Source organism: Camellia sinensis, chromosome 7, assembly GCF_055761805.1.
Source record: "Camellia sinensis isolate YWXY chromosome 7, ASM5576180v1, whole genome shotgun sequence".
Classification (NCBI taxonomy): Eukaryota; Viridiplantae; Streptophyta; class Magnoliopsida; order Ericales; family Theaceae; genus Camellia; species Camellia sinensis.
In genome coordinates this window covers 167,328,565-167,400,653 of record NC_138967.1, presented here as the reverse complement: position 1 = coordinate 167,400,653, position 72,089 = coordinate 167,328,565, and the positions used below count along the sequence as shown (strand labels likewise).

At 34.3% G+C, this 72,089-nt stretch overlaps 2 protein-coding genes across 2 annotated transcripts; both read left to right on the top strand.

The window, feature by feature from the left end:
• Window positions 1-17,838: 17,838 nt before the first annotated feature.
• LOC145795428 (putative glutathione S-transferase) lies at window positions 17,839-21,118 on the top strand. Its single transcript, XM_082879735.1, has 2 exons — window positions 17,839-18,252; window positions 20,360-21,118. The coding sequence occupies exons 1-2, from the start codon at window positions 17,935-17,937 to the stop codon at window positions 20,705-20,707; spliced, it is 666 nt and encodes a 221-aa protein (XP_082735861.1). The 5' UTR covers window positions 17,839-17,934; the 3' UTR covers window positions 20,708-21,118.
• Window positions 21,119-39,641: 18,523 nt separating this feature from the next.
• Window positions 39,642-42,938, top strand: LOC114316601 (putative glutathione S-transferase). The gene is made up of 2 exons (XM_028263297.2): window positions 39,642-40,132; window positions 42,212-42,938. Exons 1-2 carry the CDS (start codon window positions 39,815-39,817, stop codon window positions 42,557-42,559), a joined length of 666 nt encoding a protein of 221 aa, XP_028119098.2. The 5' UTR covers window positions 39,642-39,814; the 3' UTR covers window positions 42,560-42,938.
• Window positions 42,939-72,089: the final 29,151 nt, after the last annotated feature.

The following is a 72,089-nucleotide window of genomic DNA, read 5'->3' as shown; positions in this document are numbered from 1 at the left end:
TCTCCAGTGATCCTTATGAGTCATACACAACTCGATTGTCTCTTTGAACCTAGATCTTGGGATCTCCAGTCAACTAGGTTGGGTTGCCATTGTGGTAACTCTTATTTAATAAGCTTAAGTCCCATTCCCCTCGATGAATTTTCAACTAACTCTCTTGCTAACCCTTTGGTTAGTGGATCCGCTATGTTATCTTTAGACTTCACAAATTCAATGGTAATAATTCCATTAGAGAGTAGCTATCTCACGGTGTTATGTCGACGACGAATGTGTCGCGACTTACCGTTATACATATGACTCTATGCTCTACTAATTACTGATTGACTATCACAATGTATATATATAGCAGGCATCGGTTTTGGCCATATCGGAATATCTTCAAGGAAGTGGCGAAGCAATTCTGCCTCTTCTCCAGCTTTATCTAAAGTTGTGAATTCTGATTCCATAGTAGACCTAGTAATGCAAGTTTGTTTGGAATATTTCCAAAATACAGCTGCCCCACCAAGAGTAAAGATATACCCACTGGTGGACTTTGAGTCTCTAGTATCCGATATCTAGTTTGTATCACAGTATCCTTCAAGTATTGCTCGATATCTAGTATAATTTAACCCAATGTTACGAGTAAATCGAAAATATCTTAAAACCCTTATAATAACTTTCCAGTGTTCTACTCCTGGATTACTCGTATATTTACTTAATTTACTTACTGGATAAGTTATATCTGGGCGAGTGCAGTTCATCAAGTACATTAAGCTTCTAATAATTTGGGCATACTCTAATTTAAAAATACTTTTATGTACATTCTTAGAAAGAAACAAATTAATATCCCCAGGTATTCTAGCAAGATGATCATCATCTTTGCTAAATTTGTTGAGTATTTTCTCAATGTAATGTAATTGTGACAAAGCATAACCTTTTGATGTTTTGGTAATTTTTATACCAAGTATTACATCAGCTATCCCCATGTCCTTCATGTCAAAATGTTTATTCAACATTTTCTCGGTAGTTTTAATCATGTCATTATTACTACCTATGATAGGCATATCATCCACATAAAGATATATTATAACATAACCATTGCTAGTGTTTTTAATATAATCACATTTGTCATATTCATTAATTTTAAATTCATTTGTCATCATTGCTTTGTCAAATTTTTCATGCCATTGCTTTGGCGGTTGTTTTAAACCATATAATGATTTAACCAATTTACACACTTTTTTTGCTTTTCCTGGAACAAAAAACCCTTCTGGTTGTTCCATGTAAATTTCTTCATCTAACTCACCATTTAAGAAAGCGGTTTTCACATCCATTGATAAATTTCTATATTGTACAACGATGCAATAACAATTAGCATTCTAATGGATATGATTCTAGTAACCGGTGAGTATGTGCCAAAGTAATCAAGACTTTCTTTTTGTCTAAAACCTTTGACCACAAGTCTTGCCTTTGTATTTGTCAATTGATCCATTCGCTCTCATTTTTCTTTTGAAAATCCACTTGTACCCAAGAGGTTTACAACTTGGTGACAAATCCATCAATTCCCAAGTGTGATTTTGCAGGATGGATTCAATTTCGCTGTTTATAGCTTCTTTCCATAAAGGAGCCTCAGGACTGGACATAGCTTCTTTAAAAGTTAAAAGCTCATTTTCTAACAAAAATGTTAGAAAATCTGGACCAAAAGATTTTGAGGTTCTAGCACGTTTACTACGCGTAGGTTCCTCTTTCTCATTTTGATCTCTCTCTTGCTCTTGTTCTTGATCTCGATCTTGATCATGACTAGCAATAGTATCATAAGATCTTTTATTAGTACTAGTCTCTTATCCAGTTTTATTTGGAAACACATATTCAAAGAAAGACACATTCTGAGATACAATAATAGTATTTATATGCATTTCGGAATGTTCTGACTTATGAATCAAAAACCGATATGCACTACTATTTTTGGCATAACCAATAAAAATGCAATCAATGGTTTTAGGATCTATCTTAGTCTTTTTAGGACTAGGAATAACCACTTTAGCCAAACACCCCCACACTTTTAAGTATTTGTAGGATGGTACTCTCCCATGCCATAATTCATAAGGTGTTTGATTTACTTTCTTTCAGGGTGCTTTATTAAGTATATAATTAGCAGAAAGTATTGCTTCCCCCCACAAGTTCTGAGATAATCCAGAACTTATTAACATGGCATTCATCATTTCTTTTAAAGTCCTATTTTTCTTTTCAGCAATTTCATTTTGCTGAGGTGAGTAAGGAGTGGTGGTTTGATGAATTATTCCATATTCTTTACAAAACTCACCAAAGGGTGATTCATATTCACCACCTCTATCACTTCTAAGTTTTTTTTTAAAATTTTTTTTACCAAGTTGATTTTCAACTTCATTCTTACATTGAATGAAAGTTTCCAAAGTTTTATTCTTGGTTCGAATTAAATAAACATAACTATATCTAGTATAATCATCTATAAAAGTGATAAAATACTTTTCCCTACCTCTAGTTTAAATTGATTTAAAATCACAAATGTCACTACGAATTAATTCAATTGGTTCCGTACTTCTTTCAATTGAATGAAAATGAGTTTTGGATAATTTTGCCTCAATGCAAATTTCACATTTATGATTTGAATTAATACCAAATTTAGGTAAACATTTCATATTAATTAATCTATAATTAACATGTCCTAGTCTACCATGCCACAAATTTGAAGACTAAAGCAAGTAAGAAGAAGATGTATTTTTATTAATAATAAATGGTACAACAGTCATTACATTCATTTTGAAAAGGCCATCAAACATGTAACCTTTTCCTACACACATCCCGTTTTTGATAAGTATAAACTTGTCACTTTAAAAAACTAGCCTAAACTCATTTTTACTCAACAAAGATCTGGAAACAAGATTTTTATGAATGTCCGGTACATGCACCACATTGTTGAGAGTGAGTTCCTTTCCAGATGTTATCTTTAGAATAATCTTTCCTTGTCCTTCAACTTTGGAATTTGAAGAGTTACCCATAAAAAGTTGTTCACCGTTGTCCACTATAGAATAAGTTGTGAACATCTTTTTGTCGACACAGATGTGGCCAGTAGCACCAGTGTCCACCCACCATTCTTTGGAATTTCTGACAAGGTTTGCCTCGGAAACAACTGCAGAAAGATTTATATCATCGACACCATTAGAAGTTGTGAACATCTTTTTGTCGGCACAGATGTGGCGAGTAGCATCAATGTCCACCCACAATTCTTTAGGATTTCCGATAAGGTTTGCCTGGGAAACAACTGTAGAAAGATTAATATCATCGACACCATTGGAAATTTTGTCCACTACGGTCATATTGGCTTGAGCAGGCTTCTTGCTTGTTCTTCTTTTGCTTTTGCCTTGCTACGGCAATCTTCTTCTTTATCACAAATGTAACACTTGCCATTAAATTTGTACTTTTTAGTTTCCTCTCCTTTAGAGCCTTGTGAGGAACTTTTTCTAGAAAACTTTCGTTTCTTGGTTTTTGGAGCATGTTCCACTACATTTGTCTTTGACTCCATTGGATGCTTACCAGCTCACTTTTTTGAATTGCGATTGTCCTCCAAAATCCTCAAATGCACAATTAATTCTTTTAAAGACATTTCTTTGTGCTTGTGTTTAAGGTAGTTTTTGAATTCCTTCCAGCCTTGTGGTAATTTCTCAATTAAGACTGCAACTTGGAAGGATTCACTAAGAGACATGCCTTCTATGTGATTGTCATGCAAAATGAGTTGGAGATCTTGAACTTGGCTGATCACAGTCTTAGAATCAATCATCACAAAGTCCAGGAATTTGCCAACCATAAATTTCTTTGAGCCAGCATTTTCTGTTTTGTACTTTTTCTCCAAAGACTCCTAAAGTTCCTTTGTCGTTTTGATAGGACTATAGATGTTGTATAATGTGTTTTCAAGTCCGTTCAAGATGTAGTTCTGGCAAAGGAAATCAACATGTTTCCAGGCATCGACTGTAGCAACCATTTGCCGGTCAGTTTCATAATTGAGCCAGGTTGAGAGTAGTAAGGTAGAACAACATTTTTTGCTGCTATCTTTTAAAATCAGTTCCTGAGAACTTCTCTGGCTTCTCACCGTGATTGACTGGCACAGTCATAACAGGAGGAGGGGTTGGCGTAATTGCAGCTACCATACTAGTACTTGTTTGAGCATTAGTTTGACCAGTTTCAGTAGCCATGAATTCTAAATTATAAAACAAAATTATAATTAGAATTTTATACTACACAGAAAACTTAAACCAAAACCACAGAATTAAATTTTGTAAAAATAAAAGAAACAAGAATTGTAACTTTTATTTCCAATTAATTTGAAAATAAAATAAAATTTTATTTAAACAAATTAATTCCACACAGAAAATTAAATTTCTGTAACACTTCAATAATTATTTCTGAAAACCAAAATTAATTTTTGACTAGTTTCACAAATAAACATTTTGAATTGTTAATGATACCAGTATATTACTATTATATGTCCAACAGTATATTACTACTATTTGTTTTTCCAACTAGAATATTATTTTGTAAAATCACAGAAAATAATTTATGGAAGAAGAAGAAGAAGAAGAAAAGAAGAAAGGAAACAAACGAAAAATTATGTATAACCAGAATAATTCAGATTTGTCTTAAGATTGTTGGAACAATTTTCTGTGTAAAATAAATAAATTTGTCACGGCCCAAACCCGCCCTTGTAGGTTTAGCATCGTAACCGGCCAGTAATCCTTGGATCACCGAAGGCCTCTGAACAGATTAACAAAATTAAGGGGCTAGTGGAAGCTAATACATAAATATAGTTGTCCAATGAGCTGTGCTGACTTATATGAAACGGAATATTTAAAAACTTTATATACAATAACCGGTAGTCAACCATACATTATACCCCCACACATTACAGTATTTTAAGTACAGCCAACGACATCAAATCAAGTCTTAAATAAACAGAAACCATAGAACTTAAACACAGGACGCTTCGGGAACCTCCACGTGAGGCACAATGGTTGTCTGACAACAGAACACAGATCCAGACAAAAGCCTTCAGGCTCGGGCTCCTGAATGCTCACCTATACATATATATACACACAATGAGCTAAAGCCTAATGAATAACATTAAAGTAAAGGGGTTAGTGAACAAAATCCGAATATATCATAAGCAGAAAACAGACCGGAGCATAATTATTCTCATATCAGAACATAATAATGGTACATCCCATAGAACACATCACATAACGTCTTCCAACTAGAGTAATCGATTTCGGATACCGATTAAAGACATATCACCACAATGAAGTGGCTAACGAGATCTCGTAAACTTGAATGTCATGGATCCTCATTTTCATGCCGTCCCCCATGACTTGGGACTATCTATGGATGCCATAATAGATTTCAAACTTGGAATATTCGTTCACGAAAACAGATATCATTTCAGAAATCAGAACTTATCATATTTCATTTGGAACGTAATTCATATGAACGTATCTTTACAATAACGTTACTCACAGTGGTTCCAGCAATGGTCAATCAACCCTCGAGTCTTGACCTACAACCACAAAATACATAACACAAGCATGTCTTATCATTACACATTCAAGTGACCATTAAGACTTAGCTTTCATTACATTGGTTCTTATTCTTTCTTATCACATTGCTTAAAACACACACACAATTACAGTCTCGGAACTTAGTACATTCTTTTCTTAGTGTGTTTCTAATGCATAACCTTATTACTATGTCTTAATTAAGGCTTAGGAATGCCTAAGATGCAATGAAGATGCCAAAACATGCCTTGGAAAACTTAGGAAGATTTCTGAAAATAAGGTCCAGGCTCGAGCGTAGATTTCCTCGCTCGAGCGGACATGCAAATATGAGAGGGGTCGCTGGAGTGAGACTTCCTTTGCTCGAGCGGTCTGCAAACTCGGAGAAAGTATTGGTTGGTCTCAATCTACGCTCGAGCTACAAATTCCATGTTTGAGCGGATCAACAATATACAAAGGGTTCGCTCAAGCGTGACTTTGGTCGCTCGAGCGGAGCGCTTATGCCTGCAAAAATACTGAGGGCTCGCATTCTTCGCTCGAGCACAGGTTTCCTCGTTCGAGCGGATTGTGAAATTCTGGGTTTCCAAAAACAGAGTTTTGAGCGTCAAAATGCAATTCAATGGCTACACTCATGCATAGCTTGATCAAAACACTTGGAAAACTTTTCTAAAACACCAATACATGATCATTTACAAACCCTTAGCTCAAAACTCGTGGATTTAGCTAAAATTGAGTTCAAACTTCCATGAATATAAGGTTTATAAACTCTTTTTCTCCAACACCATGGTTTTAACAAAATTGAGCTCAAAGGCTCCATGCATGAAGGAAATCCTTTTCAAAACATGAGTTTAAACTTTAAAACATGACGAATTATACATGCATGTGCCCAATAACTTACGATAACAACATAGATGCTCAAAATCAAACTCAAATGGCAAACCTCCATATATATATGCATGCATGTGAAATTATAATCAAATTCTCTATCTTCTTGACAAATACATATGAAATACATGCAAATGGTCATAACAACTCCATGAATGCATCTCTACAACACACAATTTTCAGGAATTAATAGTCAAGGGCTTACCTAAAGTCTTCAAACACACAAGATCCTTGCCAAACTTGAGCTACTCTAGCAAAATCTCCAACTTCAACTTAAAATCAACACTTTCTCTCTCTAAAATTGAGTCTTTCTCACTCTAGGATGAAATCTCAGATTTTTGCACTAAGGGAAATGAAGGAGATGTGAGCTCACATGAGCTTAAGTCTCACACTTATAGCTATAATGCTCAAATACCTTAATTAGAACATAAGGCTTGCCAAACGCAACTTAATGAATCGTTCTGAATCAATTTTTGATAAAACTTGCCAAATGATTCTAAAAATTCCAAATAACATATCGGTGTAGTCAATTTCGGTTTCGGATGCCGATAAGGCTTTCAATTTTCATATTAAAGTGGGATTCCAAACAGATATTTCTATAAGTAACAGATAGAAAGCCAAAATCATACAAAGTGCAGAATAAACACATAATTTATTTTAATCCACTCATTAACATCATTAAATACGGATTAGTAGCTAATTACGGATAGGGGTTGTTACAAAATTGAAAAAATAAAAATAAATCACTTACAAAATTTATTTTACCGAACCGAATAAATATTTAAAAGATCAAGTCGAGTGTGTGACACTCTGTCCTTAAGACAGATTTGCCCCACTACGGTGCTTACGGATAAATGGCGTCTATCTCCCAAGATACTATAATCTTCACAAATTGTAGTAGCACTCCAAACAATTTCTACGACGAACCAAACCTGTATTCTATACTCTCAAAGTATTCTCTAAAATAAATATGAAGAATTATACAAGAAATAGCAAAATGGGAAGGAAACATAATATTTTCTAGATGTTTTCAGATATTTTCGGATCCAAAGACTACTGGAAATAGCCTTTATTTATAGGCAAATAATCTGCCCGAATAAGTATGAAACCAACCTAAACAGGTGTAATTTTGAATTGAACATATGCAGTTTGAATTCAAACAAATTTGAAGGCAGACTTGAATAGATAACTGCTGCTGGTTTAAATCTGTAACTGCTGGGCAGTTTTTGGCAATTTTATAACTGTAAAATAGTTTGAATCTATTAGGAATATCAGACTGAATGAGGTAAAATTTGGACAGAAAATTAAATTCAATTTTGGTACAAAATTGGAATTTAATTTCATTAGGAATTTCTGGAAAAAATTCAAATAAATTTTGTCCAAAAAAATAATATCAGAACCGACTCGACCTACAACTGCGCACGGCACGACACGGCTCTACCGGCCGCGGCAACGGGTGCGTGGTGGTTTGGGCTAAGGTTCACTTTGTCCATAACTCCTCCCTTCTACAAACTTAGGGTGCCCCTTGGGGCCCAACCTAAGTTAGTACACCAAGAGGTTATATACTCACAAAAGCTTTCTTATAGTTTCAATGTGGGACAACCCATTTCAAAGAAACCCACATTCACTTCTTTAATTGTCCATTTCACAAAGCCAAAATCGACGTCAACTTCCCATTCACTCATAAATAGTTTTGACGAACCGTTTTCACTGTGTGACTTACCATGCGGCAAGGAATACGTCACATCTTCGAACCTACCTCAAAAGACGTGTGGACCCCACTCAATTTTGGACTCAAAGTTGGCCCAAAATAAGCCTATAAAACCATTATTTCCAACAAGAAATTCAAGTACAAAAACCTTTGACCTTTCAATTACTACTCAACTCAAAATGACAGATCATATAGAGGGTTTAGCTCTTCAATATGATTTAAGACCTGGAGTTTGGGATTTGGAAAATTAGGATTTAAGATTTATGATTGTAGATTATAGAGAGTTTGGTAATTTAATTCTTTGTATGAAAAATGCTAGAGATTTGATAGAACTTTTGAATCTCTAACATTCCTTAAACAAACCAAACAAGGGATTAAAGTTCTACCAAAATTTCTACCAAATGTTTCACGTGGTGTAGGTCCCACACCCATATAAAACATTTGATAGAACTTTTGAATCTCTAGCATTTCTTTTCTTTGTACAATCAACATTTTAAGCCTCTCATTTGAAAAGGCTTCAATTCAAAAAAGGTTTTGAGTTAGCATTCAAAACAGTTTAGTGTCTTGGCAACTTTAACATAATCAATAATGTACAACTACTGAACAACCAAGGATCCGGTACATAGATTAATTTTTTTAGCATTAAATTTTTATAGACTTAGTTTTAGCTAATAAATTAAGAGTTAATTACCTAAAATACCTATTTATAAATGTTATGATAGGTCAGGTCCTATTTAAGATTTTTTGAATCAATAAGTCCTATTTAGTAAAGCTAAGAATATTATCAATTTTTTTCCAAATTTTAAAACTAAAAACATTATCAATTTTGCATATTAATGTTTCAGATAATTATTTCACTATCTGATGAAAAAAAACAGAACATGGGATTAAACGTTTTTGCCCTTCTACTTATTGGTTTGATTTAACTATTTAATAAAACCGAAAATATTATCATGTTTTTCTAATTTTAAAATTGAGAACATTACTAGTTTTTTCATTTCTAAAGTTGCTTTTGCTTGCTTTTGCTTTTGCTTTGTTTTGTTTTGTTTTGTTTTGTTTTTTTTTTCCAGTTTTGCATATCAATGTTCCATCATCATACTCTTTTATAGACACCAAATTTTCAGTTTTGTACTAAAAAATAATTCAATTTTTTCAATTTCTCAAAAAAAAAAAATTGTACTTAATTTTTTTTTTTTTTTAGTTTTTTCAATTTGAAAGTTGATATTTTATAGTTTGAAAAATCAAAATAAATGTCAAATCATTCTGTTCATTTATAAATAATCATAAATGATGAGCAATTATTATTTGAAGGACGACTATTAAAAATTTAATGAGACTTGAAGGTCCTAAAAATTTTAATTAAAATTTAATAAAATATAAATTCATAAATTAAAACTTATATGTAAATGTCTCATAAATTAAATTTTTAGGGCCCTCAAAAAAAGCCTTAGGCTAATAAAAAGCCACCGTGCCTAGTGTGCGCCCATCTTACTTTATTATGCTCTTCACTCATTGCCCTTGTGAGTATTTTAAAAATGTACTTATCTTCTAATTTTTCAAAAATAAATATAATAAAATGAAATAGTTATGATTATTAAATTAAATTAAATTTTTTTTATGAATTATATATACGAAAAGTCTTATAAAATCAATGATTCAAATTATCGAAATAGAACTCGTGATGAGCTCCTCAAATCCTTCAAATTATAATAAGTTGGTATTTGAACTTGAGAAATAACCCAATTCATAATAATATTATGTGAACACATGAGATAGTACATTGAATAAGTATAGTAAAATTATAAAGATAAACTATACTCACCTCCCTTAGGATTTTTAAAAAAATACAATAAGTCTCACACTTTTGACATTGTTACATTAACCTCCCTTCTCGTATGGTAAAAAGAGAAGATGCCATTATTTTTTTATTCTTACAATTAATGAATTACTGATAAAAAATAATTTAAGTGTTATATAAATTAAAAAATTTGGAGAAATTAATATAATTATATTAAAAATATTAATCTAATTATATTTTCTTCAACAGTCAAGGTGAGTGTAATTCACTCAAATTATAAGGGTAGGTATTATGGAGAGGAACGCATAATGTCTTGATTAGCTGGCCATGCAAAGTCAACAACACGGGCAGGTAAAAGTTTCGATGTGGTTTGAGAATATATTATTTTAGTAATTTTTTTATTATTTTTAAAAAAATATATAGAAAAATAGAGAGAATAATGTAATAATTTATAATAATTTTTTATCTAAAATATTAGTTCCCAAACAAGGTCTAAATGTAATTTACTCCAATTATAAGGGTAGGCATTATTGAGAGAAAAGCATCAATGTCTTGATTAGAGTAAATTATAAATATATTTTTTAAGATTTGTTTAAAATATAAATTACTTTTTAAAGTTTAGAAAATTATAAACACTCCTCTGTCAAAATTTTTATTTAACAAAATTAAATGAAAAAATAAAATTCTTAACTGTTCTATTATACAATAATATAATTACTTAAATTATTAATTGAAATAAATTTCTGAAATCAATAAAAACTATTGATTGACTTGATAATTTATTAATAAAAGAGATCATTTGTTATGAAATTATAAATTTCAAAACACTAGGTATAATTTTCAAAATCATAAGAAATAAATTATATTTTAAAAAAATCTCAAAAAATATATTTATAATTTATCCTAAATTTGACAAGTAAACTTATCAATAAGATCTAAACTTATCAATAATTTATCCTAAATTTGACAAGTAATCCACTTGATTCATTATATATCATATTAATATTTTATATTGGATCGATGTGAAATATAATATTTTTGTAGTTTATTTATTTATTATTATTTTTTTTGGGGTGCGTGTTGCGATGATCTTATCATCATAGTCATGTGAACGGCAATCTATTGGGCTGTCAACATTGACAAAATTTTATATATAATATATCTTATTGGATTTGTTAATTTTCGGACTTAGAACTGAATCAATATATTGACAAAATTGAACAAACCCATAAAAAGAACTATGAAGGAGAAACAAAATTGATGTCTATTCCGCAAATTCATTGCATATAGGATGGCTAACCCATGAAAACAAAATTCATTTCTAAATCCATTCATATAATACTTTTCACAGCCACTATATACATTATAGTCTTTGTACCTCACAAATAAAATCAGGAGCGTTTGTTTTCAGAGGTAGAATGGAGGGGATTGATAATAAGGAGATTAATAGTGAAAGGATTGTTAGTGAGAGGATTAGTAAATTTATATTTGTTTTGATGATAGTTGTTAGTGTGGGAATTGTTAAATTATTTTTATATAAAATAATAAAACAAATAAAATTATAATTTTTACTTAACAAAAAATACAAAAACATTAAACATTAATGTAAAAAAAAAAATGCCCAACAAGTAAAAAAAAAAAAAAAAATCAGTTGACCGGTTGACCGTACGGACGTTCGGTAACACCCAATCTGAACAGACGATTTTGCTAATATCATCTCCTAGTTCGGACTACTAATGCCCCTCACCAAGGCCTATCATAGTCCATTCGGACTACGAATCGGGGCCTCAAAGTCATGGGTGTAACATGACTATGGCTGCAACCAGACAAGTTAATATAAAAAATAAATTTTTTTATTAATTTTTTTTGGGACGATCCAATTGCTGTTGAGTACATCAATGAGGTTTGGAATGACAGAGCTCCATTATTGCTTTCCTTTTGCATGTTGCGGTTGTGCTTGATTCTCGAAGAAAAATGACATACTTGCAATTTTGTTTTTCAATAATGTTTGGTGGAGATGTGGTGAAAGTGAGAGTGAAAGAAATGTTAGACAAGGTGAAAATTTGTTTAAGTCAATTATATGATTGTTATGCCATGCTTGATTCAACAAATATGTATGCCTCCAATGTAAATGAAACAGTAGATATAGTGACAGATGAAAATGACCCACACTCTATTGTGAACTCTGAATTTAACTCATTTTTTGAGGGGCAATTTTCTAGTAGTGGGAGTACGTCGGAATTGGACAAGTACTTGGGTGATATTGCGAAAGGTAGGAAGAATGCTCAATTTGATATCTTGGAGTGGTGGAAGGTCAATGCAACAAAGTATAAAGTATTATCACTTATAGCACGAGATGTGTTGGCAATGCCTATTTCCATTGTTGATTCTGTTGGAATTATGGTTATTCACAGGTTTATTTTGGGTCAACTTTGAACCCAAATTTAAGTGCGGCTCACATGTCTTTTGGGATGGGTCCAAGAGGTGACGTGTTCCTTGCCTCATGGCAAGTCACACAGTGAAGACGGTTGGTCAAAACTATTTATGAGTGAATGGGAACTTGATATCGTTTTCGGGTTCATGGAAAGGGAAATTAAAGAGTCAAAATGTGGGTTACCTTAAAAAAGTTGTCTTACATTGAAACTTAAGGAGAACTTATGTGTGTATATAAGTTTTAGGTGGGAATACTTGGGTTGGGCCCCAAGGGACACCCCAAGTTTGTAGAAGAGAAGACTTATGGACAAAGTAGGCCTTGGTCCAGACCACCACACATGCGCGCACGCAGTCGTCTGTTAGACCGGCCCACGGAGCCGTGCCAGGTGAGGTTGTGGGATGGGTTGGTCCAAAAATTAATTTTTTCGACAAAATTTATTTGAATTTTTCCCAAAAATTCTTATGGGAAAATTATTTTTTCTGAACGAAATTAATTCAAATTTTGTGCCAAATTTAAATTCAAATTTCGTATCCAAATAATGCCTCTTTTGGTTTTATTTTTCAACAGGTTCAAACTATTTTTTAACATTAAAACTGCCTAGCAGTTATGGACAGATTCAAACTGTTTTCCAGCAGATCTGTTCAATTTTGTATCATACCTGTTCAATTCAAAAACTTACATGTTTAGCCTTTCTTAAGGGACACCATTTTACCTATAAAAGCAGACCGATTTCCAGTAATTGTTTCATTCTGAAAATCCTTTTTCTTGATTTCTTTTGTACTCTCTTTGCATTATTCTGCATACTAGTTTTTTAGAAAAAAATCAGAGAGTATAGAACACAGGTTCTAGTTCGCTGTACAGATTATTTGGAGTGCTATTACAATCTGTGAAGATCATTGTAACCTAGACACCATTTATCCATAAGTACAAAAGTGGGGCAAATCTGTCTTAAGGATAGAGTTGTTCGCCGTACAGATTCTTTGGAGTGCTACTATAATCGGTGAAAATCATTGTATCTTAGGAGATAGACGCCATTTATCCGTAAGCACCAAAGCGGGTGAATTTGTCTTAAGAACAGAGTGTCACCTACTCAACTTGATCTATTTTGTACTTATTCATTTCGGTAAATAAATTTTGTAAGTAATTTATATTTGTTTGTTTGATTTAGTTTCAAGTTATTTATTTTACACAGAAGATTGTTCCAACAATCTTAAGACAGATTCGAATTATTCTGTTTATACAGAATTTTTCGTTTGTTTTCTTTTCTTTCTTTCTTTGTCTTACAGAAATTATTTTCTAGGGTTTTACAAAGTAATATTCTAGTTGAAAAATACAAATAGTAGTAATATACTATTTGACAAATAGTAGTAATATACTGTTTATTTTCTTTGACAACTAGTAGTGATATACTGGTTATCATTAATAATTTCAGAATATTCATTTGTGAAGTTGGTCAGAAATTAATTTTGATTTTTAGAAATAATTTCTAGAGTTTTCATTAATTAAAATTCTATTTTCAGTATTTTAATTTTTGAAATGTTATAGAAATATTTTTTTTTTGTGTGGAATTAATTTGTTTAAATAAATTTTATTTTCAAATTAATTGGAAATAAAAGATACAATTTTTGTTTCTTTTATTTTTACAGAATTAAATTCTGTGTTTATAGTTTAATTTTCGGTGTAGTATAACATTCTAATTATAATTTTATTTTATAATTTAGAATTCATGACTACCGAAACAAATGCTCAAACCAATACTGCTCAAACCATTGCTCCAATCCCTTCTCCTATTGTGACTGTACCAGTCAATCACGGTAAAAACCAGAGAAATTATTAGGAACTGATTTTAAAAGATGGCAGCAGAAAATGCTGTTCTATCTTACTACTCTCAACCTGGCACGTTTTCTCCTTGAGAATGCTCCTACTGTAAAATAGAATGAAACCGACCGGCAAGTGGTTGATGCCTGGAAACATGCTGATTTCCTTTGCCGAAACTACATCTTGAACAGACTTAATAGCACATTGTACAACGTCTATAGTACTATCAAGACAACAAAGGAACTTTGGGAGTCCTTGGAGAAAAAATACAAAACAAAAAATGCTGGCCCGAAGAAATTCGTAGTAGGCAAATTTGTAGACTTTGTGATGGTTGATTCTAAGACTGTGATCAGCCAAGTTCAAGATCTCCAACTTATTCTGCGTGACATTCATGCAGAAGGCATGCCTCTCAGTGAATCCTTCTAAGTTACTGCCTTAATTGAAAAATTACCATAAAGCCAGAAGTAATTACAAGAACTACGTTAAATACAAGCGCAAAGAAATGACTTTAGAGGAATTGATTATGCGTTTGAGGATTGAGGAGGACAACCGCAATTTTGAAAAGCGGGCTTGTAAGCATCCAATGAAGTCTAAGGCAAATGCGATAGAACATTCTCCAAAAGCAAAGAAACGAAAGTATTCTGGAGAAAAATCCGCACAAGGCTCTAAAGGAGGGAAAAGTAAGAAGTTCAAGTTCAATGGCAAGTATTACATCTGTGATAAAGAAAGACATCAGGCCAAAGATTGCCGTAGCAAACGCAAAGACAAATGAAGATCAAGTAAGAAGCCTACTCAAGCCAATATAACCAAATTGGACAAAATTTCTAATGGGATAGATGACATAAATCTTTCCGCAGTCGTTTGCGAGGCAAACCTTGTCGGAAATCCTAAAGAATGGTGGGTGGACACTAGTGCTACTTGGCACATCTGTGCCAACAAAAAGATATTCATATCTTATTCTGTGGTGGACAACGACGAACAAATTTTTATGGGCAACTCCTCGACTTCTAAAGTTAAAGGATAAGGAAAGATTATTCTAAAGATGACATCTGGAAAGGAACTCACTCTCAACAATGTGCTGCATGTACCGAACATTCGCAAGAATCTAGTCTCCGGATCCCTGTTGAGTAAAAATGGGTTTAGGCGAGTGTTTGAGAGTGATAAATTTGTACTTACTAAGAATGAGATGTATGTAGGAAAATGTTACATGTCTGATGGCCTTTTCAAAATAAATGTAATGACAGTTGTACCATCTGTTATTAATAATAATACATATTCTTCTTACTTGCTTGAGTCTTCAAATTTGTGGCATGGTAGACTAAGACATATTAATTATGGATCTTTGCGTAAATTAATTAATATGGAATGTTTATCTAAATGTGACATTGATTTAAATCATAAATGTGAAATTTGTGTTGAGGCAAAATTAAGCAAAACTTCTTTTCATTCAATTGAAATAAGTAGGAATTACTTGAATTAATTTATAGTGACATTTATAATTTTAAATCAATTCAAACTAGAGGTGAAAAAAAATATTTTATCACTTTCATAGATGACTATACTAGATATAGTTATATTTATTTAATTCGAACCAATGATGAAATTTTAGAAACTTTCATTCAATATAAGAATAAAGTTAAAAATCAACTTGGTAAGAAAATTAAAAGACATAGAAGTAATAGATGTGGTGAATATGAATCACCCTTTGGTGAGTTTTGTAAAGAACATGGAATAATTCATCAAACCATCGCTCTTTTCTAATAGTGGCATGAATAATTTAGATCATTTTAAAAGTTGTAGAGGTTATATTTTATAAGAATCTCTATCATTATTGATATTTATCAGACGTTTTAGAAATTATATTGACCGCTTTGTCTATTAACAGATCTAAAGACAAATTTGAATGGACTTTAGTAACCTCAATGAGGGTATGAATTTACCATTAAGACTTATCTTCTTCCCCTCTTGATTTCCCTGTTTTTTTTTTCCCTCGCTTCGCCTTTTCTCTCTCATCTCATCATACATCCTCACCATGGCCACCTCTTTCCTGTCACACATCCATCATAACTAAACCATGCAAAACTCCATTACTACTGCCAAGAAAAAAAAAATACCATTAAAATATATCCTCTCACATCTTTAAGATTAGAAGGAATGATTTTTAAAAGGGAGATTATGTTTTCAGAAGTTGTCTATCAAAAATCATAGAGAGAATTAGATGCAGATAGAAGGAAAAAAAATTACCAACATATAAAAGAATGTGTAGTGATATTTATACTTCACAATTTTCATTTATACCCTATCACATAGACACTAACATTCCATATCCTTGTAATTTTTTTCTCTTTCTCCTACAATTTCTCAAAATCATAACACTGACTATTAATGTTGCATTTATATTATAAAAAAGCCAGAACCTTTAGCTCTTCCAACCATGTAGTTCCATGTAATTGATGACCACCAATTAATTACCTTAAATATTACAGCAAAATGGCAATTGATTGGAAGTTGTTTTCTTTTCAGAATTTAAAAATATTTAACAAATCTCAAATTTAAATCTCTTAAAAAGCCATAATTCCCATTTTTCAGCATCCATCACCCACCCATTTGTCAACCACCATGCCCGCAACCAGTTGGGAATTTCATCAAACAGCTGGAACTCAACAATATCAGGTGTTATTGAAGGAATGAGTGGTGATAAGTGGAGGAGAAAGAAGAGGAGAGTTGGACCCATTTGCAGAAAGTTGGGGTTGGACCCATTTTCACAGAGTTTGGAAAGACAGAGAGATGGGAAAGATGGAAAAATTGGTTTGATAATCTTAAGGGCATAATTGGCATTACAAAAAATATTGTTGTTGACGTCATTTTAGTCTGTTAAGTTAACTAACGGTAGATTAAACGAAGGAGTAATATGTAATGCAATTGTTTACTCAGGGAGGAGAATGTAATTTTAAAAATTGAGGAAGAAATATGTATCAAGATCAAACTCGAAGAGGAGTCATTGTAATTTACCCTTAAAATTATAGCCACATATTTTCTTACAACATTTTTTTTTATCGTTGATCCTGTTCATTTTCATTGTTGGTATGCGATATGATATGCTCGCGTTATTTGAGAAGCTAATTATTTTAATTGGTTATTTAATTTTTTTAATTATTTTAGTCTGATTAAAAAAATTATGTATTTTTTTTTTATCATTTATTCTATTCATTTTCAATGTTGGTATGTGATATAATATGCTCGCGTTATTTGGGAAGCTAATTATTTTAATTGGTTATTTAGTTTTTTTTTTAATTATTTTAATTTGGTTAAAAAAATTGTATTTAAAATTTAATTTTTTTTAATAGTTGATTTGATAGTTATAAGGGAAAAATAAAATAATTATAAATTGAATGTGACATTTTATCTTATTAATTATTTTAACTTATTTTATTTTTTTTCGTGGTCTATTTTAATTCAAATCTCTCCCCAAATAAAGCTACTGTAAAAAAACAAAAAAAACAAAAAACACAAATGTGTGGTTGTAGATTTAGAGGTAGTTTGGAAACAATTTTTTCTAAGTAATTCTTTGATTTTTTTTATTAAAAATGGACCCCCCATTGTTCATCACCACTCCACCTAGCCTATATAATAAGGTGTTGAACATAGTGGAAAATACACAGCTTCTCTCCTATTTTTCTCTCTTTCACTATCTTCCTCTTCGCCACATATTTATCACTAACCATAAGTAATAATGGCTGATAATAAGGTGGTTCTGTTGGATGTCTTGCCTAGTTTGTTTGGGATGAGGGTGAGAATAGCACTGGCTGAGAAGGGCATTGAATATGAATACAAGGAAGAGGACTTGAAGAACAAGAGCTCACTGCTTCTTGAGATGAACCCAGTTCACAAGAAAATCCCAGTTTTGATTCACAACCGAAAACCGGTTTGTGAGTCCCTCATCATTGTCGAGTACATTGATGAGGTCTGGAATGAGATAGCTCCATTGTTGCCCTCCGATCCTTACCAGAAAGCTCAAGCTAGGTTCTGGGCTGACTATGTTGACAAAAAGGTGGCTTGTTTTGTGGTGTTACTGCTTAATGTTTTTTTACTTTTTCAATTTGGTACTGTTTCATAAAAATAAAAATAAAAATAAAAATAGAAATAAAATATTTTAGTAAAAAAAAAAAAAAAAGGTGATTGCCAGTTAGATACGGTGACTGAAACAACAATGATAGAGACCTCACAAAATGCAACACTCATAACTTGAAATAATCTGAACCATTTATGTCACTGTTAGACACAATTTTCAAAAAAAATTCAAACACATCAATGGTCAATACATTAGTGGGGGGTCATGGGGGTCATCTTTTGTAAGGGTCTCAAACATTTTCCGTGGCTGAAATTAGCCTCTTTTGGCAAAGGGGTTAAAAGTATTTTTTTTTTAGTTTTATGGTTTTTTTTTTTTAAATTTTAAATTTTTATCATTTCTTTATTTTTTTGCACAATTTTTTTTTTTAAAAAAAAAACCACAAAAAAGTCAAAAAATTAAATTTTAACCTACTTCTAGAGGGCAGATAGTTGGTGGTGGTTAGATGTGATTGTTGATCTGGAAGTGGTCACCAGAGGAGGTCGACAATAGTGGTGGTAGGAGGAGGTTTTTGATAACGATGGCTGAAGATGGTGGGTGGCTGGGCGTAAGTGATGGAGGGAGGGAAAGAAAGAAGAATGAATGAAAATTTGTATTTGAAACATATAAAAATAATTTTTTTTGTTACAATAGTTTAGTAAATTTTATAAATTTTTTGTTTAATTTTTTGTAACAAAAAATTCACTTAAATAAAATTTTCTATAATTTTAAATTTTGTTTTATAAATATAAAAAGATTACAAATGTAAATGTTACTCAATGGCCTCTAGTATTATGTTGATATAAATTTGGAATAATTAGTGAAATTTTGAAAAAATGATTATATATTGATAAAAAAAATATAATTATAATTATTAATATTTATAATTTTTTTTTCTGATTTATAATTATTTTTTCAAAACTCTAACTTTCCCTATAAATTTCTCCTGAGTCAAATCTATATATTGTTGGGATTTAGACCTGAATCTCTGGTTTGAGTTTTTATTTTATATTTTTTTATGTATATTTATTTTTTCTCGTGAATAGCTTGGTTGCTTGAAAATAAAATCAAAGCTCACCGTCTCTATAAATTTTGATTTTTAGTTTTTTTTATAATATTTTAATTTTTTTTACATATACAAACTAAATAAATAAATTGTAATATTATATTTAAAATTTTATATTTTAATTTTTTGAGCATTATAAACTAAGGATATCTTTGATTAGTAGAATTATAGCATATGATTGAAATTATTAATTCATAAACTCACAATCCCATGTTTGATTGTAAATTTTATTAACTAGATTACATGTACAACGGAATTCAATATGACAAAATTGGTGAATTTTTTTATATTGTGAGGGACTGGGATCATAATTTCAAATTTTAAAAAAAATGAATTCAAAATAAATTATTATCTCACTAATTTAATTAGATAACTAAGCATACACTAATTCATAGAATTATCAATCTTTCAATGTTAATCCTGTTAATCAAGGCGAAGTGACTAATAAAACAGGTTTCGTAATAAATATTAGGCAGAGAGATATTTGATGTGGATTTCCACGAGTCCCGTTTCGATAATTTAAACTGTTTATTTTGTTTAACACTTCGTGTATTTCATCCCCTCCCAAAAAAAAAAAAAAAAAAAAAATTGAGTCGATATGATAATCGTAACCTATTCAATTTATTACATTTGTTACAAAAAAAGAAGAAGAAGAAGATAACAATTATATTTTAATAAATAAATCATTTATTTTTTGATGATAAACGCAATAAATTAAATATGTTACGATTATCGAATCAATCTAATTTTGTATTGTTGAAATATACGAAATGTTCAACTTAATAAACGGTTTGAATCATTAAAATCGGAAAATAGCAACACTTACCCATTTTCTTGGTTTATTCCCAATCAAACGCAATCAAACAAACACAATCTATCCGTAATTGAATGGTGTCACATTAATACACTAAAAAGAGGGGTCCAACCTAATTAACCTATTACAAAATATCTTAGATGCTATAATTATTAACATATGAAATGCAGGTGTATGCTTTTGGGAGGAAGATACTAGATTCAAATGTAGAAGAAGAGAAAGAGGAAGGGAAAAAGGGATTCATAGAATGTCTCAAGGTATTAGAGGGAGAGCTTGGTGATAAGCCATACTTTGGAGGTGAAACCTTTGGCTTTGTAGACATTGCTGTTGTCACCTTATACTGCTGGTCCTATGAGACCCTTGGCAACTTCAGTCTAGAGGTAGAGTGCCCCAAGCTATTTTCATGGGGCAAGAGGTGCATTGAGAAAAATGAAAGTGTTTCCAAGACTCTTCCTCACCAACACAAGATCTATGACTTTGTTTTGGGTTTGAACAAGAAGCCAAAAGCAAGAACGTGAGCTTGTTAATATTATCATATCGGTTAAATAAAATAAGTTGGATCTAGGACCCCCAGTTTGTTTCAAGGCACTTTTCTATTACAATGGATTTCTTTGGTCTGACCTCATATGGTGGAGAGGAGTCTTAGAATAAGGTACTGTGAGATCCGAATAGAGAATTTCCTACTTACTTACGGTTATACTTTGTGTGCATTTTTTCTTTTTCTTTCTTTCTTTCTTTGTTTTTTTTTTTTTTTCATTCTCTTGTCTATGGTTGTTTGTGTTTGTGTTTGTTGTCTCTTTAATTGTAATAAAGAAACACTTCCCTGTGTTTGTGGCATGTTAGGGATAAATATGAAAAAAAAAAAAGGGCTTGTATGTTGGAAATGCTATTGTCTTGTTTTTGTCCTAATGAATTTTCCAATTGCAAAATGTGGTGTGAATTTCAAGACACGAATGTGTGCTTGAGAGTTTATTGAGAAGGTTTGAGAAAGAGATTTAAGTATAGAAATCTTTGACTTTTCAATTAGTACTCAACTCAAAATGACAGATTATATAAAGAGTTTGGCTCTTCAATATGATTTAGGATTTAGAATTTGGGATTTGAAAATTTAGGATTTAGGATTTAAGATGGTAGATTATAGAGTGTTTGGCAATTTAATTCTTTGTACAATCAACATTTTACGCCTCTCATTTCAAATGCCTTCAATTCAAAAGAGGTTTTGAGCTAGAATTCAAAACAGTTTAGTGTCTTGGCAACTTTAACATAATCAATAATATGAATAAGTACTGAACAACTAAGAATCTGGTAAATAGATTAATTTTTTAGTATTAAATTTTTATAGACTCATTTTTAGCTAATAAATTATTTTTTTAGCACCCTCAAAAGAAGTGTGCCCAGTGTGCGCCAATCTCACTTTATTAGGCTCTTCACTCATTGCTTTCGTGAGTACTTCAAAAATATACTTGTTCTCTAATTTTTCATAATTAAATATAATAAAATAAAAAGATTATGATTATCAGATTAATTTAATTTTTTTTTTCATGTATTATACATACGAAGGGCCTTATAAAATAAACGGTTCAGATTATCGAAATAGGACTCGTGATGATGGGTTCCTCAAATCCCTCAAATTATCCTAAGTTGAGATTTGAACTTGAGAAATAGCCCAATCCATAATAATATTATGTGAACACATGTGATAGTATATTATAAGAGTAAATTACACTCACTTCTCTTGAAATTAAAAAAAAAAATACTATATTTCACACTTCTAACATTATTACATTAACCTCACTTCTCGTATGGTAAAAAGAGATGATAATATTATTTTTTTATTCATACAACTAACAAATTACTGATAAAAAATAACTTAAGTATTATTTGAATTAAAATATGGGCAAAACACCAATAAATCTCAAATTTTAATATGTTAAACCATTTGGTCCTGGCTTTTATTTTGTAGACTAATAAATCCTATTTGAATGTTAAAAGCTCACTATAGGCCTTTTTTAGATTTCCCTCCTTTCCGAACATCAACAACATTAACTACACCAATAACATCATCAAACATCAACTACATCATCAAATATTATCAAACATCAAGTATATCATCAAACATCATCAACATCACCAACATCATCAACATTGATCAAACATCAACTGCATCGTCAAACATCATCAAATATCAACTACATCATCAAACATCATCAACATCACCAACATCATAAAACATCATCAACATCATCAAACATCAACTACATCATCAAACATCATCAACAACACCAACATCATAAAACATCATCAACATCATCAAACATCAACTACAACATCACCAACATTACCAACATCATCAAACATCAACTACATCTTCAACCTTGTCAAACATCATTAACATCACCAACATCATAAAACATCATCAACATCATCAAACATCAACTACATCATCATACATCATCACCACCAACATTGTGAACATCATCAAACATCGACTACATCTTCAACCTCATCAAACATCATCATACACCAATATGAAATACAATATATTGATGTTTATAGAATATAACAAACAAAGATACCACACCAAATATAAAAAAGACTAAATGGTTTACAAAAAAATACTCAGGACTAGATAGAGCAATATTTCCCAATATAAGATTTATGAGTAATTTTTCCTTAAAATATTAAGAGAAATTAATATAATTATGTTAAAAATGTAAATCTGATTATATTTTTTGAAAAACAGTGAAGTGAGTGTAATTTACTCAAATTATAAGGGTAGGCATTATTGAGAGGAAAACATCAATGTCTGGAATCTTGATTAGCAGGCCAAGAAAGAGTCAACAACACATGCATTGGAAAGAGGTAAAGTTTCATGATCAATAACCTTGTAATATGAAAAATGTTATGAACTAAGACTTATCTTTATATAATTTGTTAAGAATGTGTTTGTATAGTGAAAATTAAATTTATAAAGTGTGGATTTTATAAATAAAATAAATTTTAACTATTGATTTATTTTTTTGAATAAATTATAAATTCATAAGTTTGAATTTATAGTCTTATTTTTGTAATATTTTATTTCACAATTTATTGATAAATTTAAATTTAAAAAAGACCTTGTTCCACCAGTGCCCGAAGTCGTTCAAATGTCCATTAGTTTTGATTTTTGGGGCATAGTTTGGATGAATTTTCCATTTGACAAAAGTCTCGAGACAAGTAAATTAATGACACCCCTGGAAAATGATAGATCGCTACTTTCATGGGAAAAAAATAAAAGAATATATATATATATATATATATGCAATTTAGAATAAATTATAAATACACCTCTTAAGATTTGCTTAAAATATGAATTATTCTTCATAGTTTAGAAAATTACAAATATCCCTTTGTCAAATTTTTTATTGAACAAAATTAATTGAAAAAATAAAATTCTTAACTACTCTCCTATATAATAATATAATTACATGAATTATTAATTGAAATAAATTTCTAACATCATTAAAAACTGTTAATTAACTTGATAATTTATTAATAAAAAGAGTTATTTGTTATGAAATTAGAAATTTTAAGAAACGAGATATAATTTTCAAAATCATCAAAAATAAATAATATTTTAAGTAAATATCAAAAAGTGTATTTATAATTTATCCTAAATTTTACAAGTAAATTTATCATAAATTTTACAAGTAAATTTATCAATATGATCTAAAAGCTAGTAATCCACTTGATTCATAGATCAGATCCTTATCATTATATGTCCAACAGTATATTACTACTATTTGTTTTTCCAACTAGAATATTATTTTGTAAAATCACAGAAAATAATTTCTGGAAGAAGAAGAAGAAGAAGAAAAGAAGAAAGGAAACAAACGAAAAATTATGTATAACCAGAATAATTCGGATTTGTCTTAAGATTGTTGGAACAATCTTCTGTGTAAAATAAATAAATTTGTCATGACCCAAACCCGCCCCTGTAGGTTTAGCATCGTAACCGGCTAGTAATCCTTGGATCACCGAAGGCCTCTGAACAGATTAACAAAATTAAGGGGCTAGTGGAAGCTAATACATAAATATAGTTGTCCAATGAGCTGTGCTGACTTATATGAAACGAAATATTTAAAAACTTTATATACAATAACCGGTAGTCAACCATACATTATACCTCCACACATTACAGTATTTTAAGTACAGCCAACGACATCAAATCAAGTCTTAAATAAACAGAAACCACGGAACTTAAACACAGGACGCTTCGGGAACCTCCACATGAGCCACAATGGTTGGCTGACAACAGAACACAGATCCAGACAAAAGCCTTTAGGCTCGGGCTCCTGGATGCTCACCTATACATATATATACACACAATGAGCTAAAGCCTAATGAATAACATTAAGGTAAAGGGGTTAGTGAACAAAATCCGAATATATCATAAGCAGAAAACAGACCGGAGCATAATCATTCCCATATCAGAACATAATAATGGTACATCCCATAGAACACATCACATAACGTCTTCCAACTAGAGTAATCGATTTCGGATACCGATTAAAGACATATCACTACAATGAAGTGGCTAACGAGATCTCGTAAACTTGTATGTCATGGACCCGCATTTTCATGTCGTCCCTCATGACTTGGGACTATCTATGGATGCCATAATAGATTTCAAACTTGGAATATTTGTTCACGAAAACAGATATCATTTCAGAAATCAGAACTTATCATATTTCATTTGGAACGTAATTCATATGAACGTATCTTTACAATAACGTTACTCACAGTGGTGCCAGCAATGGTCAATCAACCCTCGAGTCTTGACCTACAACCACAAAATACATAACACAAGCATGTCTTATCATTACACATTCAAGTGACCATTAAGACTTAGCGTTCATTACATTGGTTCTTATTCTTTCTTATCACATTGCTTAAAACACACACACAATTACAGTCTCGGAACTTAGTACATTCTTTTCTTAGTGTGTTTCTAATCCATAACCTTATTACTATGTCTTAATTAAGGCTTAGGAATGCCTAAGATGCAATGAGAATGCCAAAACATGCCTTGGAGCACTTAGGAAGATTTATGAAAATAAGGTCCACGCTCGAGCGTAGATTTCCTCGCTCGAGCGGACATGCAAATATGAGAGGGGTCGCTGGAGTGAGACTTCCTTCGCTCGAGCGGTCTGCAAACTCGGAGAAAGTATTGGTTGGTCTCAATCTACGCTCGAGCTACAAATTCCACGCTTGAGCGGATCAACAATATACAAAGGGTTCGCTCGAGCGTGACTTTGGTCGCTCGAGCGGAGCGCTTATGCCTGCAAAAATACTGAGGGCTCGCATTCTTCGCTCGAGCACAGGTTTTCTCGTTCGAGCGGACTGTGAAATTCTGGGTTTCCAAAAACAGAGTTTTGAGCTTCAAAATGCAATTCAATGGCTACACTCATGCATAGCTTGATCAAAACACTTGGAAAACTTTTCTAAAACACCAATACATGATCATTTACAAACCCTTAGCTCAAAACTCGTGGATTTAGCTAAAATTGAGTTCAAACTTCCATGTATATAAGGTTTATGAACTCTTTTTCTCCAACACCATGGTTTTAACAAAATTGAGCTCAAAGGCTCCATGCATGAAGGAAATCATTTTCAAAATATGAGTTTAAACTTTAAAACATGACGAATTATACATGCATGTGCCCAATAACTTATGATAACAACATAAATGCTCAAAATCAAACACAAATGGCAAACCTCCATATATATGTGCATGCATGTGAAATTATAATCAAATTCTCTATCTTCTTGACAAATACATGTGAAATACATGCAAATGATCATAACAACTCCATGAATGCATCTCTACAACACACAATTTTCATGAATTAATAGTCAAGGGCTTACCTAAAGTCTTTAAACACACAAGATCCTTGCCAAACTTGAGCAACTCTAGCAAAATCCCTAACTTCAACTTTAAATCAACACTTTCTCTCTCTAAAATGGAGTCTCTCTCACTCTAGGATGAAATCTCAGATTTTTGCACTAAGGGAAATGAAGGAGATGTGAGCTCACATGAGCTTAAGTCTCACATTTATAGCTATAATGCTCAAACACCTTAATTAGAACATAAGGCTTGCCAAACGCAACTTAATGAATTGTTTTGAATCAATTTTTGATAAAACTTGCCAAATGATTCTAAAAATTCCAAATAACATATCGGTGTAGTCAATTTCAGTTTCGGATGCCGATAAGGCTTTCAATTTAAATATTAAAGTGGAATTCCAAACAGATATTTCTATAAGTAACAGATAGAAAGTCAAAATCATGCAAAGTGCAGAATAAACACATAATTTATTTTAATCCACTCATTAACATCATTAAATATGGATTAGTGGCTAATTACGGATAGGGGTTGTTACAAAATTGAAACAAATCAAACAAATAAAAATAAATCACTTACAAAATTTATTTTATCGAATCGAATAAATATTTAAAAGATCAAGTCGAGTGTGTGACACTCTATCCTTAAGACAGATTCCCCGTGCTACGGTGCTTACGGATAAATGGCGTCTATCTCCCAAGATACAATGATCTTCACAAATTGTAGTAGCACTCCAAACAATTTCTACGGTGAACCAAACCTGTATTCTATACTATCAAAGTATTCCCTAAAATAAATATGAAGAATTATACAAGAAATAGCATAATGGGAAGGAAACATAATATTTTCTAGATATTTTCAGATATTTTCGGATCCAAAGACTACTGGAAATAGCCTTTATTTATAGGCAAATAATCTGCCCGAACAAGTATGAGACCAACCTGAACAGGTGTAATTTTGAATTGAACAGATGCAGTTTGAATTCAAACAAATCTGAAGGCAGACTTGAATAGATAACTGCTGCTGGTTTAAATCTGTAACTGCTAGGCAGTTTTTGGCAATTTTATAACTGTAAAATAGTTTGAATCTATTAGGAATATCAGACTGAATGAGGTAAAATTTGGACAGAAAATTAAATTCAATTTTGGCACAAAATTGGAATTTAATTTCATTAAGAATTTCTGGAAAAAATTCAAATAAATTTTTTCCAAAAAAATAATATCAGAACCGACTCGACCTACAACTGCGCACGGCACGACACGGCTCGACCGGCCGCGGCAACGGGTGTGTGGTGGTTTGGGCTAAGGTTTACTTTGTCCATAACTCCTCCCTTCTACAAACTTGGGGTGCCCCTTGGGGCCCAACCTAAGTTAGTACACCAAGAGGTTATATACTCACAAAAGCTTTCTTATAGTTTCAATGTGGGACAACCCATTTCAAAGAAACCCACATTCACTTCTTTAATTGTCCATTTCACGAATCCGAAATCGACGTCAACTTCCCATTCACTCATAAATAGTTTTGACGAACTGCTTTCACCGTGTGACTTATCATGCGGCAAGGAATACGTCACCTCTTCGGACCCACCTCAAAAGACGTGTGGACCCCACTCAATTTTGGAATCAAAGTTGGCCCAAAATAAGCCTATAAAACCATTATTTCCAACAAGAAATTTAAGTACAAAAACCTTTGACCTTTCAATTACTACTCAACTCAAAATGACAGATTATATAGAGGGTTTAGCTCTTCAATATGATTTAAGACTTAGAGTTTGGGATTTGGAAAATTAGGATTTAAGATTTATGATTGTAGATTATAGAGAGTTTGGTAATTTAATTCTTTGTACGAAAAATGCTAGAGATTTGATAGAATTTTTGAATCTCTAGCATTCCTTAAACAAACCAAACAAGGCCTTAAAATTTCTATCAAAATTTCTACCAAATGTTTCATGTGGTGTAGGTCCCACATCCATATAAGACATTTGATAGAACTTTTGAATCTCTAGCATTCCTTTTCTTTGTACAATCAACATTTTAAGCCTCTCATTTGAAAAGGCTTCAATTCAAAAAAGGTTTTGAGTTAGAATTCAAAACAGTTTAGTGTCTTGGCAACTTTAACATAATCAATAATGTACAACTACTGAACAACCAAGGATCCGGTACATAGATTAATTTTTTTAGCATTAAATTTTTATAGACTTAGTTTTAGCTAATAAATTAAGAGTTAATTACCTAAAACACCTATTTACAAAGGGATTTTTATTGATAAGTCCAATTTAGAAGTGTTTTAACCCAAGAAGTTCATGAAGGAATTTTTTAACCCATTTAGTCCCATGTATGTATAGTTTTATTCCATAAAGTCCATTTTCTTGATTTACACTATTTTCTTGGACACTTATGCCCTTATATTTAATTTTGATACCCTTATAAATATTTTTTCAACGATTATCAATTTAATGATGTGAATATTTTTATTTTAAAATTCACAGTTGTAAGAATGTAAATTGGCCCGTGGGCGGCCCGAAATCCGCCTGCGAGCCAGGGCGAACCCGACCCATTGACAATGTGAATATTCACATTGACATGTTAAAATTCACATTAATAGGAGTGTAAAATTGGCCCCCGTCCCGTGGCGGCGCGAAACCCGCCCGCAGCCCATGGGCGGCCCGGGGCGGGCCCGGTCCAGCCCGTGGACAATGTGAATATTCACATTGACATGTTCACATTCACATTGATAAGAGTATAAAATTGGGCCGCGGCCCATGGGCGGCCAAAAGCCCGCCCCGGCCTGTTGACAATGTGAATATTCACATTGACATGTTAACATTCACATTGATAGGAGTGTAAAATTAGCCCGCGCCTCGTAACTGCCCGAAACCCGCCCACGGCCCGTGGGCAGGCCCGGCCTGGCCTGTTGACAATGTGAATGTTCACATTGACCTGTTAACATTCACATTGATAAAAGTATAAAACTAGACAGCAGCCCAGGGCGGGCCCAACTCGGCCCGGCCCGGCCCGTTGACAATGTGAATATTCATATTGACATGTTAACATTCACATTAATAGGAGTATAAAATTGGCCCCCGTCCCGTGGCGGCGCGAAACCCACCCGCGGTCCATGGGCAGCCTGGGGCGGGCCCGGTCCGGCCCGTTAACAATGTGAATATTCAAATTGACATGTTAACATTCACATTGATAAGAGTATAAAATTGGCCCGGGGCCCATGGATGGCCAAAAGCACGCCCGCTGCCCGGGGCGGGCCCGGCCCGGCCCGTTGACAATGTGAATATTCACATTGACATGTTAACATTCACATTGATAAGAGTGTAAAATTGGCCCGCAGCTCGTGGGCGGCCCGAAGCTCGACCGCAGCCCGAGGCGGGCTTGGCCCGACCCGTGACAATGTGAATATTCACATTGACATGTTAACATGCACATTGATAGGAGTGTAAAATTAGCCCGCGCCCCGTGGCTGCCTGAAACCCGTGGACGGCCCGGGGTGGGCCCGGCCTGGCCCGGCCTATTGACAATGTGAATATTCACATTGATATGTTAACATTCACATTGATAAGAGTGTACAATTGGCCCGTGACCCGTGGGCAGCCCGAAGCCCGGCCCCGGGCCGACACAGGCCCGGCCCATTGACAACGTGAATATTCACATTGACATGTTAACATTCACATTGATAAGAGTGTAGCATTAGCCCGTGCCCCGTGGCTGCCCGAAACACGCCCACGGCTCGTAGGCGGCCCGAGGCGGGCCCGGCCCGGCCTGTTGACAATGTGAATATTCACATTGATATGTTAACATTCACATTGATAAGAGTGTAAAATTGACTCGCGTCCCATAGGCGGCCCGAAACCCATGGGCGGCCCGGGGTAGCCCGGGTTTGGGTCCGGACCTACCTCGGGCCGTGGGCGAGCTTCGGGCAACGGACAAGTTTTACACTCCTATCATTGTTAATGTTAACATGTCAATGTGAATATTCACATTGTCAACGGGCTCGGCCTGGCCCGGCTCGGGCCCGGGCTGCCCACGAGTCACGGGCTAATTTTACACTCTTATCAATGTTAATGTTAATATGTCAATGTGAATATTCACATTATGAACGGGCCGCCCCGGGCCCGTCCCGGGCAGCGGGCTGGCTTCGGGCCGCCCACGGGCCGCAGGCCAATTTTACACTCCTATCAATGTGAATGTTAACTTGTCAATGTGAATATTCACATTATCAACGGGCCGGGTCGAGCCTATTTTTTTGGCTTGTGGGCCGGCCCGGCCCGACTCGAATTTTTCCGGGCACCCACAAGGATCGACATGAGCCGGGCCCCTACACGTTGACGATATAAACATTTATATTGATAGTGTGAACATTCACATTAAGGGTAATTTGGTAATTATATCACCCATAGAACTTATTGAAATATAAGAAAATAATGTGAACTAAATGGAACATAAGTAGATGAAAAGGGTATTTTGGTCTTCTTATCTCAAATTGGACCTAATGGAATAGTCAAAAAGAATATGAGTTGGATGGAATAAAGCTCTTACAAAATGGATTTATCAAAAAAGCTCCCATTTACAAATGTTATGATAGGTCAGGTCCTATTTAAGATTTTTTGAACCAATAAGTCCTATTTAGTAAAACTAAGAATATTATCAATTTTTTTCCAAATTTTAAAACTAAAAACATTATCAATTTTGCATATTAATGTTTCAGATAATTATTTCACTAACTGATGAAAAAAAACAGAACATGGGATTAAACGTTTTTGCCCTTCTACTTATTGGTTTGATTTAACTAGCCAATAAAACTGAAAATATTATCAGATTTTTCCAGTTTTAAAATTGAGAACATTACTAGTTTTTTCATTTCTAAAGTTTTTTTTGCTTTTGCTTTTGCTTTTGCTTTGTTTTGTTTTGTTTTGTTTTGTTTTGTTTTTTTTTTTTTTTCAGTTTTGCATATCAATGTTCCATCATCATACTCTTTTATAGACACAAAATTTTCAGTTTTGCACTAAAAAATAATTCAATTTTTTCAAATTTCTCAAAAAAAAAAAAAAAAAAAAATTGTACTTAATTTTTTTTTTTTAGTTTTTTCGATTTGGAAGTTGATATTTTATAGTTTGGAAAATCAAAATAAATGTCAAATCATTCTGTTCATTTATAAATAATCATAAATGATGAGTAATTATTATTTGAAGGGCAATTCTGACTATTAAAAATTTAATGAGAGTTGAAGGCTCAAAAAATTTTAATTAAGACTTAATAAAATATAAATTTATAAATTAAAACTTATATGTAAATATCTCGTCAATTAAATTTTTAGGGCCCTCAAAAAAAAGCCAGTGTGCCTAGTGTGCGCCCATCTTACTTTATTATGCTCTTCACTCATTGCCCTTGTGAGCATTTTAAAAATGTACTTATCTTTTAATTTTTCAAAAATTAATATAATAAAATGAAATGGTTATGATTATTAGATTAAATTAAAATTTTTTTATGAATTATATATACGAAAAGTCTTATAAAATCAATGGTTCAAATAATCGAAATAGAATGCGTGATGAGCTCCTCAGATCTTTCAAATTATAATAAGTTGGCATTTGAACTTGAGAAATAACCCAATTCATAATAATATTATGTGAACACAGGAGATAATACATTGAATAAGAATAGTAAAATTATAAAGATAAATTATACTCATCTCCCTTAAGATTTTAAAAAAATACAATTAGTCTCACACTTTTGACATTATTACATTAACCTCCCTTCTCGTATGGTAAAAAGAGAAGATGTCATTATTTTTTCATTCTTACAACTAATGAATTACTGATAAAATATAATTTAAGTGTATAAAATATAATTTAAATGTTATGTAAATTAAAATATTTGGAGAAATTAATATAATTATATTAAAAATATTAGTCTAATTATATTTTCTTCAACAGTCAAGGTGAGTGTAATTCACTCAAATTATAAGGGTAGGTATTATTGAGAGGAACGCATAATGTCTTGATTAGCAGGCCAAGCAAGAGTCAGCAACACGGGCATTGGAAAAGAGGTAAAAGTTTCATGATCAATATTAAGGGTAGGTATTATTGTGCGGAACGCATAATGTCTTGATTAGCAGGCCAAGCAAGAGTCAACAACACGGGCATTGGGAAAGAGGTAAAAGTTTCGATGTGGTTTGAGAATATATTATTTTAGTAATTTTTTATTTTTAAAAAAAAAATATAGAAAAATAGAGAGAATGATGTAATAATTTATAATATTTTTTTGACTAAAATATTAGTTCCCAAACAAGGTCTAAGTGCAATTTACTCCAATTATAAGGGTAGGCATTATTGAGAGAAAAGCATCAATGTCTTGATTAGAGTAAATTATAAATATATTTTTTAAGATTTGTTTAAAATATAGATTACTCTTTAAAGTTTAGAAAATTATAAACACTCCTCTGTCAAACTTTTTATTTAACAAAATTAAATGAAAAAATAAAATTCTTAATTGCTCTATTATACAATAATATAATTACTTAAATTATTAATTGAAATAAATTTCTGAAATCAATAAAAACTATTGATTGACTTGATAATTTATTAATAAAAGGGGTCATTTGTTATGAAATTATAAATTTCAAGAGACTAGGTATAATTTTCAAAATCATAAGAAATAAATTATATTTTAAGCAAATTTCAAAAAATATATTTATAATTTATCCTAAATTTGACAAGTAAACTTATCAATATGATCTAAAAGCTAGTAATCCACTTGATTCATTATATATCATATTAATATTTTATATTGGATCGATGTGAAATATAATATTTTTGTAGTTTATTTATTTATTATTATTTTTTTTTGGGAGCGTGTTGCGATTGATCTTATCATCATAGTCATGTGAACGGCAATCTATTGGGCTGTCAACATTGACAAAATTTTATATATAATATATCTTATTGGATTTGTTAATTTTCGGACTTAGAACTGAATCAATATATTGACAAAATTGAACAAACCCATAAAAAGAACTATGAAGGAGAAACAAAATTGATGCCTATTCCGCAAATTCATTGCATATAGGATGGCTAACCCATGAAAACAAAATTCATTTCTAAATCCATTCATATAATACTTTTCACAGCCACTATATACATTATAGTCTTTGTACCTCACAAATAAAATCAGGACTGTTTGTTTTCAGAGGTAGAATAGAAGAGATTGATAATAAGGAGATTAATAGTGAAGGGATTGTTAGTGAGAGGATTAGTAAAATTATATATTTGTTTTGATGATAGTTGTTAGTGTGGGAATTGTTAAATTATTTTTATATAAAATAATAAAACAGATAAAATTATGATTTTTACTTAACAAAAAATACAAAAACATTAAACATTAATGTAAAAAAAAAAAATGCCCAACAAGTAAAAAAAAAATAAAAATTCAGTTGACCGGTTGACTGTACGGACGTCTGGTAACACCCAATCCGAACAGACTATTTTGCTAATACCATCTCCCAGTTCGGACTACAAATCGGGGCCTCAAAGTCATGGGTGTAACATGACTATGGCTGCAACCGACAAGTTAATATAAAAAATAAATTTTTTTATTAATTTTTTTTGGGACGATCCAATCGCTGTTGAGTACATCAATGAGGTTTGGAATGACAGAGCTCCATTATTGCTTTCCTTTTGTATGTTGCGGTTGTGCTTGATTCTCGAAGAAAAATGACATACTTGCAATTTTGTTTTTCAATAATGTTTGGTGGAGATGTGGTGAAAGTGAAAGTGAAAGAAATGTTAGACAAAGTGAAAATTTGTTTAAGTCAATTATATGATTATTATGCCATGCTTGATTCAACAAATATGCATGCCTCCAATGTAAATGAAACAATAGATATAGTGATAGATGAAAATGACCCACACTCTATTGTGAACTCTCAATTTAACTCATTTTTTGAGGGGCAATTTTCTGGTAGTGGGAGTACGTCGGAATTGGACAAGTACTTGGGTGATATTGCGAAAGGGGGGAAGAATGCTCAATTTGATATCTTGGAGTGGTGGAAGGTCAATGCAACAAAGTATAAAGTATTATCACTTATAGCACGAGATGTGTTGGCAATGCCTATTTCCATTGTTGCTTCTATTAGAATTATGGTTATTCATAGGTTTATTTTGGGTCAACTTTGAACCCAAATTTAAGTGCGGCTCACATGTCTTTTGGGGTGGGTCCAAGAGGTGATGTGTTCCTTGCCTCATGGCAAGTCACACAGTGAAGACGCTTAGTCAAAACTATTTATGAGTGAATGGGAACTTAACATCGTTTTCGGGTTCATGGAAAGGGAAATTAAAGAGTCAAAATGTGGGTTACCTTAAAAAAGTTGTCTTATATTGAAACTTAAAGAGAACTTATGTGTGTATATAAGTTTTAGGTGGGAATACTTGGGTTGGGCCCCAAGGGACACCCCAAGTTTGTAGAAGAGAAGACTTATGGACAAAGTAGGCCTTGGTCCAGACCACCACACATGCGCGCACAAAGTCGTCCGTTAGACCGGCCCACGGAGCCGTGCCAGGCGAGGTTGTGGGATGGGTCGGTCCAAAAATTAATTTTTTCGACAAAATTTATTTGAATTTTTCTCAAAAATTCTTGTGGGAAAATTATTTTTTCTGAACGAAATTAATTAAAATTTTGTGCCAAATTTAAATTCAAATTTTGTGTACAAATAATGCCTCTTTTGGTTTTATTTTTCAACAGGTTCAAACTATTTTTTAACATTAAAACTGCCTAGCAGTTATGGACAGATTAAAACTGTTTTCTAGCAGATCTGTTCAATTTTGTATCATACCTGTTCAATTTAAAAACTTACCTGTTTAGCCTTTCTTAAGGGACACCATTTTGCCTATAAAAGCAGACCGGCTTCCAGCAATTGTTTCATTCTGAAAATCCTTTTTCTTGCTTTCTTTTGTACTCTCTTTGCATTATTCTACATACTAGTTTTTTAGAAAAAAATCAGAGAGTATAGAACACAGGTTCTAGTTCGCCGTACAGATTATTTGGAGTGCTATTACAATCTGTGAAGATCATTGTAACCTAGACACCATTTATCCATAAGTACAAAAGTGGGGCAAATCTGTCTTAAGGATAGAGTTGTTCGCCGTACAGATTGTTTGGAGTGCTACTATAATCGGTGAAAATCATTGTATCTTAGGAGATAGACGCCATTTATCCGTAAGCACCGAAGCGGGTGAATTTGTCTTAAGAACAGAGTGTCACCTACTCGACTTGATCTATTTTGTACTTATTCATTTCGGTAAATAAATTTTGTAAGTAATTTATATTTGTTTGTTTGATTTAGTTTCAAGTTATTTATTTTACACAGAAGATTGTTCCAACAATCTTAAGACAGATTCGAATTATTCTGTTTATACAGAATTTTTCGTTGTTTTCTTTTCTTTCTTTCTTTGTCTTACAGAAATTATTTTCTAGGGTTTTACAAAGTAATATTCTAGTTGAAAAATACAAATAGTAGTAATATACTATTTGACAAATAGTAGTAATATACTGTTTTCTTTGACAACTAGTAGTGATATACTGGTTATCATTAATAATTTCAGAATATTCATTTGTGAAGTTGATCAGAAATTAATTTTGGTTTTTAGAAATAATTTCTAGAGTTTTCATTAATTAAAATTCTATTTTCAGTATTTTAATTTTTGAAATGTTATAGAAATATTTTTTTTTGTGTGGAATTAATTTGTTTAAATAAATTTTATTTTCAAATTAATTGGAAATAAAAGATACAATTTTTGTTTCTTTTATTTTTACAGAATTAAATTCTGTGTTTATAGTTTAATTTTCGGTGTAGTATAACATTCTAATTATAATTTTATTTTATAATTTAGAATTCATGACTACTGAAACAAATGCTCAAACCAATGCTGCTCAAACCATTGCTCCAATCCCTTCTCCTATTGTGACTGTACCAGTCAATCACGGTAAAAACTAGAGAAATTATTAGGAATTGATTTTAAAAGATGGCAGCAGAAAATGCTGTTCTATCTTACTACTCTCAACCTAGCACGTTTTCTCCTTGAGAATGCTCCTACTGTGAAATAGAATGAAACCGACCGGCAAGTGGTTGATGCCTGCAAACATGCTGATTTCCTTTGCCGAAACTACATCTTGAACAGACTTAATAGCACATTGTACAACGTCTATAGCACTATCAAGACAACAAAGGAACTTTGGGAGTCCTTGGAGAAAAAATACAAAACAAAAAATGCTGGCTCGAAGAAATTCGTAGTAGGCAAATTTGTAGACTTTGTGATGGTTGATTCTAAGACTGTGATCAGCCAAGTTCAAGATCTCCAACTTATTGTGGGTGACATTCATGTAGAAGGCATGTCTCTCAGTGAATTCTTCCAAGTTGCTGCCTTAATTGAAAAATTACCATAAAGCTAGAAGTAATTCAAGAACTACCTCAAACACAAGCACAAAGAAATGACTTTAGGGGAATTGATTATGCGTTTGAGGATTGAGGAGGACAACCGCAATTTTGAAAAGCGGGCTGGTAAGCATCCAATGAAGTCTAAGGCAAATGTGATAGAACATTCTCCAAAAGCAAAGAAACGGACGTATTTTGGAGAAAATTCCGCACAAGGCTCTAAAGGAGGGAAAACTAAGAAGTTCAAGTTCAATGGCAAGTATTACATCTGTGACAAAGAAAGACATCAGGCCAAAGATTGTCGTAGCAAACGCAAAGACAAAGGAAGATCAAGTAAGAAGCCTGCTCAAGCCAATATAACCAAAGTTGACAAAATTTCTAATAGGATAGATGACATAAATCTTTCTGCAGTCGTTTGCGAGGCAAACATTGTCGGAAATCCTAAAGAATGGTGGGTGGACACTAGTGCTACTTGGCACATCTGTGTCAACAAAAAGATATTCATATCTTATTCTGTGGTGGACAACGACGAACAACTTTTTATGGGCAACTCCTCGACTTCTAAAGTTAAAGGATAAGGAAAGATTATTCTAAAGATGATATCTGGAAAGGAACTCACTCTTAACAATGTGCTGCATGTACCGAACATTCGCAAGAATCTAGTCTCCGGATCTTTGTTGAGTAAAAATGGGTTTAGGCAAGTGTTTGAGAGTGATAAATTTGTACTTACTAAGAATGAGATATATGTAGGAAAATGTTACATGTCTAATGGCCTTTTCAAAATAAATGTAATGACTGTTGTACCATCTGTTATTAATAATAATACATATTCTTCTTACTTGCTTGAGTTTTCAAATTTGTGGCATGGTAGACTAAGACATGTTAATTATGGATCTTTGCGTAAATTAATTAATATGGAATGTTTATCTAAATGTGACATTGATTTAAATCATAAATGTGAAATTTGTGTTGAGGCAAAATTAACCGAAACTTCTTTTCATGCAATTGAAATAAGTAGGAATTACTTGAATTAATTTATAGTGACATTTGTAATTTTAAATCAATTCAAACTAGAGGTGGAAAAAAATATTTTATCACTTTCATAGATGACTATACTAGATATAGTTATATTTATTTTATTTGAACCAATGATGAAATTTTAGAAACTTTCATTCAATATAAGAATGAAGTTAAAAATCAACTTGGTAAGAAAATTAAAAAACTTAGAAGTAATAGAGGTGGTGAATATGAATCACCCTTTGGTGAGTTTTGTAAAGAATATGGAATAATTCATCAAACCATCGCTCTTTTCTAATAGTGACATGAATAATTTACTAATAGTGACATGAATAATTTAGATCATTTTAAAAGTTGTAGAGATTGTATTTTATAAGAATCTTTATCATTATTGATATTTATCAGACGTTTTAGAAATTATATCGACCGCTTTGTCTATTAACAGATCTAAAGACAAATTTGAATGGACTTTAGAAACCTCAATGAGGGTATGAATTTACCATTAAGACTTATCTTCTTCCCCTCTTGATTTCCCTGTTTTTTTTTTCCCCTCACTTCGCCTTTTCTCTCTCATCTCATCATACATCCTCACCATGGCCACCTCTTTCCTGTCACACATCCGTCATAACTAAACCATACAAAACTCCATTACTACTGCCAAGAAAAAAAAAATACCATTAAAATATATCCTCTCACATCTTTAAGATAAGAAGGAATGATTTTTAAAAGGGAGATTATGTTTTCAGAAGTTGTCTATCAAAAATTATAGGGAGCATTAGATGCAGATAGAAGGAAAAAAAATTACCAACCTATAAAAGAATGTGTAGTGATATTTATACTTCACAATTTTCATTTATACCCTATCACATAGACACTAACATTCCATATCCTTGTAATTTTTTTCTCTTTCTCCTACAATTTCTCAAAATCATAACACTGACTATTAATGTTGCATTTATATTATAAAAAAGCCAGAACCTTTAGCTCTTCCAACCATGTAGTTCCATGTAATTGATGACCACCAATTAATTACCTTAAATATTACAGCAAAATGGCAATTGATTGGAAGTTGTTTTCTTTTCAGAATTTAAAAATATTTAACAAATCTCAAATTTAAATCTCTTAAAAAGCCATAATTCCCATTTTTCAGCATCCATCACCCACCCATTTGTCAACCACCATGCCCGCAACCAGTTGGGAATTTCATCAAACAGCTGGAACTCAACAATATCAGGTGTTATTGAAGGAATGAGTGGTGATAAGTGGAGGAGAAAGAAGAGGAGAGTTGGACCCATTTGCAGAAAGTTGGGGTTGGACCCATTTTCACAGAGTTTGGAAAGACAGAGAGATGGGAAAGATGGAAAAATTGGTTTGATAATCTTAAGGGCATAATTGGCATTACAAAAAATATTGTTGTTGACGTCATTTTAGTCTGTTAAGTTAACTAACGGTAGATTAAACGAAGGAGTAATATGTAATGCAATTGTTTACTCAGGGAGGAGAATGTAATTTTAAAAATTGAGGAAGAAATATGTATCAAGATCAAACTCGAAGAGGAGTCATTGTAATTTACCCTTAAAATTATAGCCACATATTTTCTTACAACATTTTTTTTATCGTTGATCCTGTTCATTTTCATTGTTGGTATGCGATATGATATGCTCGCGTTATTTGAGAAGCTAATTATTTTAATTGGTTATTTAATTTTTTTAATTATTTTAGTCTGATTAAAAAAATTATGTATTTTTTTTTTATCATTTATTCTATTCATTTTCAATGTTGGTATGTGATATAATATGCTCGCGTTATTTGGGAAGCTAATTATTTTAATTGGTTATTTAGTTTTTTTTTTAATTATTTTAATTTGGTTAAAAAAATTGTATTTAAAATTTAATTTTTTTTAATAGTTGATTTGATAGTTATAAGGGAAAAATAAAATAATTATAAATTGAATGTGACATTTTATCTTATTAATTATTTTAACTTATTTTATTTTTTTTCGTGGTCTATTTTAATTCAAATCTCTCCCCAAATAAAGCTACTGTAAAAAAAAAAAAAAAAAAAAACAAATGTGTGGTTGTAGATTTAGAGGTAGTTTGGAAACAATTTCTTCTAAGTAATTCTTTGATTTTTTTTATTAAAAATGGACCCCCCATTGTTCATCACCACTCCACCTTGCCTATATAATAAGGTGTTGAACATAGTGGAAAATACAGCCTCTCTCCTATTTTTCTCTCTTTCACTATCTTCCTCTTCGCCATATATTTATCACTAACCATAAGTAATAATGGCTGATAAGAAGGTGGTTTTGTTAGATGTCTTGCCTAGTTTGTTTGGGATGAGGGTGAGAATAGCACTGGCTGAGAAGGGTATTGAATATGAATACAAGGAAGAGGACTTGAAGAACAAGAGCTCACTGCTTCTTGAGATGAACCCAATTCACAAGAAAATCCCAGTTTTGATTCACAACCGAAAACCGGTTTGTGAGTCCCTCATCATTGTCGAGTACATTGATGAGGTCTGGAATGAGACAGCTCCATTGTTGCCCTCTGATCCTTACCAGAAAGCTCAAGCTAGGTTCTGGGCTGACTATGTTGACAAAAAGGTTGCTTGTTTTGTGGTGTTACTGCTTAATGTGTTTTTACTTTTTCAATTTGGTACTGTTTCATAAAAATAGAAATAAAATATTTTAGTAAAATAAAAAAAAGGTGATTGCCAGTTAGATACGGTGGCTGAAACAACAATGATAGAGACCTCACAAAATGCAACACTCATAACTTAAAATAATCTGAACCATTTATGTCACTGTTAGACACAATTTTCAAAAAAAATTCAAACACATCAATGGTCAATACATCAGTGGGGGGTCATGGGGGTCCTCTTTTGTAGGGGTCTCAAACATTTTCCGTGGTTGAAATTAGCCTCTTTTGGCAAAGAGGTTAAAAGTATTTTTTTTTAGTTTTATGGTTTTTTTTTTAAATTTTAAATTTATATCATTTCTTTATTTTTTTGCACAATTTTTTTTAAAAAAAAAATCATAAAAAAGTCAAAAAAATTAAATTTTAACCTACTTCTAGAGGGTGGATAGTTGGTGGTGGTTAGATGTGATTGTCGATCTGGAATTGGTGACCAGAGGAGGTCGACAATAGTGGTGGTAGGAGGAGGTTTTTGATAACGATGGCTGAAGATGGTGGGTGGCTGGGAGTAAGTGATGGAGGGAGGGAAAGAAAGAAGAATGAATGAAAATTTGTATTTGAAACAAATAAAAATAATTTTTTTTGTTACAATAGTTTAGTAAATTTTATAAATTTTTTGTTTAATTTTTTGTAACAAAAAAATCACTTAAATAAAATTTTCTATAATTTTAAATTTTGTTTTATAAATATAAAAAGATTACAAATGTAAATGTTACTCAATGGCCTCTAGTATTATGTTGATATAAATTTGGAATAATTAGTGAAATTTTGAAAAAATGATTATATATTGATAAAAAAAATATAATTATAATTATTAATATTTATAATTTTTTTTACTGATTTATAATTATTTTTTCAACACTCTAACTTTCCCTATAAATTTCTCCTGAGTCAAATCTATATATTGTTGGGATTTAGACCTGAATCTCTAGTTTGAGTTTTTATTTTATATTTTTTTATGTATATTTATTTTTTCTCGTGAATAGCTTGGTTGCTTGAAAATAAAATCAAAGCTCACCGTCTCTATAAATTTTGATTTTTAGTTTTTTTTTTTATAATATTTTAATTTTTTAACATATACAAACTAAATAAATGAATTGTAATATTATATTTAAAATTTTATATTTTAATTTTTTGAGCATTATAAACTAAGGACATCTTTGATTAGTAGAATTATACCATAGGATTGAAATTATTAATTCATAAACTCACAATCCCATGTTTGATTGTAAATTTTATTAACCAGATTACATGTACAACGGAATTCAATATGACAAAATTGGTGAGTTTTTTTATATTGTGAGGGACTGGGATCATAATTTTAAATTTAAAAAAAAATGAATTCAAAATAAATGATTATCTCACTAATTTAATTAGATAACTAAGCATACACTAATTCATAGAATTATCAATCTTTCAATGTTAATCCTGTTAATCAAGGCGAAGTGACTAATAAAACAGGTTTCGTAATAAATATTAGGCAAAGAGATATTTGATGTGGATTTCCATGAGTCCCGTTTCGATAATTTAAACTGTTTATTTTGTTTAACACTTCGTGTATTTCATCCCCTCCCAAAAAAAAAAAAAAAAAATTGAGTCGATATGATAATCGTAACCTATTCAATTTATTACATTTGTTACAAAAAAAGAAGAAGAAGAAGATAACAATTATATTTTAATAAATAAATCATTTATTTTTTGATGATAAACGCGATAAATTAAATATGTTACGATTATCGAATTAATCTAATTTTGTGTTGTTAAAATATACGAAATGTTCAACTTAATAAACGGTTTGAATCATTAAAATCGGAAAATAGCAACACTTACCCATTTTCTTGGTTTATTCCCAATCAAACGCAATCAAACAAGCACAATCTATCCGTAATTGAATGGTGTCACATTAATACACTAAAAAGAGGGGTCCAACCTAATTAACCTATTACAAAATATCTTAGATGCTACAATTATTAACATATGAAATGCAGGTGTATGCTTTTGGGAGGAAGATACTAGATTCAAATGTAGAAGAAGAGAAAGAGGAAGGCAAAAAGGGATTCATAGAATGTCTCAAGGTATTAGAGGGAGAGCTTGGTGATAAGCCATACTTTGGAGGTGAAACCTTTGGCTTTGTAGACATTGCTGTTGTCACCTTATACTGCTGGTCCTATGAGACCCTTGGCAACTTCAGTCTAGAGGTAGAGTGCCCCAAGCTATTTTCATGGGGCAAGAGGTGCATTGAGAAAAATGAAAGTGTTTCCAAGACTCTTCCTCACCAACACAAGATCTATGACTTTGTTTTGGGTTTGAACAAGAAGCCAAAAGCAAGAACGTGAGCTTGTTAATATTATCATATCGGTTAAATAAAATAAGTTGGATCTAGGACCCCCGGTTTGTTTCAAGGCACTTTTCTATTACAATGGATTTCTTTGGTCTGACCTCATATGGTGGAGAGGGGTCTTAGAATAAGGTACTGTGAGATCCGAATAGAGAATTTCCTACTTACTTCCGGTTATACTTTGTGTGTAATTTTTTTTTTCTTTTTTTTTTTCTTTGTTTGTTTGTTTGTTTTTTTTTTTTTCATTCTCTTGTCTATGGTTGTTTGTGTTTGTGTTTGTGTTTGTTGTCTCTTTAATTGTAATAAAGAAACACTTCCTTGTGTTTGTGGCATGTTAGGGATAAATATGACAAAAAAAAGGGCTTGTATGTTGGAAATGCTATTGTCTTGTTTTTGTCCTAATGAATTTTCCAATTGCAAAATGTGGTGTGAATTTCAAGACACGAATGTGTGATTGAGAGTTTATTGAGAAGGTTTGAGAAAGAGATTTAAGTATAGAAATCTTTGACTTTCAATTAATACTCAACTCAAAATGACAGATTATACAAAGAGTTTGGCTCTTCAATATGATTTAGGATTTAGAATTTAGGATTTGAAAATTTAGGATTTAGGATTTAAGATGGTAGATTGCAGAGTGTTTGGCAATTTAATTCTTTGTACAATCAACATTTTACGCCTCTCATTTCAAATGCCTTCAATTCAAAAGAGGTTTTGAGCTAGAATTCAAAACAGTTTAGTGTCTTGGCAACTTTAACATAATCAATAATATGAATAAGTACTGAACAACTAAGAATCTGGTAAATAGATTAATTTTTTAGTATTAAATTTTTATAGACTCATTTTTTGCTAATAAATTATTTTTTTAGCACCCTCAAAAGAAGCCTTAGACTAATAAGCCAGCGTGCCTAGTGTGCGCCAATCTCACTTTATTAGGCTCTTCACTCATTGCTCTCGTGAGTACTTCAAAAATATATTTGTTCCCTAATTTTTCATAATTAAATATAATTAAATGAAAAGATTATGATTATCAGATCAATTTAATTTTTTTTCCCTATATTATACATACGAAGGGCCTTATAAAATAAACGGTTCAGATTATCGAAATAGGACTCGTGATGATGGGTTCCTCAAATCCCTCAAATTATCCTAAGTTGAGATTTGAACTTGAGAAATAGCCCAGTCCATAATAATATTATGTGAACACATGTGATAGTATATTATAAGAGTAAATTACATTCACTTCTCATGAAATTAAAAAAAAAAAAATACTATATTTCACACTTCTAACATTATTACATTAACCTCACTTCTCGTATGGTAAAAAGAGATGATAATATTATTTTTTCATTCATACAACTAATAAATTATTGATAAAAAAATAACTTAAGTATTATATAAATTAAAATATGGGCAAAACACCAATAAATTCCAAATTTTAATATGTTAAATCATTTGGTCCTGGCTTTTATTTTGTAGACTAATAAATCTTATTTGAATGTTAAAAGCTCACTATAGGCCTTTTTTAGATTTCCTTCCTTTCCGAACATCAACAACATTAACTACACCAACAACATCATCAAACATCAACTACATCATCAAATATCATCAAACATCAACTACATCATCAAACATCATCAACATCATAAAACATCATCAACATTGATCAAACATCAATTACATCATCAAACATCAACTACATCAGCAACATCATAAAACATCATAAATAACACCAACATCATAAAACATCATCAACATCATCAAACATCAACTACAACATCACCAACATCACCAACATTGTGAACATCATCAAACATCAACTACATCTTCAACCTCATCAAACATCATTAACATCACCATCATAAAACATCATCAACATCATCAAACATCAACTACATCATCATATATCATCATCACCAACATTGTGAACATCATCAAACATCGACTACATCTTCAACTTTATCAAACATCATCATACACCAATATGGAATACAATATATTGATGTTTATACAATATAACAAACAAAGATACCATACCAAATATAAAAAGGACTAAATGGTTTACAAAAAACCACTCATGACTAGATTGAGCAACATTTTTCAATATGGGATTTATGAGTAATTTTTTCTTAAAATATTAAGAGAAATTAATATAATTATGTTAAAAATGTAAATCTAATTATATTTTTTGAAAAACAGTGAAGTGAGTGTAATTTACTCAAATTATAAGGGTAGGCATTATTGAGAGGAAAGCATCAATGTCTTGAATCTTGATTAGCAGGCCAAGAAAGAGTCAACAACACATGCATTGGAAAAGAGGTAAAGTTTCATGATCAATAACCTTGTAATATGAAAAATGTTATGAACTAAGACTTATCTATATATAATTTGTTAAGAATGTGTTTGTATAGTGAAAACTAAATTTATAAAGTGTGGATTCTATAAATAAAATAAAATTTAACCATTAATTCATTTTTTTGAATAAATTATAAATTCATAAGTTTGAATTTATAGTCTTATTGTTGTAATATTTTATTTCACAATTTATAGATGAATTTAAATTTAAAGAAGACCTTGTTACACCAGTTCCCGAAGTCGTTCAAATGTCCATTAGTTTTGATTTTTGGGGCATAGTTTGGATGAATTTTCCATTTGACAAAAGTCTCGAGACAAGTAAATTAATGACACCCCTGGAAAATGATAGATCGCTACTTTCATGGGAAAAAAATAAAAGAATATATATATATATATATATGTAATTTAGAATAAATTATAAATACACCTCTTAAGATTTGTTTAAAATATGAATTATTCTTCATAGTTTAGAAAATTACAAATATCCCTTTGTCAAATTTTTTATTTAACAAAATTAATTGAAAAAATAAAATTCTTAACTACTTTCCTATATAATAATATAATTACATGAATTATTAATTGAAATAAATTTCTAACATTATTAAAAACTGTTAATTAACTTGATAATTTATTAATAAAAAGAATTATTTGTTATGAAATAGAAATTTTAAGAAACGAGATATAATTTTCAAAATCATAAAAGATAAATAATATTTTAAGTAAATATGAAAAAGTGTATTTATAATTTATCCTAAATTTTACAAGTAAATTTATCAATATGGTCTAAAAGCTAGTAATCCACTTGATTCGTAGATCAGATCGTTATCATTATAATCATGTTAATGACAATCTATTGGGCTGTCAACATTAATAAAATCTTATATAATCAACCATATTACAAATTCACCCTTATCAATTCAAAATTTATACAAAACAAAAAATTAGTGGCTCAGATTTAATTCATATATAGACCACACATTTTATTAATTCAATTTTCACCACACAAATGTAATGAGTAAATTCTGAGTCGGTAAGGATGGGTTCTAACATTTTTCTTTATATAATATTATCTTATTGGGTTTTGTTAATTTTCGGTTATAGAACTGAACCAATATATTGACAAAATTGAACCAGCCCATGAAAAGAACTATGAACGAGAAATAAAATTCTTGTTTATTCCACAAATTCGTTGAATATAGTACGGATAACCCATAAAAATTCATTACTAAATCCGTTCATATAATACTTTTCACACCCACTGTATACATTATGGCCCTATTTGGTAGAACTTATTTCCACCTTATTTCAGTTTTTAGCTTAATTTAAGCTATTTTGATGTGTTTGGTTCAGCTTAACAATACAGCTTATAGCTTTTTGTAAGTCAAAAATCAACTTATTCTTTGAGTGGGAGAGGATAAACTAATTTATAAGTCAAAAATCAGTTTATGTTCACAGTTATAAGCTATAAGCTGTTAAGTTATAAGGTATAATCATTTTTTCACAGGTCTACCAAACGGGGCCTATATTCAGTATCCCCTTCAACGTCGTGGGTGTGACATGACTATGGCTGCAAACAGACAAGCTAATATAAAAATATAAATTTTTTATTAATTTTTTTTTGGGACGAACCGATTGCTGTTGAGTACATCGATGAGGTCTGGAATGACAGAGCTCCATTGTTGCCCTCTGATCCTTACCAGAAAGCTCAAGCTAGGTTCTGGGCACTATTTGGGCCAGTGGTGTTTACATGGGTCTCGTTTCGATAATGTAAACGATTGATTTTATCAGACATTTTGTGTATTTCATTTACACATGAAAACAATTAAATTAATCTGATAATTGTAACATATTCAATTTGTTGTATTTATTACCAAAAAAAAAAAGACGGATAACAATCACTATGTTTGGTTGTTTTCAAACTCAATTTTTTTAAAAATTTATAGTTTTTGTTTGGTTATTTCGAAAATTGAGTTCACTCTTCAAAATGATATCTTGATGATGGTTTTAAGGAGAGAGACAATTTTGAAAAAAAAAAAAAAATTATCACATGAAAAAGTACTCTCATCTTATATGTGTGTGTATATATATATGTACATGCTGTATATGTATGAAAACATAATTTGGTATGTAACCATTTATGGGGTATATATCCTACCATTAAATGTGTATTTTATCATAAAATTTTCACTTATTTCAACTATAGAAAACGTAATTTTTTTTTCCAAATTGGCATTAAATTTTTTTTTTCAAAGAATTAAATTTTCATAAATGTTGTGCAACAAAAGTTTGTAAATTGTAAATTTAAATATAAAATTATGATTTTGTAAATAAAATTAAACATAAATTTACAATTTTTTTTAAATGCCAATTGTAAAAAAATTACGTTTTCTGAAAATTACGCTTTCTGGAAATTTGTAAATAAATTTACGTTTTCCGAAAATTTGTAAATAAATTTCAAAAAATTATGATTTTTTTATTGTGAATTTGTAAATAAATTTTCTGCATAACATTTATAAAAATTTAATTCTATGAAAGAAATTTTTTAATGCCAATTTGGAAAAAAAATTTATGTTTTTTGTGGTTGAAATGAGTAGAAATTTTATGATAAAATCACATAGTTAATGGTAAGATATGTACCCATAAATTGGTACATACCAAATTATGTTTTTATATATATATATATATATATCTAAGATGAGAGTATTTTTTGATGTCGCAATTTTTTTAAAAAAAATTCTCTCCTTAAATTGAAGGGAAACTTGAAATTACAATGACGCATTTTTTTGAAAACCAAACAAAGATTTTTTTTCAAAATAGAGTTTTCAAATCACTTTTTTGAAAAAAAATTCAAAAAAATGGAACCAAACATAGTGAATTGTATTTTTAAAAATAAATAATTTATTTTTTGGTGACAAACGCAATAAATTGAATATGTTACGATTATCCGATCGATCTAATTTTGTGTGAATGAAATATACGAAGTGCTCGATTGAATGAACAGTTCAAATTATCAAGACAGGAGTGCAGCACAGAATCCACTTCTTTTGTAGAACAACATTTACCACTTTTCTTGATTTATGATTTTGGGAGGAAGATACTATTTTCAAATGGAGAAGAAGAGAGGGAGGCAGCCAAGAAGGGATTCATAGAATGTCTCAGGTGTTGGAGGGAAAGCTTGGTGACAAGCCATACTTTGGAGGTGAAACCTTTGGCTTTGTAGACATTGCTTTTGTCACCTTTTGCTGCTGGTTTTACTCTTGTGAGATCTTTGCCAACTTCAGTGTAGAACCAGAGTGCCTCAAGCTCATTGCATGGGCCAAGAGGTGCATTGACAAAAATAAGTGTTTCCAAGTCTCTTCCTCACCAACACAAGGTCTATGATTTTGTTCTAGATTTGAGCAAGAAGTTAAAAGAATGAGCATGTTAATACCACCGTATCGGCTTAAAAGAAGTTGGATTTAAGATCTCCAGTTTGTTCTGAGGCACCTTCCTATCATAATGGTCCAATGGATCTCTTTAGTCTAATCTCATATGATGGAGAGTTAGGAGCCTCAGAATAGGGTATTGGAAAATCGGGACGGAAAATTCCATACTTATGGTTGTGTGTAATTTTTCCTTTTTTTTTGGGTTATGATTGTTTGTGTTTGTTTTTCACTACAAGAAAAGTGGGCTTAAAAGACGGAATTTTTTGCGATGGCACATTTTTTTGCGACAGCACAACTTGCCGTCGCAAAAAATGTGACTTTTTGCGACAGCACAACTTGCTGTTGCGAAAAATCGAGTATTTGCGATGGCAGAAAATGCTATCGCAAAAAAGAAGATTATTTGCAACAGCAGAAATTGTTGTCGTAAGAAAAAAAAAAGAGAGCATTTGCGACGGCAAATATTGCTGTCGCAAAAAAATAGAGTTTTTGCGACGGCACCAGCTGTAGTCGCAAAAAAAAAAAAAAAAAGAGTTTTTGCGACTGTAATAAGTATCGTTGCAAAAAAAAAAAAAAAAAAAAAATATATATATATATATTGTGGCTTTGAGACAGCTTCATATATATATAGTCACAAAATGGTTTAAATAAATGCAACGGTATTTTTCTGTCACAAAAAAAAATAATAAATAAATAAAATGATGTCGTCTTACTCTTTTGATATAACATTTCTCTTTTCACCCATTTTTCATCTTCCTGTCTCTCTGTCTCTGTCTCTCTTCTATTTCTCTCTCTCACTCATCACTCTTCTCTGTCTGTCTCTCTTTTTCTCTCTGTGTCTCTGTCTCTTTTCTCTTTCTCTCTCTCACTTATCACTCTTCTCTGTCTGTCTATCTGTCTGTCTGTCTGTCTCTCTTTCTCTTTGTGTCTCTCGCTCATCTCTCTTCTCTCTCTGTTTGTCTCGTTCATCTCTCTTCTCTTTATCTTTCTTGTTCTTTCGCTCATCTCTCTCTCGTTTATCTCTTTTTGCCCTTTCTCTTTCTCTTTTTCTCTCTCTCTCTCTGCCTATCTCTCGCGCATCTTTTGTTTCTCTCTTTTTTTTTTGTCTCTCTCTCTCATTCATCACTCTTCTATCTCTCTTTCTCTCTCTGTCTACCTGTCTGTTTGTCTGTCTGTCTGTCTCTCTCCTTCACTATGTTCGCCTTGCTCACTTTTTCCCCCCTCTTCTTTATTTACTGAGCTCCCTCTCGATTTATCGATCCACCACAAGAAAATGCACTTTTAGCGACCACTTTGTCTCTCTCTCGCTCATTACTCTGTCTCTTTATCTCTCTTTTCTATCTGTCTCTCACTCATCTCTCTCTCTCACCACCCATCTTCTCTTCCACCTTTCCCACTACTGCAAATGTCATTCCACTACCACCAATGCTATCACTGTTGCTACTCCACCTCTACAACTACCATTATTACCACCATCGCCACCACTCCACTACCACCACCACTACTACTGCCACTACTACTACCATTACCTCTCCTCTACCACCGCCACTCCATCTCCTCTACTACTACCACAACTTCACTACTAATCTCCTTCGCCATCACTACCACTACCACCATCACCTCTTATCCACCACCTTCTCCACTATTGTGCTCTCTCTCCTCTACCATAAAAAATTAGTTCCTGATTTATAGTAACAAAAAAAAAAAAAAATCATTGATCACAAAAAATTAACTTTATTTTAATAGAAAATATTTTTCGTTAAAATAAAAATGAAACAAATAAATTTTTAATAAAAAATGAAAAATAAAAAAAAATGAAAAATAAAAAAAAATCGTTAACTAAAAAAAATGAAAAATAAAAAAATAAATTCTTTAACTTAAAAAAAAAAAAACTTCTTTTTGTTTTCCCGCAATTTTTATCTCAATTCCCCCATTCATTTCCCCTCTTTTGTTTCTCACGATCTCCCCAATCCCTAACCTAACACTTCCTCTTACTCTCTTTTACTCTCCTCTCTCTTTATCTCTTCCGCCTACGTCGTCGCCTCTGGTGCCTTCATTGGCGACCACCACTGCCGTCGCCACACCTTCTCCCTCACCACCCTCTCTCTCTTCTTCTATTGTCTTCACCGATCTTCACCGGTTGTCTACTTCGTCTTCTCCACTCTCGTCCTCGGTTCCAAAACCCTAACCCTACCTTCGATCTTCTCAATCCCTCTACAACGCCAATGAAGATGGCGAGGGATGAGGGTGAGTAGGGGTATAATGGGAGAGGGAAATGCTGTTTTGCCCATTATTCAGGGTCGCGATGTCATTGTTCAGGCTCAGTCTGGTACCGGAAAGTCCTCAATAATTGCTCTCACTGTTTGCCAGATGGTCGATACTTCATCGAGAGAGTACGTTTTTCTTCTTCAAAACCCTAATTTGCTTTTCCCTATTTGTTTCTATGTTTAGGATTTAACTGTTTTTTCTCTCTTTGGGTATATATGAATTTTTGGCCACTTTTGGAGGCAAAAAGCTACTTTTGTTTTCAAACTACACTAATTTGTGCAGAAAATCATGGGCGAGAGACAGAGAGGGAGAGAGTTGTGGTAATTTTACTGTTTGATCCTTAGGCAAGATAAATATTTGGGAAAAATATAGTATTTTGTGGGGTTTTTTGGGAATCAACATTGTGTGATGACTTATGTGCTTTGTGTAGACACCCCATTTTTGACCGCCTTTAAGACTTGGGCGCCACTGATGGTTTGCTCGATGATGAAAGGTGTGCAGGGCAAATGTTCAGTTTCTTCGGCAAGGAGAGAGGCAAATCCTTCAAAACACTTTGTTTAGGGGTTTGGAGTTGAAGAAGAGAGGAAAGGAGAGGAGAAAACTAGTTTGGGAGAAGTTCGGCATGAATCCGGGTAGAAGCGAGTCGAGCAGCCCTCGCTGAATCGGGCTTATCTGTCTGTACACTTGGAGTTTAGCTATGGGGCCACCACCATCAGAAATCTTACTTCCGGGGCTTCATTTTGTACTCAAGAATCTCCTAGAACCAAGTCCGGGTGGGGGAGATATGATCAGTTGAAGTCGGGCATCATCCCGGTTGGATCGAATCTGCGCGGCTTCACGAAAAAGGGCATAACTTTTTCCACAGGAGGAATTTTAATGCAAGGTTTGCGCCATTGGAAAGCTAACTTCCGGGGCTTCAATTTGGACACCAACCGGTCATTTTTTGACCTTACCGGCCATCCACCAGCACTATATTTATCCGGCCGGCAATTTATTGTGCCGACCGGCACTTTATTGTGCTGACCGGCAATTTTTGCTAGCCGACGACCTTCCGGAGCATTCTGCAGATTGAGTGGATTCCAGCTGTGCCAGCTGGAATGCACAAAATTGATCCCCCACGCACATGTGTGGTTGTTTTGCACCTTGTGAGCCTTTGAACCCCCCTAACCTTCTAGAAGCTTGAACCCTTTGGCCAAGCTTCTTGGAGAAGCTTGGCCAGCTGTTTTAGCTTCCTCTAGAAGCCTTGAACCCCTTTGACCCCTTTTCCTTTACTTAGCTTGTAAGTTAAGTGCTTTCCTTGCCTTATATAAGCACCTCTCCTCCTCCTTTGTTTAGGTTAGAGATTTGAAGCAAAAAAAAACCAGAGATATACCACATATATCTGATATACATACATACAACCCTCCATCTCTCTCCATATCTCTCTCATTCAACCATCAAATACCCTTGTTCTTGGGCCATTTCTTCATCAACTCATAGCACGAGGCATCCAACGTCCATTCCAGAAGCTTGAGGCTGTCCTCCAGAGGTTAGAAGCTCCCAAACTCGGTCCAAAGGTTGCTAAGGATTGGTTCTACAAGGGTGAGTCCCACTTTCCCTCTTTTGTGCATTTTTTTTGGCCTATATCTTAGCTCCTTGTGGTTACATCTTTGGGCTCCGACCCAAACTTCAAATCCTCATATTTTGAGGTCCTCTTCATGTTTGATTGAGGACCTCTTGCCGTTTGAGGACAGTAGCTAGCACTTCCTTCATTAGCCCTCTTTAGGCCATAATTTTGCATAATATTTTTGGCTTGTGTGTGATCTGTTTTGAGGCATGTTATAAACTGTGAAGTTGCTTATTTTGAGCCCTTCTTCAATATTGAAGAAGGGCTTAACACTGTTTGGATACTCTATGTGCTACTTGCTTTGAAATCCAAAAGTTAGAGCAAAAGAAAAATACAAAAAAGAAAAAAAATGCAAAGAAAAGAACAAAAAAAGAAAATCAAAAAAAGGAAATGAAATGAAAAGAAATGAAAAGAAAAGAAATGAAAAGAATTGAAAAGAAAAGAAAAACAAAGCTCGCAAGGTCGAAAACCCGCATCGGGCGCCTTGGCAAAAGTTAGAGCCTAAAAAGGGGAGGTTAAATACCCGAGTGTACCTTAACCCCGAACTACGTAAGGCTTGATTCCCATCTTTGGGATACGTAGGCAACTTCATTCCGAAGTCCAGCCGTAAAACACTTCAAATTCAACTGTGTCCATGTAATGGTTCTGATAATCTTTGTCTTTTCTGTATCTGGGAGTTCGGTTGCAATCATCGCTCTGAGGACTGATTACAATACACTACGGTGCCATTCAGACAAGGGGCAACTTTCCGTTGCCATGCGCTGTGGTGCCGTGCAAACAAGGGGCAACTTTCCGTTGCCATGTAGCTCTCTTCGAGCAAGGGGGCAATTTTCTTCCAAATCTGAGGTTGTGCGTCTCAAGAGTGGGTTCCGTGCTTGTTAAGCATTGGCCGTTTGCAAAAATAGTTTTTGAGAATTTTTACTGAAGCTGACTACTTTTCTCGAAAATTGTTCCATCTTTTCCAAAAACTGGACCATTTCTTGGACCCAAAAAAGGAAAATTTTCAGTGCTCATAGCCTGACTTGCATGATTTTCAAATCAAAAATCGAACAAGTATGTTAATCTAACTCTCATATTGGTCAAAATTGTTTTAGTAGAAAACCAAAACAAAAAAATGGTCAAAATGATGAACTAGGGGCACAGTTGAGTCAGGCTTCCTGTCTTTCCCCCGTTGTCAATGCATCTGCCAGAAAGGGCACCTGCCAGAAAAGGGCACAACTGAAGTCAACAACAAAGGGCTGAAAGCTCTCTCATCCTCCACGCAACGAGGTATCAAGCCAAGTGCGAAGCACGGACGGGAACGGATCAAGATATTCCACTCCTTTGTTTGGACAGATCTAATCACGTCCGAACTCCCCAGCAGGGCATCATCAACCGATGTTAGCTACAGATTTGCTACAAACCTAGTTGTAGCACAACCCCTCTATGGGAGAAACTTACTGTTGTGAACAAGAGTCTGGTAAAATACCAGGGGCAAGAGCCCACAATTTCCAGCTTATCCATCAACCACCCAGGGGAGGGATGAAAAATGAGAGAATGAAGAATAGAGAGATGTGCGCTGAGAGAAAAAGCGAGAAAAGGGTTTTGAGAGAAAAACCGAGCTTGAGAGCCGAGTGATGTGAGAATCACAAATAAGAAAGGGTGGGAATAATACCCGGTGAAACAGGCTCCCTGTGCACGTCTGTGTATCGTGTCTTTTGTTTTGTTTGTCTCGATTCTTGCTTTGAGTCGTTCCGAGCGTGTCTCGACGTGTTTAGGTTGTTTACCTTTTGTTTTCCGTTGTTGAGTCTTTCTCGCTGTGTTCAGTCGTAGGCTCAATACCAAGCTCCCGAGCCGAGACAACTCCGGTGATGACGGACATGTGGCCTTCGGCACCGAGTCAGGGTTTCCTAAATTCTCCCATAAAAAATATTTAGGTGGCGACTCTGTATCTGGCAAAGCAGTCCATGTTTGGCACTACTTTTTCAAAAATCTGTTTCTCAAAACGATTTGCCAGATTTGGACTCTTTGGTTCAGATTAAGAACCGCGACAACAAAAATCGCGAGTCCGAACTGTAGTAGCAGCGAGGCCCCCCTCCGCGGACTTGCTACACTTTGTACAGTAGTATAGATGATTATTTTTTATGTGATTTATGGAGTTCTAAGTGTGAGTTTCCGAACTCTAGTTATGTGCTTTATTTTTTGATTACCCAAATCTTATCTTTCTGGGTTTCATGTATGATGTTAGTAATTGAACCCTAATCTGACTTGCGTTTTTTGTGTTTTTTTTCAATTTTTTTTGGGGGTTCCATTAAAGTATGAGTTGTTGTATTAGGCTACTTTTGTTGTCTTGTGCAAAAAATCATGGTGGGGCTGGATAAATATTACTTTTTGATTCTTATAGTAACTTATTGGCAAAATAAATATTTGGGAAAAATATAGTCTTCTTGTGGGTTTTTTGAGAATCAAAATTGTGTGATGAAGTTTTCATATGAAGGGAGTTATGTGCTTTGTACAACAGTATAGATTATTATTTTTGGTGTGATTTCTGGAGTTCTAATTGTGAGTTTCCAAACTTGAATTAACACTATAATGTTTACAGAAGAGCATGTGTATAACTGTGATATCCTGCATCTCCCTTTGATATAATATGAAACCTTAATTTGGTATATTACTTGGGCTTAAGCGTTTGGTCCATGTTGGTAACTTAGTATACCCACTTCGTTCAAGTTGTTTGGCCAGTAGGTTACTTGGGGTGTGACATTAATCAATTCTTCAAACTGGACTTGATATGTACACTGGTAGCACTCTCTTTATTTTGGAGGCAAAAAGTTAAATCTCTTTAATGGCAATACTGACTAATAAATTAATTTTATTTCAAGCTCTATGTTCTAGTGTTTATACTTACAGCTTCGTGGGCACAGTTACCATTGAACTTGCTTTGTGTGTGTTAGACACTTGCATATAGTTCGTTTAGAGACGGGATCTAGCTTAACATATAACTCACTCTTGATTTCAGATTTGCCATTTGACTTTACTTTCTTTGCAAGTGACAACCTTCTCTTGCTTCCCTCATGAATTTAAAATATATATATTTTTTATTTTTAGCTTTTGTTCAATTTCTATTTTACTATCTTTGTTTTCAATAATAGTTCAGTAAATCTTTATACCTTTTCGAAATTCATTATGAAATGTTTGGAACTGTTATGTTGATGACAAGGCTACATATTTTCATGAACACCTCTTGATATTGTTGTGCAGATATGCAAGTGCATTGGAGAGAAACCCAGAAGATTATGATGCGCTGTACAATTGGGCGCTGGTGCTTCAGGTTTGACATTGTGATCTTTAATAGTTTTGGGACCATTTGTTGTATTTTAGGAGTAATTGGCTGTGATATATAATATTTCTTGTAACAAATGATGCTTTTGGAAAATTTTAGTTTTTTCTTCTGTTGCATGGATAATGCACCCTTGCATATGTTCACATGGCACTCAAACACACATTTGTGTGCTTATTTTTTGGACTTATTTGTTTTATAACTTGTTATTCTTATTACCTTTATGAATTATTTCCTTCATTTATCATAAACAGTTAAGGAAGATTTTAAATTTAAAATAACATAGCAATTATGGACTGTTTCTATATTTCCATTTTCTTTTTTTTTTTGGTGCTGAATTATTTATGCATCTTTTTTACAACTCCTTTTGTTGACCTTAGGCCCGATGACTCCGATGTCCTGGTCAACCTTGCTTGTGGTAGTCTTTCAGGGATAGCATCATCTACAGGTGAGTGATTCGAAATTCAACAAGGAAATTCCCTTCAAACTTCAAGAAAGGCAATATTTGGTTTTGATTTACAAAATAATTTTCATTTTTTAACTAAGAAAGGAAAAAGTCAAATGGGGTAGTGGTTTTTTTGTGATGCTAATTACTGCAGAATTTCATGACTAGATTACCCTTTTATTGTAACATGATGCATTGTAAATGCTACAAAACAGAGACAGAAGATTGTAGAGATTCCATAAAGTAGTTTGCCTTGTGTTTATGCTACTATCCCATTTATTTTAGTGCTTCTTGTTCAGCTTTCCTCACTTTCTTTAGGGAACAATGATAAAGTAGAGTTTCTGCTTGAATTATATTATTGAATGACGCTAATAGCTAATGAAAGAAGTTAATGCCTGTAGCTGTCCTCAATGCTTTTGATGTAGAGAACCAAGTTGAGATGCAAGCTTTCCACTAAGCTTCTAACAAACTGAAACCTAGAGCCAGTGACCCTGACAGGAAGTCAATTTTTGTCAGACGATTTTTAGTAAGAACGTAAACAAATAATATATATAGTTTTTTTGTTTGTTTGTTTGTTTTTTTTTGGTGGTGGTGGTTTGCTAACCTATTTTATGTTCTATGTAAAAATCTGACTTGGATGAACTTGACCTCTCCTACATGAATTGGTAACTTGGCTTACCGAACAATCTGATTGATTTCACTATAGGGTGGCATTTCTCAAGTAATCCAATATGGTTCTCAGTTAGCAGCTGTGAGAGCGTACTCTTTTGAGGTATGCTTGTCCCTTAGGCTTCCTTTGCCACTTGCTCACTGGTAATACTGGGATCTTAAGTTTCACTGGTGTATTTGAGTAAACTGAAGCTTTGATTCATGTCACCTATGGATTACTCACTCTAACCCCTAAACCCTCTGTTGTTTTTGCTTCAAATATTTCAAGGAAATTTTGTCGAGGAGAAGAAAGTATGTATAAGAGAGATTTTGTGAAGCTTTTTGAGAGGCTTGATCTATTTTCACATTTCAAGCAGATTTATGGGCTCCATATAAATGGAGCCTTTTATCCAGAAAATATATTTAGAAAATATAGTTCATCAAAACAAAGAGGTCATGGCACTAGCCTCTTTAGTTTGCTTCATTCAAAATATTTCTTTACATTCTGAATTATTTTCTTGTTGAAAATTTTCTTTCAATAGTTTTCCCATCCATGCATTTTTTTAATTAAACTCACAGATCTAAAATTAGTAACACTATTCTGGGCAAACTAGTTTTTTAAGAAACTTGAATTCGAGGTGTTGACGCCCCAAAATCACCAAACGGCATCGGATTAGCACAAAACTTGGCACACATGACCGCCTAGGCATGAGAGACTTGTGGGAGAAGATGGGACTCGAATCGGATTCTCGGTTTGGGAGTTAGAGCCAGATTTCACTCTAGGCAAACTAGTTCCTTAAGAAACTTGAATTCCAGGAGTTGACCACCAAAATCACCAAACGGCGTCGAAATAGCATGAAACTTGGCACACACAACCGCCTAGGCACGGGACACTTGTGGGAGAAGACGAGACTTGAATCGGGTTCCCGATTTAGGAGTCAGAGCCGGATTTTACTCTAGGCAAAACTAGTTCCTTAAGAAACTTAATTTCGAGGTGTTGACGACCCAAAATCACCAAACAGCGTCTGATTATCATGAAACTTGGCACACACAACTGCTTAGGCACGAGATACTTGTGGGAGAAGACATGACTCAAATCGGGTTCCCGGTTTGGGAGTTAGAGCTGGATTGCACTCTAGGCAAACTAGTTCCTTAAGAAATTTAAATTCGAGGTGTTGACGCCCCCAAATCTCCAAATGGCGTCGGATTAGCACAAAACTTGGCACATACGACCGCCTAGGCACGCGAGACTTATGAAAGAAGATGGGACTCGAATCGAGTTTCCGGTTTGGGAGTTAGAGCTTGATTTCACTTTTAAGAAACAAACTAGTTTCTTAAGAAACTTAGAATTAGAGGTGTTAATGTCTCCAAATCACCAAACGGCGTCGGAGTAGCATGAAACTTGACACAAACGACCGCCTTGGCATGAGAGACTTGTGGGAGAAGACGGGACTCGAATCGGGTTCCCGGTTTGGGAGTTAGAGCCGGATTTCGGTCTAGGCAAACTAGTTCCTTAAGAAACTTGAATTCGAGATATTGACGCCCCAAAATTACCAAACGGCATCGGATTAGCACGAAACTTGGCACACATGACCGTCTAGGCATGAGAGACTTGTGAGAGAAGACGAGACTTGAATCAGGTTCCCGGTTTTGGAGTTAGAGTCGGATTTCACTCTAGTCAAACTTTCTTTAAGAAACTTGAATTCGCGGGGTTGATGCCCCAAAATCACCAAACGACGTCGGAATAGCACGAAACTTGGCACACATGACCGCCTAGGCATGAGAGACTTGTGGGAGAAGACGAGACTCGAATCAGGTTCCCAGTTTGGGAGTTAGAGCCGGATTTCACTCTAGACAAAACTAGTTCCTTAAGAAACTTGAATTCGAGGTGTTGACGACCCAACATCACGAAATGGCGGCGGATTAGCATGAAACTTGGCACACACGACCGCCTAGGCATGAGAGACTTGTGGGAGAAGACAGGACTTGAATTGGGTTCCCGGTTTGGGAGTTAGAGCCGGATTGCACTCTAGGCAAACTAGTTCCTTAAGAAATTTAAATTCGAGGTGTTAACGCCCCAAAATCTCCAAATGGCGTCGAATTAGCACGAAACTTGGCACACACAACTGCCTAGGCACGCGAGACTTGTGGGAGAAGATGAGACTCGAATCGGGTTCCCGATTTGGGAGTTAGAGCCAGATTTCACTCTTAAGAAACAAACTAGTTTCTTAAGAAACTTAGAATTTGAGGTGTTAATGGCCCCAAATCACCAAACGGGGTTAGAGTAGCACGAAACTTGGCACACACGACCGCCTTCGCACGAGAGACTTGTGGGAGAAGACGAGACTCGAATCGGATTCCCGGTTTGGGAGTTAGAGCCAGATTTCACTCTAGGCAAACTAGTGCTTTAAAAAACTTAAAATTTGAGGTGTTGGCACTCCAAAATTACCAAACGGCATCGGATTAGCACGAAACTTGGCACACATGACCACTTTGGCATGTGAGACTTGTGGGAGAAGACGGGACTCGAATTGGGTTCCCGGTTTGGGAGTTAGAGCCGGATTTCACTTTAGGTAAACTAGTTCTTTAAAAAACTTAGAATTCAAGGTGTTAACGCCCCAAAATCATTAAATGACGTTAGATTAGCACGAAACTTGGCACAAACGACTGCCTTGGCACGAGAGACTTGTGGGAGAAGACGGGACTCAAATTGGGTTCCCGATTTGAGAGTTAGAGTCGGATTTCGGTCTAGGCACAATTATTTACTTAATTATCTTTCTAATTGTATAGTAGTTAAATTTTTATATTTTTTTAATTAACATATTAACACATAATTATATTGTCATTAATTAATTTTATTTTTTTTCCAGATATTTCCAGAGTAGAAGTTTGCTCATGCTTGTGAAGAATGCGACTAATTTTTGTTTTTGTACCACGGAGAATGCTGAGGAAAACTTTTAATTTTGATTTATGTTATTTTCAATTATGAATAATATTATGTATTTAAACATTATATATGTATTATGGAACATTATGTACTCGGTTAATTTTGTTGATATATAGTTATGAATGCAAGAATATGTTTATTATGGAGAAATTATTATTTCTATATAGGAATTTTTATATTATTATGCAATTATTGATTTTTAAAATTTTTTTTTTCATTGAATACAAGTAATTTTAATATTTTTAATTAATTTACAGCAGGTGTTTTTTTTTTTTTTTGTGACAGCAGCAAACTGTCGCAAAAAACAAGTATTTTATAATTTTTAATAAATATTGCATTTTTTGCGACGACACCATACTGTCGTAAAAAATCAAAAACCTTTTTTGCGACATAATCAATGCCGTCACAAAAACAAATATGCTGTCACAAAAAAAAAAAAAAATTTGCGACAGCAATTTCCACCATCTCAAATAATACTTTTGGCGACGATAAAATAGTGCCGTCACAAAAAGGCATCTATTTTTACACATTATTGGTGACAGTGAAATGCCGTCGCAAATAGTAACATATGCCGTCGCAAAAAAAAGGCGATCGTCGCTAAAAAGTTTTTGCAACGTCTTCTATTGTGACCCGCCGTTTGCCGTCGCTAAAAGTCATTTGCCGTCGCTAAAAGTTTTTTGAGACGGCATAATATCGAATTTTTTGTAGTGTTTGTTGTCTAGTTATTTGTAATAAAGAAACACTTTGTTATGTTTGTGGCATGTTAGAAATGCTATTGTTTTATTTTTGGCCTAAAGAATTTTGCCAAATTGCATGTTGTGGAATGAATTTCAAAGCATGAATGTCTGACTTAAGAGTACATTGAGAGGACTTGAGAGAGATTTAAGTATAGAAATTCTTGGACATTACTCAACTCAAAATGACACAGATTATATAGAGCGTTTGGCACCTCAATATGATTTAGGATTTAGAGTTTGGGATTTAAGATTTTTGTTTATGTATTATAGAAAGTTTGGCATTTTGATTCTTTTCACAATCAACATTTTAAGCCTCTCATTTCAAAAGGCTTCAATGCAAAAGAGGTTTTGAGTTAGAATTCAAAACAGTTTAGTGTCTTGGGGAGATCAAGTGTAGGGCTAAGCCACATTAAAGTTAGAATTCAAAGTGTAGTGCTAAGCCACATTAGAGTGTAGGGCAAAGCCGAATTGAGTTAGAATTCAAAGTGTAGGGCTAAGCCACACTAAAGTTTTCCAAATAAAAGCCCACTTGAGAAAAGTTGTTACAACAGCCAAAACACCATTAAAAAAATAAATAAAAAAACCCACCTCACAACTTTTATCTCAAATTAATACAAATCTAGATACATGTATGATTGTTGAGCAATGTTATAAATTGTTTGATTTTTTTGTTTTAGAGCATTGTTATTCAGGTCCAAAAATTATACCCACTTTTTAGATCTAGTAATATGTCAAGAAGATGATTAATTGATAATTAAATATTCTCTAATTATTAATCAATCATCCTCTTAATACATCACTGGGTCTAAAAAGTAAACTTGTATATCATTTTTTTTTTACTTTGTTTTCTCATTTATAGATATAAAGCAACGAAACCCACATTAATAAACGTACACGAGACTCACTCATTTGTTTTTAGTAATAAGAAAAAAATTTCAAAAAAAAAAAGGAAATTATATGCAACATTTTCTATAATTGTTAGGGTACATAATGAGAATATACTGTATTTTTTAAGAATATGATACATATTGTAACTATAGGGGACAATCTAGGATTTCCATATTCAATGCAGCTTGTTCACCACTCTACCAAGCCTATATAATTACTTCTTATTATAAATATAGACGAACATATTGTGAAAAATACAAAGTTCTCTCTTTCTCTGTCTTTCTCTTAGTCTTATATTTATCAATAATCATATGTAATAATGGCAAGTAAGGTGGTTCTGTTGAGTTTCTAGGCTAGCATGTTTGGGATGAGGGTCAAAATAGCACTGGCTGAGAAGGGCATTGAATATGAATACAAGGAAGAGGACTTGTGGAACAAGAAGAGCTCACTGCTTCTAGAGATGAACCCGGTTCACAAGAAAATCCCGGTTTTGATTTACAACAGAAAACCAGTTTGTGAGTCCCTCGTCGTTGTCGAGTACATCGATGAGGTCTGGAATGAGAAAGCTCCATTGTTGCCCTCTGATCCTTACTAGAAAGCTCATGCCAGGTTTTGGGTGACTATGTTCATAAGAAGGTGAGCACACTTGTTTTGTACGTGTTTAATTTTTATTTATTTTTTATTTTTTTTGGTGTGGTTTTGATAAAAATAAAAATAAATAATATGTTTTACTACACTTGATCTAAAATTTTGTTTTGAAAACAAGTGCAAAAGGAGTTGATTGCTAGTTAGAGATGGTGGTTGAAAGTGATTTTTGATTGTTGATTGGAGAGGTGGTTGGTGGTAGTCAGTAGTGACTATTGGTCACTAGAGGTGGTGGCTAGAGAAGGTCGACAATTGTGGTGGTAGAAGGAGGTTTCCGATAAGGATAGCCCAAGATGGTGGGCGGGTGGCTGGTGGCGAGTGATGGAGAGGGAGTGAAAGAGAGAAAATAATGAAAATAGAGAAATTACCATTCAGCGTTGTAGACGTCCCCGAACGTCCGGGAGGGTGATCTCCCCCGTTTTGTTCATTGGGCTCACTACAGTTCAAGACTCAAAGTCACGGTCCTGTATCTAATCTCGCAGAGTGCAATGCAAGACCGATGAATCATCAAAGAGTCCAAATCCGGAAAATCGTTTTTGAAAACAGATTTTTTGAAAAAAGTGCCCAACATGGACTGCTTTGCCAGATACAGAGTCACCACCTAAATATTTTATTTTGGGAAATTTAGGAAACCCTGACTTGTTGCCTAAGGCCACGTGTCCGTCATCACCAAAGTTGCCTCGGCTCGGGAACTTGGGTACGATTGGGGAAGGTCACTTCATGAGCACCCCCGCTCGGCCGATCAAAGATCGGCCTCTACTAACCATGATATCGAGTTTTGAAAACATTATGCGTTCTTATTCCGATTAATTAGCTAGAATTACTATGTGATGCGCACAGCATACAAGTATAGACTAGATTGCCTAATTTGGAACAAAGCATTGCATATCCATTTGTTTGGAAATGTTTGAAGTTTGCTACTCGCAAGTAGGCTAAAATGCGGATTTCAATGAATTATCTCAATTCAAGTAATCCAACCTTCACCCACAAGCATTCAGGCAGGTATATTACATAAGCATATAGCCACAAGGTAAGCATGCTGTCATGTTAACAATCACACTCATGCGAGATGCTAAAGCATAAATACTTACATCGTACTCCGCGCCAAAACAGAGAACTCGTTAGCAAGCATGCATGATCCAAGTCCATGTTAAGTGCCTAATGTATCGCATACAGAATGCAGTCTAGAATAGGCTTGGCTAATCCTAGGACGGCCTGTGAAATGCAACAGATAACACGTATTCAAGTTAGATTTGAAATACTATGCAGTTAGTATGATGCGCTGAGCTTGGTGCATGCAATACAGATGAATGAATGCATGCATGCATAGCATAATGTATGCTAATTGAAATATGCCTAAAATCTAACCATTATAAGCGGTTAAATAAAAGGGAGAAAGAAATGGGATTGGAAGACATGCACACACGCACCCACACTTATTACAAATTTGCCCTCACTCGGAGGGTCCGAATAAATAATACAAGCTGCCTAATTAACTAACTCACAAGCTAATTAATTGTTACAGAACCCAATTGAATAAGTAGCTACAACTAATTATTACACAACTTAATCAATTAACAAATTAATTAACTATCAAATGAAAGACAACAAACAAATAGGGAAAGCAGTAAACGGTGCTATTCCAGCTCTGTTTGAAGAAGAGGGAGATGCGTGCTCGCTTCGGTTCCTTGCTTCGGAAGGCCTTCCGGTTGCTCTTTAGAGGCTCTGTTTGCAGGGTGTCTTCCAGTGCTTGTTGCTGGATCCTACCAAAACACTGCAGGGGAAGTCACCAGTGGCCTGCCGGCCAAATATGGTCCATTGCCGGCCATCAGTGGCAGGCTGCCGGCCACTGGTGTGCTGTGACACCAAACTGCAATGAAGCACAAAATAGAGAAATGGGAGGATCTCCCAAGGGTGTATACGCACTATGCCACCCCAAATCACCTGAAAACATCAAGGGAGAGGCCTAGTCGGATCCACGACCATCAATCATGCATCCCGATGCATGATGGCCAGAGATCTAACTTGTGCAAATCAATTATGAAAATGAATGCACAAATAAAACAAGTAAAGCCTAGAACTCTATCATGAATCATCAAGAGCTTCGGCGACCGAGAATTGAGACACGTTCCATCACTCGGAGTATGAAACGCCTTTCGTTCCTCGTGCTCGGATTAACACTTAATCCCAACAATGCAACACGAAAGCATGGCAAACATGCAATATGAACAACTTGACAAGGCTAATGACATAAATAAGCACATATGCATGATGTGAGGTAACAACCTTGGACAACATGACAAAATGCAACATGAACATGCAACAACATGTAATGAGGCTAGCATGCGACAACATGCAAAGATGGAGCAAGCATACAACAATATGCAAGACAGGCATGCGACAACATGCAAAGGGATGGACTTAAACTAATGTGGGCAACTCTCAACTAAGCCCAAATCAGTGGCCATGTTATGGAAATGAGACGACCGAAACACATGCAAACATGCACGGATGCAAATGACCGATCCTAAGGCATAACATGCAACTCTAACTAAGCATGGTAGAGGATGAAGTATGGCATAGAATGACATATGATACAGCTCTGAAATGGCACAAAAGATGATCCCGAAACATGCAAATATGTCACACAGTGCATGCTAGGGGGCCCGGGTACCGAAACTAGTGAAGTGCGTTACACTAGAGGTACCCAAAGCAATACACTAATGGAAAAACCAACCCCAAACAGACCCTAGGCAGGTCTGAAACAGTGGGGAAAAGTGGGGAAATGGCCTAAAATGATGACTTGGAATGCAACGAAATGGAGCTCATTCAATGGTCCGAAAACAAGGCATACAAGCCCGACTCTCAAACGCATTTAAAGAGATAAAGACATGGCAACATGGCATTCAAACAAGCTCTGAAATGTGATGAATGATAGGCTCAAAACATGGAAGTATCTCAGTACATGCATGCAACGAACCTCAGAACTCGAAGATAGGCAGGTGCATTGAACTACAAGCATGCAAAACTAACATCATTCAACAACAAGACCCAAAAACAGAGCTAGGGTAGTCCAAAATGAGCACATTATCAGTTCAAGGCATGGCCAAAAGGTGCCAACATGAAGGGCCAAAACAACATGCAACATAGGCTAGTGAACCATGAGTTGTTCTACAGCTATATGAAGCATATGAGGGCTCACCCAACCAGCCAAAAATAGAAGTGTTTCATGCCAAATAAACCCCAAATAACCACTGAAATGCATCCAATGCATGCACAAATGATGAGCTTCTTTGAAGGGCCATGCAAGGGGTTACTCAACACATACAACAAGGACACTTAGCATGGAAAAACCAACTCTGGAAATCAATTATGACAAACCTAAAACTCACCAAATTGGCCCTGAAATGGGTCAATGAAACATACAATGAAAGGCCCCCTCAAAAGGCCTTGAATTGAATTGCTCTGCACATGCATTATGGACACAAAATATGGTTAAAGAGGCCCCGGACTGAGCTAGGTCAGACCTTGAAACTCACCAAATTGAGCCCAAAAAGTGACTTCACAACATGCAAGTGAGGGTCCCTTTGGGAGGCTAACAAAGCTAGTAAAGAGAATGAGGGGTGAGAGGGTCACCCCTCTATGATTTTGAAGCTCAAAGGCACATCTAAGCCACTAAAAATCCTCTAGATTTCAGTGGCTAAAAAGTCAAATCAAGGCCAATGCAAGTGCTCACATGCATAGCTTAAAACATGAGGAAATAAGGCATGAAAGGAGTAGATGACCCCAAAAAGAGAAAGTATCTTAAACAAACATGTTTATAAGCTCAAAAGGAAACTTTTTCAAGTTTATGAAAAATCTCGAAAATGCTCACAAGTAGAGCTAAGATATGATGCAAAATAAGCCTACGAAGAGAGACAAAGCATACAAGGGTGTAAGAAACCTCAAACAGAAAAGTGTCCTTAATCAATATTCAAGAGGAGCTTAAAATATGACACTTTTTAGTTTATGAAAAAGTCCAGAAATACTTGCAAGTAAGGCAAATCAATGGGGCAAAAAAATGCAAGTTTAAGGGAAATAGGTGCTTACCCTTGAAGAGCAGCAAATCTGGAGCTTTTGGACCAAGTTGGTGAACCTTCAACCCTTGAAAATCAGTCCCAAAGTGCTGGAATGGATGGAGGAGGTGTGGTGCTAAGGGTTGTAGTGTAAATGGCCAAGAATATTAGGGTTTTGGACACCAAGAGAGAGAGATATAGAGAGAGAGGGGTGTATGCCTTAGCCAAAAATGCTGAACCTCTGCTGGGGAGAGAGGGCCTCTCCTTATATAGAGGAAAATCAATTCAAAGCTTCTTGAACAAGCTTGGCAAGAGCTTCATCCCTCCATACACGTGTATGGAGGGGAAATTAAAGGATTCCAGTTGGCTCAAAAGATCTGCCGTGAAACCTGCTGAGAGAGGGGTGCTGCCGGCCATCAGTGATGGCAGGCAGTGGCTCATCGATGGCCGGCAGGGATCATTTTTGGCCGGCATTAGCCAATCATGGCCGGCACACTCCCATAGAGGCCGGCAACAAAAATCAGTCCTAGTCCCTATTTTGAAGAAAGCCTAAATCCTTCATCTGGATGCTTTTTCAGGTCATTCTTGAGCCTAAACTGTATCCTCGGAAGTCTTCTTTCCAAATTTGCAAGCCTCACCTCAAAATTCCATGTGTGCTAAGAGATATCCCTCTTTTAGTGAAGACTGCTTAGTTTCGGTCTAACCGGATTGATGCCCGACTTCCAACAACCATATTTGTCCCATCCGGACTTGGCTCGAGGAGCTTCTTGAATGAAAATTGAAGCCCCGGAAGTAAGCTTTCCAACGGTGGTGGCCTCATAGCTGAAATCCAAGTATTCAAATGGATAGGCCAAATTTGGCGAGGGTTGCTCGGCTCTTTCTTAAAGGTTCATGCCCAACTCCTTCCCCGACTGGGTTTCTTCTCTCATCTCCTCTTTTCTTCAACTCCAAACCCCTAAACAAGGTGTTTTGAAATATTTTTCAAAAGAGTTCATCTCTCCTTCATTCATTTCCACTTTGTCCTTGCTTGGTTTACCGAAAGGCGCGACATTTAACAAAATGCGAGCGTCGGGACATCGTAAAAACCTATTTTCAAAAAGGTTTTGAAAGAGAGGGTTTTAAGGTCTAAAAACCATTCAAAATAGTTTTGGTCCAAAATGGGGTGTGAGGTTAGGATTTGATTCTCCTCTTGCCGAAGAAATCGAACTTTTGCCTTGCACACCTTTCACCACCAAGTAAACCATCAGTAGTGCCCAAGTCTTAAGGGCGGTCAAAAATGGGGTGTCTACAGTTACCCCTCTTTGACCGAACTCGGAAGTCATAAAATGACGTCAGTGAATGTCAAAGCCCAGAGACGACCCATTTTTGACAAGGCTGAAGACTTAGACAAACAAACAAAAATACGGATAAATGAATGGTTGCGCCCGCAGGTTGCCTACGTATCCCTCTACAAGGAATCAAACCAGCGTAGTTCAGGGGCAGGATGCAAAATGATATGCAGGAAGATTTTGATAATTGGACTTATACGCTACGCGAAGCCGGTTTGAAAATTGGACTTATACGCTTTCGAGAAGCCGGTTTGAAAATTGGACTTATACGCTACGTGAAACCGGTTTGAAAATTCAGGATTTATGCAATGCAATGCAATGTAAAAATGCAATGTAATAGCTGGGAAGTGAAGGTACCTTACAGGGGCAATTGGCAATGACCTACCTTATGCTGCTGGGGGCCTTCCCCTTCTTCTCGGTTGAACTGCAGGTACTACTTTTCTCCCTGGCTGTGGCCGCAGCTTTCCCTATTCTCCAATAGGGTGACAGACTAGGTTGGATCAGTATCCAGAATTGAGGTGCATACAATGCTATCTCAATCTATGGGGCTACCATACAGATTTCAAGCCGAGGATATATCCCTGGGTATTTAAACCAGACTTTAGTCTCGGAAATCCCGAACCTTTGTGTTCTAGGCATGAACCATTCAAACTCTAGTTTCCACCGTCTCAGTTGGTCTCCTAGGAACTCACCGCAAACACAGGCAGGTGGCTATACCAAACCACCGGAAGTCGTTCGGGCACGACAAACACCAATGAATTGCACCTTTAGAGGATTTAAGGTCTCCTAGACCAGATAGCGCACAAGACAGTGCGAATAAAGATGCAGGATTTAAAGTCTCCTAGACCAGGTGAGTGCACAATACAGTGCGAGCTGAAGGTGCACAAAACAGTACGAGTAGGGTGAATGCACAAAACAGTGCGATGCAGATAAGGTGCGCAAGATAGCGCGATACAATGCACTAACAAGTGCAAGTAAGGTACGCAAGATAGCGCGATAAAATGCATGCACAATGCAAGTAAAGTGCACAAAATAGTGCGATGCGCAAAATAGTGCGAATGATACAATGTAATGCACAAAACAGTGCGATGCGCAAGAAAGCGCGAAAGTAAATTGCACAAAACAGTGCGATACGCTAAACAGCGCTAGTGATTAAAAATGCGAAAGTGCACAAGACAATGCAATGCGCAAAATAGTGCGAATGATTTGAAATGCACTAAACAGTGCGATACGCTAAACAGCGCGATTGTTTTGAAATGCACTAAACAGTGCGATACGCTAAATAGCGTGATTGATTTGAAATGCACAAAACAGTGCGATACGCTAAACAACGCGATTGATTTGAAATGCATAAAACAGTCCGATATGCTAAACAGCGTGATTGATATGCAATGCACAAAATAGTGCGAGTGGAGATACAACTACAAGATGCACAAGACAGTGCTAGTGAGATACAAAGTGTAAGTGCACAAGACAGTGCGAGTGAGATAAAATGCACAAGAAAGTGCGATAAAATGCATCTTCTATGCAAGTATGGCGGCATTTTCTATGCAAAAGATACGAGCATTTTCTATGCAAGTATGGAAGCACCTTCTATGCAATATTGAAAGCATATTCTATGTATGAGACAAGCAAAGCATATTCTATGCGGAATCGAAAGCAAGCATATTCTATGCATGAATCATAACGATGCGCGACACGCATGCAACAACAGTGTATATGAAAGTTCACATTCTATGCAATAGAAGAGTATCAAATATGTACTCTGGTGCCTTTGATTTGCCTCTTAAAGGACTTCGCAACACACTCAGCTCAAAAAGGGCACACCCTGTTCATATTGGCGAGAGATAACATCTGTATGTGAAACCCTCGGGTGCTGCTTGAACTGCCATTCTAACTTGAAGCAGGCTTACACTTGGGGTCGAGATACACTCAAACTCCAGAGAAACGGTGAGGCCTGACAAGATGCACTTGGAATGCAGTCTCGGATTTTGCTAAAGTTGAAACATGCTAAGATGCTCCAAATTTTCCCTCTTTTCTTTTGCTTTGCAGTCCGGAACCTAAATAGCTTCAGATAGGTTCTTGTTTTAATATTCTGACATGACCTGGGTTGAACCCTGCGGCTTTATGAAAGAACCAATCCTGTTTTGCACAAATGTGGAGAACGACACGGCACTCTGAGCACAAAACGATTTTTGAAATTAAAATGAGAAAAGGGTTCTCAACCGGGTATTGAGCCTACAACTGACTGTAGCCAAAACGACTCAACAACAGAAAACAAAGGTAGAACAACATAAACACAACTCAACAAAGGAAAAACAAGTTAAAACAACCTAAACACATCTATTGGCACTCAAACGACTCAAAACAAGAATCGAGACAAACAAAACACACAAACACAACACTCAGCTGTGTTACAAAGGCAAGATACCTATCAGTGCATGATGGGCCAGTTTCTCCGGGTATTATTTCCCACCCTTTCTTATTTGTGATTCTCCCATCACTTGGCCCTCAGGCTTGGCTTTTCTCACAAAACCCTTTTCCTCATTTTTTCTCTCAGCGCACATCTCTCTATTCTTTAATCTCTCATTTTTTATCCCTCTCCTTGGTGGTTGATGGATAAATAAGAAATCGCGGACTCCTGCCCCTAACATTCTGCTAGATTATTTTTCTTCTGCACACAGCTGGTGAGTTCCTCCCACAGAGGAGTTGCGCTACAACTGGGTGTGTAGCAAATCAGCAGCTGACACCGGTTGACGATGCTCTGTTCAGGAGTTTGGGTGTGATTAGATGTGTCCAAACAAGGAAGTGGAATATCTTAGTCCATTCCATTTCGTGCTTCGCACTTGGCTTGATACCTCGTTGCTTGGAGGATGAGAGAGCTTTCGACATTTTGCTGTTAGCTTCAGTTGTGCCCTTTTCTAGCAGGTAGAGTGCCCTTTCTGGCAGGCATGTTAACAATGGGGAAAAGACAGAACACCTAACTCAACTGTGCCCCTAGTTCATCATTTTGACCATTTTTTTGTTTTTTTTTTTTTTTTGTTTTCTACTAAAACAATTTGACCAATATGAGAGTTAGATTAACACGCTTGTTCGATTTTCTGATTTGAAATCATGCAAGTCAGGTTATGAGCACTGAAAATTTTCCTTTTTTGGGTCCAAGAAATGGTCCAGTTTTGGAAAAATGGAATAATTTTCGAGAGAAAATCAGTCAACCTTAGTAAAAATTCTCAAAAACTGTTTTTACAAATGGCCACTACTCAACTAGCATAGAACCCACTCTCGAGATGCACAACTTCAGATTCGAAGGAAAATTGACGCTTGCTTGAGGGGAGCTGCATGGCAACTGAAAGTTGCCCCTTGTTTGAACAGCACTGCAGCACATTGAATGGCCACGGAAAGTTGCCCCTTGTTTGAACGGCATTGCAGCGGATTGAATGGCAACGGAAAGTTGCCCCTTGTTTGAACGGCACCGCAGCGCATTGTAGTTAGTCCTCAGAGTGACGAACACAACCAGACTCTCGGATATAGAGAAGGCAAAGATGATCAAAACCATTACATGGACACAATCGATTTGGAAGTGTTTATGGCTGGACTTCAGAATAAAGTTGCCTACGTATCCCAAAGATGGGAATCAAGCTTTACATAGTTCGGGGTTAAGGTACACTCATGTATTAACCCTCATCTTTTGCGCTCTAACATTTGCCAAGATCGCCCTTTCTGGGTTTTTAACCTTGCGAGCTTCGTTATTCTTTTCTTTTCAATTCTTTTCATTTCTTTTTTCGTTTTTTTTCTTCTTTTTATTTTTTTTTTATTTTCTTCATTTTTATTTATTTATTTTTTTTTCTTTTCTTTGCTCTAACTTTTGCCTGGGATGCCCTTCCGGGTTTTTGGCCCAGCGAGCCTCTCAAGGGTAAAAGTGTAGCTTTGTCCATGTCAAATGGTTTTGAGATCCTGAAGTCATCTGAATCTAGGAGAATGGATGCTGTTCGCTGACGATGCCGGAGTCCATCCAATGGGGGGGCTGAATTCCCCCCAGTGTTGTGGATAGGAGCTCAATTGTCCTTCAGCAATATTTTCTTCTTTCCTCCCTTCTGGGATTTGGCATTCTTGCTAGTCTTCGTCTTTGACTCTTCGAGCACATCTGACATTTTTGCCCCTAGTTCGAGGGTGCTCCGGATCTAGCTTCACAAGCTTCTTGGTCTGAATTTTCTTACCCCTAGTTCGCGGGCTGCTTCAAATCTGGCCACACAGGCCTCACATCGTGGTTGACCATTGAACATTTTGAATCTAAGTTCGAGGTTTGAAAACAAGGTGTCGAGTCTCGAGGCTGAGAGCGATCCTAGGCTGCACAATCTCAAGAGTGATTCCGCACAGGTCTTCGCAGGACGACGCAAAACATTTTTTTGAAAGTTTTTAAGAAAGCGACAAATCGCTCGCGCCGAAGACAGTGTAGAACTAATCTGGATCAAAGCCAGGGTCCTTCTCAGTACTCACATTAACAAGCATGATCTCAATCATTAAGGGCTTAGCACGCCTCTCTTTCTCTCAGTTGATCAAAAAAATTTTGCAAATCCCGAGGAATTCCTTCCTCTTTGTTTTCATCACAATTTTCAAAATGTTTTTGAAAAACTTAGGTCAATGCAATGAGCTCGAGGCATAGAAAAGTAAGCGAAAAGCATTGCCGTTTCATTCAAACTTTTGGCATAACTGGCGCAAGGCAGAAGTGAGTACAAAGAGTGTGAAAAGACAACTGTTGTTCCATTCAAATCTGATGGTGTAACTGGCTCCATGGCAGAAATAGACTAAAAAAGAAAGCAAAAAGACAAGCACAAAACAAAATAGTGATATCCGAGACAACAACCCCG

Excerpts from the sequence above, each read along its gene's own strand:
- LOC114316601 (XM_028263297.2), top strand. The coding sequence starts at position 39,815 with ATGGCTGATAAGAAGGTGGTTTTGTTAGATGTCTTGCCTAGTTTGTTT. Across the intron at positions 40,133-42,211 it reads CTGACTATGTTGACAAAAAG|GTGTATGCTTTTGGGAGGAA; the intron begins GTTGCTTGTTTT and ends TATGAAATGCAG.
- LOC145795428 (XM_082879735.1), top strand. The coding sequence starts at position 17,935 with ATGGCTGATAATAAGGTGGTTCTGTTGGATGTCTTGCCTAGTTTGTTT. Across the intron at positions 18,253-20,359 it reads CTGACTATGTTGACAAAAAG|GTGTATGCTTTTGGGAGGAA; the intron begins GTGGCTTGTTTT and ends TATGAAATGCAG.